At 28.6% G+C, this 72,089-nt stretch overlaps 2 protein-coding genes across 2 annotated transcripts; both read right to left on the reverse strand.

Annotated features, from left to right (window-relative positions):
* Positions 1-25,306: 25,306 nt before the first annotated feature.
* LOC113849699 (alanine--glyoxylate aminotransferase 2 homolog 2, mitochondrial-like) lies at positions 25,307-31,958 on the reverse strand. The gene is made up of 9 exons (XM_027479789.1): positions 31,628-31,958; positions 31,052-31,282; positions 28,476-28,646; positions 26,981-27,124; positions 26,603-26,782; positions 26,153-26,378; positions 25,874-25,987; positions 25,704-25,790; positions 25,307-25,613 (listed from the first exon to the last, which is right to left on the reverse strand). Exons 1-9 carry the CDS (start codon positions 31,856-31,858, stop codon positions 25,570-25,572), a joined length of 1,428 nt encoding a protein of 475 aa, XP_027335590.1. The 5' UTR covers positions 31,859-31,958; the 3' UTR covers positions 25,307-25,569.
* Positions 31,959-39,744: 7,786 nt separating this feature from the next.
* Positions 39,745-44,218, reverse strand: LOC113851351. Its single transcript, XM_027481814.1, has 4 exons — positions 43,930-44,218; positions 40,958-41,578; positions 40,326-40,670; positions 39,745-40,200 (listed from the first exon to the last, which is right to left on the reverse strand). Exons 1-4 carry the CDS (start codon positions 44,116-44,118, stop codon positions 39,925-39,927), a joined length of 1,431 nt encoding a protein of 476 aa, XP_027337615.1. The 5' UTR covers positions 44,119-44,218; the 3' UTR covers positions 39,745-39,924.
* Positions 44,219-72,089: the final 27,871 nt, after the last annotated feature.

Below are 72,089 nucleotides of genomic sequence, written 5' to 3' on the forward strand. Positions count from 1 at the left end.
GATTTGCCAATGAATCTCTAGTTGGTAGATTCATACATCCTCCTTGATAGAAAAGACTCAAATCCTCGCCTGGTCAATGCATATCTGCAATATATATATATATAGACACATACACACAAAACAAAGCGAAAAACAATACTAGGAAATAAACTAGAAAATGAGTTCAAGGTATTAGAAAATAATTCACACAATAACCACAATAAGTACATAAGAAAAATTTAAGGGATATTCTCATTCTATAAACATAATACTATCATACAAGTATTTACTAAATGTATCACATGCTTGCATGAGTCCAAGTAAGGTTATAAAATGAAATGCATGTCACTCTCAATTTGCACTTCCTCTTATTTTCATCGTTTCCTCCACAAGGTTGTCATCAGTTTAATATTCAGTATTCATTAATAAAACACTTCTTTAGGAATGGGCTTGCCAGAATCCTGATAATGGGTGTTCGCGCCAAAATTAGCAAAGACTTGTCGGCAACGTGACCCTATTGTAGTGAGCTACTCCACACCATTTGGTTATTCCCCCCTTCCCTCACTACTCCCAAGGCCTTTCCATGAACCTAAACACATATGTGATGTATGACGAATGATCGAATGAATATATTGTTTTTATATTAAACTATACACACACCGCTTTACAATGATAACCGTGCTCAAACGAGATAAAGGAGTAATCTGCCATATCAGAGTTCCATGCATGCAAATTTACGAGATAAACTCAATAAGGTTTATCCTAAGGTCCATCTTAAGAAATTATAATATTCTTCCTACGTAATTTATTCTATAGGCCTCCAATTATTTTAGCTTATTAGGTTTGTTAATTGATACTTTTAAACCCATTACATCTAGTTAAGGTAGGTATGGCTTAGTCTAGTGTGTAGGGAGAAAGTGCATAAATTATAGTTATTCAATTTCTTTCAGTTCTTTCTTTAAATCTCCTAACTTAGTTATGATTTTTGGAGTTTATTCATTTATAATAGTGTAGTTTTATATGAGTCCATTTACTGCCAATAGTCTAAAATGATATCAACCTAGTCCCTACAAATTTATGAAAACTATACAACTTACACAATCAAAGTCCATACAAAAGTACAACGATTCATAATTGAGATTTGTCTCAGATCTGATAGAATACATGATGCATATTAAATATAAACAGAGATAAGTCTTCATTTACTTCTAGCATTACAATTTTTCATTCACAATTAGTATAAGGTATAGACTTGAAATGAAATCGAAAGTTAAGATGTTGGAAAAATACTATTCTATCATAACAATTATGGAATCAAAACTATACAAGTCTCAGTTCAAAAACAGTATAGTAATCATGCAAATTGAGTAAGGAGCTTTTACTGCTAACAAATATTTTTCTATCAATACAAATTGAGTGTTCCATTTTGTAGAATATAACAGCAAAATACTAGTATGCCTTTAGTTGAGAATAAAAGTTCACATTTCTGGTTTCACATACACAAATTCTGCAAAAAGTCCGTAGAAGCCTTACTATAATTATAACGAATAGGATGTGTGGTGAGGTGTTAAAAAATGTGTCACAATTTGAAATATTAAAGGGTAGAATGAAACAACAAATTAGATTGTGGGGAAATAGGTTTAGCAAATAGAAGTGTATGCGTTCTCAGTTCAAACAGTGATAGATGCTAATACAAAATATAGTGATTCTTATATGCATCCTAAAAGAATTAAATCCAATTATTAGATTGGCAAACTAACAAGGTTCCTTCCATGTACAATTTATATTCCAAATTTAGCATTACATGTGTTTTTTTGTTTTTTTAAAGAGAATACAATTAGTAACCCATAAAAGGAAAACGCAAAAAACAATTTCTTTCTTAGAACTTATTCAATATATAACTAAAACTTTAAGTGAGACATCAACTTTTTTTTTTTTATGTAGGTGAAAGGTTAGAATTCAGGTCTGACAAAAAGGGGAGAGTTAATGGGAAGTCATTGATTTTGGTAGATACAAAGAAAATAGATGCAAAAATACAATTTTTGTGGCTTGAATACTTATATCAGTTTTATAAAATTTTCTACAAATTCTATTTGGATTATGAGTATGAAAAGAAGGTTATTTCTTCTGATTACGATAAAAAAACTAACATGATACAATCAAACAATGAACTCAGAACGAAATTACACACATGTGCATATTAGAATTCTAAATTGAATTTATAGCAGACGATTTCCTTGAACCCCTCATATGCAGGTAGACGAAATCATTATTCATGCAAAGTGACAGAAATACAATCTATCACAAAATCATTCTTTCACTATTTATCTAGATCAATGTAAACCAAAATACTAGGGAAAACTGCGTTTTTAGCACAGAGTTTTACACTAGATAAGGAGTTTCATGATAATCAAAGGAAAAATTCACACCACAGAGTTCACCTAAGTTTTACTTACTAGATTTAGCCATAACAATCATGCAAAAGAAAAAAAATTAACAAATGATAAAATAGTGACATGCAACAAAAATCTATTTATGATCGTACTCCATGCAAGCTATAGAAAAGTATATTTGTTAAATGTGTTGTGTGTCTAATGCAACCCACACAGTATAAATTTATACTAATTTATAGAATTAAATACAATTAATTTCTATTTAATAATTAAGAATTAATATTCTTAATTTTGTAAAATATGTAACTTTTAATTTCTTACAAATTTGTAACAGCTAATGACTAATTATATTCTACCACTCCCCCTCAAGTTAGAGCATATATGTCATATGCACTAAGCTTGTTACAAATGTACTCAATCCGAGGGCCTTTAAGAGGTTTGGTGGACATGTCAGCCAGCTGATCACTAAAATTAACAAAATTAGTCGTGATTTCTCTAGAAAGCACCTTTTCTCTCACAAAGTGATAATCAATCTCTATGTGTTTAGTTCTTTCATGAAAGACCGAGTTTGATGCAATGTGAAGTGCAACTTGATTGTCACTAATAAGTTTTGTTTCATGGATGTCTCCTACTTGTAGTTGTAGTAGTAGTTAGCTAAGCCACGTAAGCTCACAAGTGGTTGTCGCCATAGCACGATATTCTACTTCTGCACTAGATCTGGCAACTATGTTTTGCTTCTTGCTTTTCCATGAGATCAAGTTTCCATCGATAAGAACATAGTATTTAGAAGTGGATCTTGGCCAATCTGCATTAGAATAACAAGTAATCTTAGTATTATCTTTGTCTTCATACAATAACCCTCAATGCAGAGTATTTTTTATGTATCAAAGAATACGTGTCACAACATCTCAATGGCTATCACAAGGAGCATTTAGAAACTAGCTTACCATGCTAACCGTGAAAGTGATGTCAGGTCTGGTGATGGTGAGATAGTTGAGTCTGCCTACCAGGCAATGATATCTTTTTGGGTCTTTCAATGGCTCCCCTTGACTCAAAGGAAGCTTGATATTGAGATTCATAGAAGTATCATAAGGATGACAATCAAGCATACTAGTTTTAGTAAGAATGTCCATGGTATACTTATGTTGACTAATAATAATGCCTAAAGAAGATTGGGTAACTTTAATGCCTAAGAAATATTTGCGAGGGTCCAAATCTCTAATATAAATTTGTTGTAAAAGGTGCTTTTTGAGTTGTTGAATTCCAATCGCATCATCACTAGTGAAGACAATGTCATCAACATAAATAATAAGATAAATGCACCTACTGGAAGAAGAATGAAAGAAGAAGATAGAATGATCAGTCTCACACCTAGTCATGCCAAACTGTATCAAGGCAGAACTGAAACGACCAAACCATGCCTGAAGAGATTGCTTCAAACCATAAAGAGATTGATGAAGCTTACAAACAAGACCAGAATCACCAAGAACCATAAAACTAGGGGTTGATCCATATAAACTTTTTCCTGTAACTCACCATGTAAGAAGGCATTTTTAATATCGAGTTGATGAAGAGGCCAACGACAAATAGCAGCCATAGCTAAAAAGAGATGAACAAAAGTTATTTTGGCCACATGGGAAAAGGTCGCCCAATAATCTAGACCAAAAATCTGTGTATATCCTTTGACAACCAATCGAGCTTTTAACCGATCAATATCCGCCTCTGATCCAATTTTCATTGTATAAACCCAACGACAACCAACAACTGTCTTGTCAGGAGGTAAAGGAACAAGTTTCCAAGTGCCACTAGTTTTAGGAATAGACACAAAATCCCAAGAAAATACAAAGAAGAAATAGGATGGAGACAAATGATCATTGTGAAAACCAATTTTTGTCTCTAATTTTTTTAAAATATAAAAAAATATATATGTTTTACAAAAAAAAAAGAAAATTTTTGAAAAATTTGGTCCCCGAAACAGAAGCCTGCACTATACAGCTTATACCTCAACATCAAAAATCATTTTTAAGTATGGAAAAGGAAACATCAGGATTTTTGGCATTTTGTAAAAACCCTAAATGACCAGTATAAAATCGGAAGTAAGAAATTCGGAAAGGGGGTTTTTCCTTTTTACAAAAAAAAAGGCTTTCAGAAAGGAGAAATTTTTTTAAAGAGATTTGAGAGAAGAGAGAAAGAGATAAAAAAAAAAGGGGGAGATATCTTAGGAAAGATATGGGAGAAGAAGAAGATGAAACTAGAGATTAAAAGTTAAAGAGAAGAAAAAGAAACCATTATTTTTGTTATCTCACTACCTCTCCTTCGCTGTGATCATGTATTCATCTTCTTCATAATGAGTATAATGTTTCTTCTTCTTTTTTTGTGACGGCAAGGTTTCAAATTTTTGTTTGATGGGTGCAAATCTAAAATAAAGAGAGAAGGTCGAGAAACTAAACTTAGCTACTTGATTTTTTGTTAAGTGTGGATATGTGAAATAAGATAAGGAAGGAAGCTATCATGTATGATTATTTTTTATTTTTATTTATTTATTTTATTTTTAAAATTAATGCAAACAAAAGTACAAGGCTTAAGATGCTGCAATGCGTACCTTCCCTATAATTATTTAGCACCTACTCTGAACATACTGAATACATGTAAAATAACTTTTTCAAATCAATGAAATCATGCTCTTTTTTTTGCTTTTTTTTAATAAATTTATTAATAGGCATTACGTAAAGGACGAGAAAGTAAAGAAAACTGTACGAGGCCTTGAACATACTGTATACATGTAAAATCAAATCAAAAAAATTATTTTTTTATTTTGCTTCTTTTGATATATTTATTAATATGAATTAAGTAAAGGACAGGTAAAAAAAAATCGTACGAGACCAACCTGACTCTTTATATATATATATATTATTTATTAATCAAGTTTATTTTCATGCTCATTTTTTTTTTTTTTACGAAAATGGAGTTCTTAATTTTATCTATCTCATATTTTATTTATGTTAAATGAAATATTTTATTTTTTATTTTTTTTATTATTCAATTCTCTTAATCCTATTTATTAATTTTTTAACAATAGTAATTAGGATAATAATAAAGAATAATTATAATCAATTTAATCTTAATTTTTTGTATTATTCTATTGTTTACATGTTTATAATTTATTTATATTATTTAGTATTATTATCTTTTATCATACTATATAATTTTAAATATTTGACGATGAATGAATTACATTTTCAATTTAATATTAAGTAAATAAATAGTATAATATTTGCATCAATTTATAACACTAACGTGTAACTACTTTATCGCTATGTGTTATAAATTGATAGGACCTTTATATACCAACGTTACCTTAGGTTCTAAGTAATGTAAATCTATCAAAAGAAGTTTAATTCTTTTATTAAATAATAATAATTTTTTTATTAAAATATATTTATTCTTTTTATTAAATTCATTAATTCTATATTTTAATTTTTTTAAAGTCATGTTTCAAATTTTAATAAATGAAATAACCAATCATATCTTTATTTTATTATATCGTACAAAGTTTTGCAACATCGATGTGTGATTTACATTGCCTTCGATTATCTAAAAATTATAAGAAATTTATGTATAGCTTACATTATCTTAAATTCTCTTTCAACATTAATCATAATTTAAATATAAATTTAAAATTTTTATTTACAAAAATAAAAATGTCTTTTAATTATTTACAATATGGTTGTGTGATTTTCTTTCACCTTTCATATTGTTTCTCGTTGGATACGTTTATAATCGCGTTATCTTGTATCCTAAATATTATCTTTGAAATTAATTTTAATCTCAAAACAAATTTTCTTTTACCAAATTTAATTTAATCAACTAACTTCGTAATTTTTAGATAGAACTATGTAACTTTAAATCTCCCAATGCACCTGGAGATACGTAAGAGCGGGAATAGAATCTGTCAAGTCAAAATAATTTTCAAAAATATTTTCTTAGATACCGAGTTAAAATTTCAATAAATAATTTTTCTTCTTCTAAAATAAAAATAATTAACGTTTAGGGGTTAAATAAATATTTTTCAAAATTAAAATGAATTTGCACAACTAATTTAAGGTAACAGTTTTTAAACAGACGTTGTAGGGCGCTAATACCTTCTCTATACATAAATGACTCCCGAACTCATTTTTGGTTTCAAAGATCATATTATTTTAAAAAACTTTTCTAAGGTTTCTTAAAATAAACTTTAGTGGCGACTCTTTTGATTTTTTTAAAACATTTTTTTTATTTCTAAAATATGTGTTTTTCTTAAATACATTATTCTCGTCGTATCATTGTGATCACCTGATTGCAACAATCATAATTAATGGTAAAAACATAGAGAGAGTTAGAATTACGAGTGGAACGAATACTTTTCATCTCGCAATAGGAAGTTCAGGTGTAAGAGGCGTGGGTGGAGGGGGCAGTTGGAGCAGGAGATGATGTTGGAGGACCAGTGGATTGAGTCACAACCGTTTTTTGATACTGCTGTGGTATTGAAGCAATGGAGGTGAGGAGAAGCAATTACTTGTGCTGGAACAGGCGGAATGCATGAGACTTCTAAAGAGTCTATTGCAAAATTGGCATCCAATCCAATAGAAGTGGAGAAGGGATTAGTCTAAAAAAAGGTGACATCAGTAGAAATAATATATCATTAAAGTTAAGGACAAAAACAATGATAGCCCTTTTGAAAGTATGAGTAACCAAGGAAAATACACTTGAGAGATTTGGCAAAAAGTTTATCTTTACTTAGAGTAAGGTTATAGACAAAGCATGAGTAACCAAAGACACAAAGAGTGATGGAGTAAAGATCTTGTATTAGATATAAGAGAGATTGAGGAACCTGATTATTAAGGACGGAGGAAGACATGCGGTTGATCAGATAACATGCTGTGAGAATAGCATCTCCCAAAAAGTAAAGAGGAACATTATGGTGAAGAAGAAGAGTACAGGCAGTCTAAACCAAATGTCAATTCTTTCATTCAGTGACACCATTCTGTTGTGTTGTGTGAGAGTAAGATGTTTAATAAAAAATACCTTGTGAACTCAAAAAACATAAGAACAATTTTGAATTTTGAATTTCAGTCGAGAAACCTTGGAATATAGGAAAAAACATCAGAACAATTTATTATTAAGAATGACTAAGTGCATCGAAAAAAATCATCAATGAAAGTAACGAAGTAATAAAAATCTAAAGTTGAACTAATACGACTAGAACTCCAAATATTTGAATGAACCAAGGCAAAAAGTGACAAAGCATTTTATTAACTCGAGGACCATAGGTATGACGAGTGTGTTTTCCTAACTGACAAGACTCGCATTGAAAAGATGAACTATGAGAAAAACTTAGAACCATTAGACGCATTTTGATAATACTAGGATGACCTAAGCGTTGATGCTCAAGAGCTAGAGGCGTAGTGGAGAGATAAGCAATCGATTGTGACAGATAGTGTAATCCTTGAGACTCATGTCCTGCTCCAATCGTCTGTCTAGTACACCAATCCTGAACAAAAACAGAATTATTAGCAAAAAGAATAGAGTAATTTTGGGTGCCAGTGAGCTTGCTGATGGAGATTAAAATAAAAGGACACCTAGAGATATAAAGCACAGAATCTAGGGTAAGATTAGAAGAGGGTCGTGTTTGACCAATGCCATGAACTTTTGTTTGAGGGCCAATCTGCCATGGTAACAGAGGGTAAAGAATCCAAATAAGATAGATGAGAGAAAAGGGACTTGTTACCTGATATATGATAAGAGGCACCATAGTTAAGAATCCAAGGTCCAAGGGAGGAGGACTGAGAAACAAAAGCTACAGGATTACCATACTAAGCAATGACAGCGACAGGTTGGGTATGCCGCATGACTGTCTTATATTGGAGAAATTCATTGTAAGCATCAACTGAAATTGAAACCTTATTAGATGCTCCTGGAGAAACAACCTAAGCAATATTAGTTGTCGTGGATTATTTTCGTGCCTTTGTACAACATTCTGCCTCAGTCTAGCCATACCATTGACAAAAATTGTAACAAGGGCGTTGGCCATGACAGCCACCATGAATTCCACTTCGTCCACCCTAGTAGGAAAAGTGGAAGTAAAAGGAAAATGGATTGGTCGGAGATATAGAAGAATGCCCAAACATGTGACGAACTAAGAGAAGTAATTGTTTACTACCGATGTCATAAAATGGAACAACAGTGCCAAATAATATTTGATTGTGAACATAGTCAAACTCAGGAGGAAGTCCAGCGAGGGCAAGAACCATAAAAAACTTTTCACGTTGTTCATCATGTTTGTCCGCATCATTAGTGAAAGGCATAAGTGCACCAAAATCAGCAATTAAGCAATCAAGCTTACCAAGATAGGTCTGTATATCATGATTTTCTAGCTTTACAAAAATAAGGTTAGAAACAACATTAGAAAGGCGATGAACATTATTGGAGTATACTTTCCTAGCTTTGTTTCAGAAATAATAAAAGGTAGTAAAGGCTTAGTATTGAGGCTACAATTTGACATCAATGGAGAATAGAGCACGCTACACAAAGAGGCATCAGTTTGCTTCCATTGGGCTTGATCATTGCTGAGAATATCCTTGGCTTGTTTAGTCAAGTGGTCGTCACGACCTTGACCCTGAAACCCCAGCTAGACAGAAGCAGCCCAAGAGCTGTAGTTGCTCGTCCCGATCAATTTTTCACATGGAATCAATAAAACAATGGTAAAAGTCACTACAGAGACGGTATTTGAGTATGAGCTATCGGAAGACATGGGAAATAAATATGAAATAAGGCTAAAAAGGAGCTGTGAGGGCACGCCGACAAGTGAAAAAACCCATTGTCTGATACGAGCACATGAAATGCATGCAAGTATGGGTGTGTGGGGCAGTGGATCGGAGCTGCAAACAGAGCTTGGTGGTCACTGGGAGAAGGTGGTTATGGTCATAGTGCTCACCGGAAGAAAGGGACACTCGATGACAGAGGAAAATGGTACAATGGTTGTGGGTACTATCCACTAGAAAAAAAAATACTATAGATTGAAAAAAAAAACCCTAAATTAGGCTATGATACCATATAGAAAAGTATATTTGTTGAATGTGTTGTGTGTCTAATGTAATCCACACAGTATAAATTTATACTAATTTATAGAATTAAATACAATTAATTTCTACTTAATAATCAGAAATCAATCATCTTAATATCTTATAATACATAGTATAAATTTATACTAATTTATAGAATTAAATACAATTAACTTCTACTTAATAATCAGAAATAAATCATCTTAATTTCTTAGAATATGTAACTGTTAATTTCCCACAAATTTGTAACAGCTAATGATTAATAACACTCTAACACAAGCAACCAAAACTTATTCATTTGTCGGGTTATTCAAAAAAAATATGAGAAAATGAAAAGAACTACCATGCATGCAATCTAATCAAAGGTCTTTAGACGAAAAATAAATTAAAGAACACAAGCAAACATGTTATTTTGTACACTTAAAGTCAAAAATACTTGGTCTCCCTTTACCTTGGTTTGAATCACAAGAAGTAAGAAGAGTGTAAAGATTCTTCTTGGTGAAGTCCTAGGCATGCAGCTCGTGGCTTGATGGTGTAGGTGACCAAAGGGTAGGATTTTTGGACGAGTAGGGTGGTGGAGTAAGGTGCAATTTAGGGGGTGCTATTTGGTTTCTCAACTTTCTCAATATTTTCTCTCATACAACATTTTGAAAATTTTGAGGCAAGGAGAAATAAGCTTCCTTTTATATGTGTTGAGAATGTGAGATAAAGTGGAAGAGTAGCGGCTATCGATTTAGGTCTTCTCTCCATACACATAAAATCTATATTATGTGCCATTAAGAGAGGCGGCCACATTAATGTTCACTAAGGTTTGTTTCTTTCTTTCTTCTCTCTCTGCTACACAAGGTCGTGTGACGTTCCAATTTCTCACTAAGCCATTCAATTTCCTACACTCCACTAGGGTCATTTATTCTCTCTCTGCTATAGTGACTACTATGGTATTTGAAAGTAGTTACTTTCACCTCAAATTTTCTCAAAAGTCAAAAATCCATGGAATAAGTCTGAAAGTTCTTACACAATTATTCAAATGATTAAAATTACAAAATATATCTATATAAATAAGTGTAAATTAATCAAAAATTAAGAAAACTATGATCTTTGACCTAAATCAGATTTTTATGTTATTTACACTTTTTAAGTCTATTTTTTTTATTAAAGAATAATAAAAAGGTAAGAAAAAATTCAATAAAATGTGGATTTATCGTAACCCCAAACTTTTACTTATCTTCAAGCAAATCAAATTCAAGGAAATTGAGCAATAACGGTTGGATTTATCCAAAAGTTTTCTCAAAATTTTTCATTCCAATCTTTGGCTCTAATTGACACTTCCAAAATTTTTAAAACCATAGATTCGTTCAATAGAGGAATCACACTTTTTATCAATTATTTTCATGCAAAGTCCGACTAAATTGAAACAGAAATCTAGCAAGGTTTCATACAAATCACATAATGCAAAGAAATTATCTAACTCATAGAAAAGTGTTTCACTCTTCACTCAATAAAATTTTGGGCTAAGTGTTTCCTCTAAATTCATGCATTTTGCCTTACCCTACCATATGCTTGCTCATATTCTCAATCTACTTTACCTAGATACAATGAATCACTTATCATAAGGGCTTTGTTGGTCACAAATAGGGTTAAGATAGGTTCACTTTAGTCAATGAATGTCACAAGCTCAAGTGGATTTTTCAAGAAAAGGGAATTTTTTTTGAGTAAATGATTACAATAACTAGAATAGAATGCATCAAATGATGTAGCTTGAGAGGTTCAAGCATTCTTTCATCATGTATTTTTCTATTAATTTGCCTTATGTGCAATCCTTTTTCAACTCAAAATGCTTTGTTGTATATTTTTATTTTTTTCCATTATTTTATGAATTTTGACAATCATTCTCTTCTTCAAATTTTTTTCTGACATGTATTATTAACATATTTGATGTTTGTCATCCCAAACTTAAGAGTTTGCTTGTCCTCAAGCAATTACAGTTATAATCAGTATCCTAAACTTAGTTTTTTTATTCACTCTTGATGCAACTCAAAAGAAGTACCACTCTTAAAGTAAGAAAATTATTTTTGCAGACTAAGTTTGGCAAAAGAAGGAAATGTGGAACAAGAAAAATTAGGTGCAAGGGTATTCTAGGGTGGGTGGGTGTGTACAAAGAAGGCCTCAATCATCTAGATGAAAAATTATACAATGCATATTAAATTAAGAAACAAGGCAAGTTCTAGACAATGAATGCAAAAGCACATGTAAAGTGCACACAGAAATGAAATTTAAGGCTCAATTCTCTACCATGGTAAAACTGATAATTGCTTGCAACATATAAGTACATTCACCTTAGAAGAAAATATGTTTAGTATGGAAGGAATGATAATTATTCACAAAATAAAGAATGATCATTAGTTGAATGGGAAGTGTAATCAGAACATAAAATCAAAATTATAAAACTAAACTGAATTAAAAGAGAAAAGTGATGAAAATATTTTTGTATTTTATCTATTAACCAGGTAGGAAAATTTAGACTAAGAACATGTAAAACAGAGGCAAAAAGATCACCTCCCTTTCATAGAAGATAGATTCACAAATCAAGGGTCAAATTCATGTTCATTTGGATGGGACTGAGGGTATCCTCTGCACAAAGATACACAATGGATTCAACACAGAAAGAAATATGGAAACGGAAGTACGAGTGATATATAAAAGCATGAAGGCGTCAAATATTGCTCAAACCAAAAGTAGTGAAGTAAAAGTAAAGTAAGGAAAATAAAAGCAGTAATGTGCAGTAATTACAAAAAAATGATGAAAACTATGTACAATGAAATTGAGTAAAAGTGATAGAAAAGTAAATAATAGAAATGAAACTAAAACTAAATTAGGTCCTCATTTGAGCTGGAGGAGGAAAGGGTGTCATCTTCATCCTCTTCTTCTTCCTTTTCTTCTTAAGAGCTAGAGGTATCATCTTCAGCAGCTTACTGAGGTGGTTGGGTAGTGGCATGGAAAGGAGGGTGGTCATTCATGACTGCTATTCTGACGAAAGGAGCATTTACTGCAGGAGAGTTATAGAGCTGATCTAGAGTTATCCCTATCTTCTTCCGTATGTTAAGTAGCATGGTCTCTATCATAGTGAGCATAGCCTTGTGGTTCCCATGCAAGGCATCCTGCCTTATATATATCTGCTTCACCTGTTCTCTTAACTTCATTGGGGCTACTTTCCTGAATTTAGCTAGGAGGAATAGACTTGGATCAACATTCTTCTTAGGTTTGAACAAATCCTTCACCATAGCTGTGGTGATGGTGTGTTTGTAGGGGAGTGTATTGCCTTTCACCCTCATGGCATTAGCATAGAATTCTTCAGTGATTTTCTTTCACCCATTTCCAGCATATGTGGTGAAAAGATCTTAGTCTCTTCTCTAAATTTTTTCTTGAAATGAGGGTGGCTGTTCTCTTGGATCTCAAAGTTCCTCTCCTGTACTATCTACCTTCTCAAAATGTTGGCCTTGAAGTAATTTTATAGGCCATGGACCTGAATTTGTGGTCATGTGCAGGTGAAGGACAGGAGGAGGAGGCACCAACTGTCCTGACTTTTTTAGTCCTTGGAGTGTTCACTATGCTGCTGCAAAGAGAAAAAGAGAATAGTGAATGGATTGTGTATTTTGTTATTAAATCAGAGAAGTGTGTAGCATATGTGCAAGGAATTTCAGGGAAATTTGAGCCTGCAGAATGAGAAAATGCAGGTGCAAAAAATGTGCATGTGCAGCAGTGGCAGTTCAAAATAATGCTCAAACACATAGTGAAAATGCAATTCAGGATGGTTACTATGAAGAAGGTTAGTGTCAAAGTAACTATCATAGTCAGTTATAATGATTAGTCTAGAATGTAGTGAAACAAATTATTTATGCAAGAAGATAGGCACAGAGCAGTTCAAATATTATAGCAATGTATCAAATGATATCCAGATAGTAGCAAAGCATAGATAACAGTTATTATGCAACAATTGTACAATGAGAATGCAGTGTGGTGACCATGCTACTAAAGTGAATACTGTGATAAGGTATGGTAACTACTGTGGAATTTGAACATATCATGGTAGTCATTTAGCAGCAGGTTAAATGTAGGTGCAGGCAATGCAGAGGAGTGCATAAGCTAAATTTATGAACAAATTGCAGAAAAAATGATTCAGAGTAAATGCAATGTAGCCCCTACACACTAAGTGGATACTGTTGCAAGTGAAAGTGGTTACTTTGGGAGTGTAGGTCAATCCTAATTTCAGTAGCATTAATGCAGAAAAATGCATATCACAGGCAAAACATACATATCAGATTGTAGAAAGATCATGCAAATCATATGTGATGCGGTTCAAGATAACTATTTTGACTTAAGCAACTCATACACCTGCAAAGTGAACATTATTGGGGATGAAAGTGATTACTTCTAATATGTAGAATTTTAACAAAAGTGTGTGTGTGCAACAAGTGGTCATGTCTATTTCTAGCAACTTCAATGCAAATTTTCATAGTTTGTCACATGTCAAGAGTGGAAATACAACAATACAGTAGTCCAGAAATTTTACAACATCAAATAACCTCCAAAAGAATCATCATGGTACTAATGGTTCACACAAAGTAACTACTTTCTCAGTTGATAGTTACTACTCCAGAGTATATACATGCCAAATGCAACAAGGCAAAGTTTAGTGTAATTTAACCATGCGAAAGGAAATCATAGTGCAAAGAAATCACTTTGGGCTCAAAACAAACCTAGAGTAATCCCTATTGTATCAGAATGCATAAAGTAAACACAATTACAAATGAAATTGACTACCTTAGGGTGTGGTCATGGAGAAATATAGCAATTTGATTCAATTAAACATTCCCAATCCCTTTTAATCACGCAATTATATCCAAAATCACAAGTTTTGTGCAATAATTTCAACACAGGAAGCCATAATTCAAAATCTCCAATTTGAAATGCGAAGAACCCTAACGTAAAGAGTGAGAGAGTATGAAATTACCTGAATTGAAGTGTAGAATCAGTGTAAAAATGTAGAGAATAAGGCTCTCAATGCAAAAAACTGAATGTAAGAATAGGAGTGCAAGCAGGATTGGGATTGAGAGCGGAATTGTCCAGAGAGTGAGAGTAAAGTGAGGGAGAAAGTGGACACTTAATATATATGGGTGGTGGGCGTGGCCACTTTCATAAATGATAGTAGACACGCGCACTGAGTTGTTGCAAAATGGTGTAGCTACTATTACAAATGATAGTAACTACTACAGGGGTGCTTAAATTCAAAAATACCTTATAAACTTGCACGTGGGTACTATTACAAATTATAGTAACTACGCGCATCACTTGTGTTAAAAAAAATGCTCTGCATAGCCACTATTGTTTACAATAGTAGTTACTACAGAGAGCGCTTATCCTATGTAATGTCCAGAGTGCTTGCACATAGCTACTATTATAAATGATAGTAGACACGCGCAGCCCAATTAGTCCAAAAGCCTTGAAAGTAGTTACTATCAACTATAAAAGTGATCACCATAGAGAATAAGGTTACATACTTATGCTGAAAGTAGCTACTACTATTTGGAAAAGTAGTTACCTTCATGATGAACACTCATTTTCCTCCCTATAGTGACTACCTTAAGTTGTGGGAGTGGACACTTTCCTACTGAACTTGGACTTTCTTGAATTTATGCAGAAATTTGGTTCAAGAACTGCAATATTCTTCTGTAAAATTGAAATTATGCAGAAACACATGATAAACAACAAGCTTAATACAGAGTGAGTTACTTATGTAGTAAGATTATGCAACAAATTCATCAATCGTCACAACTCAAATGCAAGACTATTATTAAATGTAAAACAATAATTAAAAATTCTTAGGAAATCTGTGAGTTACCTCTCACACAGCGCTTCTTTAATGTCACTAGCTTGACCTATGAAGTGGATTATTCAGGACAAGGGTGGTTAAGGTCTATGAAAGGGATGTGCAAGTCAATCCACCTTAATCTTACTAGTGGAGACTGAATTTTGCAAGAAATGTTTTAAGCAGTGCCTATTTACCATAAAGCTCTTACTAGTGGAGTCACTAGTGATTTCCACTACAGCCTGGGGAGTACCTTTATAACTGTGAATAGGCCTATTAACCTTAATCTGAGCTTTTCGGGCATGAATTTGAGGTGAGAATTAAACAAGAAGACCTTTTGATCAATGCAAAACTCTTTCCTAGATATTATCTTGTCATGCTACCTCTTGGTCTTTTCTTTATAGATTCTTGAGTTTTCACAAGCCTCTAAACGCAACTCTTCTAATTTTTACAATTGCAATTTTCTTTGCTCTTCAGCTGAGTCGTAATGTAGATAGATTACATGTCTTCACTGTCCAATATGCTTTGTGTTCTATTTCAATTGGCAGATGGCAAGCTTTTCCATAGATAATCCTATATGGGGACATGCCCAAAGGTGTCTTGAATGCAGTCCTATGCACCCATAATGCATCATTGAGCCTTCAACTCCAATCTTTCCTGTGAGGCTACACAACTATCTCAAATATCTTCTTTATTTCTCTGTTAGAGAGTTCAGTCTGTCCATTGGTTTATAGATGGTATGCAGTGGAAGCTTTATGCAGAACTTCATATTTTTTCAGTAGGACCTCCATTGTCTTATTACAAAAGTGATTTCCTTGGTCACTAATAATAGCTTTAGGGATTCCAAACCTGCAAAACAAGTTAGTGCGGACAAAAGCTGCAACAACCCTAATATCATTAGTCCTAGTGGCTTTAGCTTTCACCTATTTTGAGACATAATCAATAGCAAGTAATATGTACAAGAAACCAAAAGATGATGGGAAGGATCCCATAAAGTTAATATCTCAGACGTCAAAGATGTCACAATATAGTATAGGCTGTTGAGGCATTTCTTGTCAACAGGTGATCGCTTCTCTTGACTTTTGGCATCTTTCACATGTAGAGTATATTTGTCAGGAGTCTTTGAAAATGGAAGGTCAGTACAGTCCTGCATCTAACACTTTCTTTGCTATTCTCTAAGGTCCAAAATGGCCTCTTATAGTTGAAGCATGACAGAACTGCGGTATGGATGAAATTTCTTCATCAGGGATGCATCTTCTAATTACTTGATCAATGCAAAATTTCTACAAATAGGGGTCATCCCACATGTAGTGTTTGACATCACTCTTAATCTTTTCCCTTTAAGTCTTTGGTGCATTTGCTAGAAAAACTCCTGCAACTAAGAAATTAACAATGTCAATATACCAAGGTACTTGTGAAGCATACAACTCTAGGAGCTCTTCATCAAGAAAATCATCCTTGAGTGGAATAGGTTCAGGGACTCCCTCCATTCTGCTTAGATGGTCTGCTACCAAATTTTGTGTTCCACTTCTATCCTTGATTTTCAAGTCGAACTCTTCTAGTAAGAGCATCCATCTTATGATCAATAAATACCACAACTTTTGATCTTAAAATATATGACCTAAACTTGTCAAATGCAAAGCTATGGCTAACAATTTCTTCTCAGTTGTAGTATAATTTGACTGTGCAGGTCCAGGGTTCTAGAAGCATAATAAATAACACGGAGAATCTTACCAACCTATTGTGCTAAGATAGCTCTCACTGCATAGTTTGATGCATCACACATCAACTCAAACGGCATTGTCTAATTTAGAGGCTGAATAATAAGTGTGGTGGTCAAAGCTCTCTTAAGAAAGTCAAATGCTTCCTTGCATTTCTCATCAAAGTTGATTTCAACTTCTTTTTGCAGTAGTTTTGAAAAAGGAATGACAATCTTTAAGAAGTCTTTAATGAACCTCGTGTAGAATCTTGCATGGCCAAGAAAAGCACAAACCTTTCATATGCAAAGGGGTAAGGCAGTTATGAAATAACATTTAATTTTGCAGGATCAACCTCAATACCTTTTTCAGAGATAATATAGTCTAGAACTACACCTTGTTCTACCATGAAATGACATTTCTTAATATTTAACACAAAGTTAGTTTTTATGCATTTTTTCAAAACTTTTTCTAAATTAGTCAAACATGCAGCAAAAGATGGGTCATACACTGTAAGCCTCTCACATGTAAATCACACTCTTCACTTGTATTTGCAACAATCTCATTATTAAAGTAGACTATTGTTATTTGTAATAATTTTTTTTAATTATAAATTAACAAAAATAAAGAAAGAAATGATAAGTTTCAAATACAATTGCTATATATGACAAATAAGTATTTATAGAGAAATTTTTTTGAAACTCATGGTTAATGGTAATATTTATTGGATAAATAAAATATTAAAAAAACTCTCAATAACAAGTTTTGAGTCTCACTTGTATTTTCTTTTTTAAAAAATTATCAAGTGATAATTTCTTTATATATAAAAATTATATTTTTTGTTATAAAAGTCACTAATAATAAATTTTTTTAACTAATTTTTCATTATTTAAAAATTGGCACTCACGTCTTTTCACAAAAGTCACGTTCATGTAATATTTGTTAAAATTTTATATTTTAGTAATTTTATTAAAAAAAAGTCATTAAAAAATTGATCCCAATTATTATTCCTTTCATTTTGAAGTTTTAAAACTTGTAATAGCATCCTCTGACGTTAATTTACTAAATAATTTATTAAAAATTACAGAGAATTGCAAGGTAGACATGATGTGCATAATAAACAATGTCGACACTTCCGTCTCATATATCCCAAGAAGACAAAACCGAAAGCCGCATTTTAGAACCATAAGCTACTTTTATTTCAACAATGTCACCACAGTGTGCTCATTCTAATTTACTGTTCCTGGCACTCTATTTTTTATTTTATTTTTTCATCATTGGATTCACGACGCCTCTGGCAATTATACTGAGCACAATGACCTATTTGCCCATTATGTTCCTTTTGTATTTTGTACTTTCCCTCCTCTCTGAAAGAAAAAAATATTATTTTATGCTATGTTCTAATATGCTGCTCAGTTTTATTTTGTGGAAAATAAAAAAAACATTGTTAAATTAATCTATTTTGATAAAATAAAAAAAACGTTTTTGTTATACTTAAATTTTAGGTTTAAATCCGCGTATCCAATTATAGAGTTACGTAGACCGTAGTATTGAAAACATGTAGATCTGGAATAATTATGGTAAGATTTTAAATTATCAAATCATTGTTTTGATTATTTTTTACATTAATTTTTATTATAAACTGCAATTAATTATATTTTAACATTAATTTTTAAATACTTTAAAATATTAATCTTATATCTCTTGAAAATTTTAAGTTAGTTATGCTTCTAATATATATTAAAAAAAATACTTATATAATCCTGAGATAACTATCATTTACATGTAACGATACTTACATATTGCACACCCAAAACAAATTTGGGATACTTATTTCATTATATCCTATTCTTTTAAAAATTAAATAATGTTTGTTTATATTATCGTAATTGAAGCAACAGTAATATAAACCCATACATGAGAGGTACGCATATGTCTCTACTTTTACAAAAGATTCTCATATGCTTTAGTTTAGTTTTTTTTTTTCTTTTTTAAAATAAACTATATGGAGATTGGATCTAGTATAAACAAAAACTGATTATAATTTAAATTTTTATTATAAAAAATATAGGTGTTTGTTATGATATTTATAAACTTTAAAAAGACATTCTATACATTTTCTGTATTGATAGGTGTGATTTTTCTAATATTAAAATTAAAGGATATTTATGTTTATTTTTTAAATAAATAACTAACTTCATTATCTAAAATTAACTGTATTAATTTTTCTATATATGAGAGGATATTCTATACCCTTCCAATTTACAAGGTATCATAAAACTGACTAAGAAAATGTTATATTTAATCATGAGTTGAGTAAAATTATCTTTTAACTAGATATTCGTGAAAAAAAAACAGTGATAGTTTATTACTTAAAAATATCTAGTATCTTTTGTTACAGTAAAATTTTTATTGATACTTTTATTAATTCAAATTAATAATATTGTATCTTGGAAAATTTATGCACTTTTTAATTATTTTATCACAAAAATGGTAAGTAAGAAAATATTTTTATAAAGCAAATGTAGCACTAAAATAAAATAAGTTTAATTTAGATATATGTACTGTAAAAAAGTCTTTCAATTAAAATTCATCATGAATAAAAATATAATTTTTATACTATAAGTATTTTTAATTATATTCATAAAATATAATCTATCACAATACATCAAGAAATGAATGCACAATTCATATATTGTAATATTTCCTATTAAATTGAGTTATAAAAAGAAAATTATTTAAAGTTATTCTAACATTATTTTAAAATAATATTTTTATTACAAAATTATGTTAAAATATCTTGAAAAAACATAAAAATGAATATACATTCTCACATCTTCTAACAAAACATTTTTTTTTTTAATTTCTTAAGATGCAGGATGCTGTTAGAATTTTCTAATTAGTTAAAACGATCATTACTTGAATAAAGAGATGGTGACTTTAAACAAGGACAGGATTCCCATGGTCTTAAGTAACTATTACGGTTAACAGTAAACTGCATTTAATGACACCACCAAACATTATATTAAATAAGAATCTGAAAAAAGGGTACCATAGTAAAAGCAACATTCTTTCAAGGAGAGAAGACTAAACTGAGCCATTGTTGACAAGGCGAGAAAATCAAAAAGCGGAAAAGTGCAAATGGCTAGATTCATGGCGTTCTTATCTATGTTGAGCATTGTGATCCTAAGGAAGTGTATTCATTTGTATAATGAATATGCACATCTATTGACAGACATGGCTTTTGTTTTTGTGTCCTCAATGCGATTTTCCAGCACGAGTTTTCGGCCAAATGATGCTGTTTCTGGCAGATATTCTCACATGACATCAATGATGGGTAGGCCTGATCGCTAGCCATATAGTTAGAATATAAATCATATGCACTGTGTTGTTCTCTTTTGTTTCCCATAAAAAAAAAGGCATAATTAATTCATATTGAATTTTGTAACACTAATAATTTTGACTAAATGTTTCCCTACAGTTTAATCTCTTTGTTCTTGTCTTAATAATCTGTATTGTTGTTCTATATATATGTTGTATGGTGCAACGCTACTTAATCTTAAGCTTTAAACATGCCAAACGTCATTTATCGGATGCTTCTGCACTATGACAGACTGGGTGTTATTTTTATTTTTTTGCTAATGATGAGAGACTCGGGTGATTTTGACAATGTATAGACTATCAAATGACTATGCGTAGGTTCTGTATTAGTATATTTTTTATATAGTATTTATGATTTATATCAAATATATGTATGATGTTATAGAAAACAAGATTTCTCTAAATGTATGGAGAGCTACAATTTGCTGCTTCATGGTAAGAGAGCGCTGGATATTTCTTCCACATATTTTGGGATGTTCTCATGTCAAATTGTTTTTTCCCCAAGAATTGTGTAATTTAGAATTTGTAATGCAGTCTATAGTTTGTCTCATGTATATGATGGTTCTAGAAATATTTGTAGTCTAATTATTAGGGTACTTCGCAAAAGATGGCAAGTTTGAATCTATCAAATCCAAAAGTTAAACAAGATGAAAAACTGTCTTCAAAATGGGGCGTCATGTTAATCAGATTACTACCTATACTCGTGATTCTGTTATTGAATTTATTATATATTTTCCTTAGGAAAACATATCGTTATACACATATTAACACTGACTCAATTTTGTAGCATAACCGTTAATTTCTGGATTACACAACTTAATTATGAGAAATCTAATAAACTAACTGGAACATTTGTCTACTGTCTGATTATAAACTAACTGGATTGAGCTGACATTTTGATAGAAGCAATGTCTTAATTTCATTCTAAGGTATCAAAGAATCGGCAGGAAGAAGTTTAGACAAGTTCCAAGGAAATTGAATATTTAGATCATGTTTATATTTCACCTGCTGCTGCTTAATTTTCCCCTCCCTCTCCCACCTCCCCCCTCTTCTCTCTTTTTAAATTGTAGATTTGTTCTGAACAAATCGAGCTTATTATACTTCAGAGTAGTGGTTAAGTTTTACATTTGATATGTTTTTTAATTGAAAATCTCGGTCTAAAATGAATATGTACCAAGGCCACCGGATTAGAAAAGTTATATAGGAAAAAACATGCATGCAATTTATATTTGAAGGCATGCTTCGTTCCATAACTCAACATATTTGAGGCAGAGAAACTAAATCTAACATTGATTAAATATGTGATTAAAATTCATTTTAATAATGATTTTTGTAGTCCTATTCCATCGAGTTTTTGGGAATTTGAGTTAAACCTTAATCTATTCTTAATTTTATTGTTGTATTATATAGTCTACTCTAGTGAGAATATTGGGCTACGTATAAAGTTAGTTTCTTAACGTGAGAGTTGTGTATTAAAACCATACTTCAGTTATATATATATATATATATATATATATATATATATATATATATATTTAAATTACTTTTTATAATATTGATTTAGACAACCGATACTTCTACCTTTACCTAGCTTTTGAAGTGAGATTAGATCCAATTGCTTTACAATTCTAATATTAAAATGACCTAAAAAATAGTAAAATAATCGTGCTTAGTAAACTATTATATATGGTAAACAAAATCTCCATTTTTGGCCTAGGTTCAAGAGAGACAGGAGTAATATAATGAAGTAAAATTGCCTCTTTCTGAAGTTCATAAGGCGATGACTTCTAGAAACAAAATTGATTTTGCTCATAGATATGAACTATTTTAATTGATGTCTTTATATATTAATTTGAGATTTTTAAAAATTATTTAATTTCTCGATGTTTAACTCGTGTTAAATTTCCCAATGAAGCGGGCTGAAATATGTAGGAAGCCTTAGTTGTGTCAAACGAGCCAAGTGAAGAATCACAAAACAAAACTTAGAGGCTTAAGTTTGAGTACACTCAGTCATATAGTTTTAACTTATATACTTTTCCGTATACTAGTTTGAGAAATAATAAGTAGTTGAACTTCTAACAATTTTTTCCTTATGCGTGGATCCCAAAAGGGTATATTCCTTAAGTGTAAAACTTGTCAGTATTTTGATAACTTTTTGGTAAATACATCAAATCATTGAAGTAATAAAATAGATTATCATTCACAAGGATTAATATCAAATACTAAACTACAAAAATATTACTAGTTGGATCGAAAATAGAGTTGTAATGTGAATTGAAAAATTAACTAAAGTGCAGAATTTAAAAATGTAAATGTTGAAAAACTATAATTAACTATGGAAATGAAAATTCAAATGTAAGAAGCTAATTAATAATGAAACTAAACTGGAATATATAACTAAAGAAGATAATGAAACTGAGCTGTAAATTAATTAAAAGGTAGGTTGAGTTTAGAATTCTTTATCTTTTTTTCTTTGCATAAAATATGTGTATAACCCAAAATACAGCTCAATCTAATGGTCAGGTTTCTAAAATATCAAACCCTAATTCTTTGGTTGATTGGTTCTAAAACACATTTAGCTTCCTAATCCCTTAGATAAAACTAAAAATGTTTAACATTAAGATTAAAACCCAAATGACCACATTATTATAAACTCCTATTCTTAGATAATTTATAATAAACATTTTGATCTCAGTCTAAAAAAATTCACAACTTTTCATCAATCTCATTCACATAAAACAGAGAGACATTAAGTTCAGAATCAAAATATTAGATTAAAGCTTGTATTTCGAATTACATTCCATGCTTAATTCATTACAATGGATAAAAGAATAAGTTCATCCTTCCTTAACCCCAAGATATTTAGTAAGACATAATGGAAATAAAGAAAAATAAATTAAAATATATTGCAGAAAAGGAAATCATGTTCAACAGAAATAGCTTAAGCATAATATAAAGTGTAGGAAGTTACTATTTTATTACAAATTAAGGAGAAAGAAGAGATGTAACCCAACTTTTCATCAAAATCCTATCGCAAAAAAGAAAAAATATCCATTAGCTGACATTCGTACAGAGAACTGTATGAAAATCTAAAATTCTGTGCTCTGAAAACGTAAATATAAAAGTGCAATAAAAGATAAAATGTGTTGTCTTTAGCAGAAAATTTTACTTTTATATGCTCTATCAACATCGTATTCTCACAATCAGAAGTTTATGTCTTCACAAATATGTACTGTAGCAATTTAACTTCTACTCTTTAAATCTAATTGTCAATTTTCTTATAATCTCTTTAAAAATCAAATGTCAATCATTAATATTTGAATAATTTATCAAATTTACAGCAATCAAACATTACATTGAATATTCTAATTAATTACAATAACTTATAGATTTAATTAGGTTAAATGAATCATAAATCTTTTAATTTTCTATGAGTCAATGACTCATCATATTTGCTAGGTTATCAAATGATCCTTGACCATCAAGAGATTGCTTCAGATGCCTCATTTTTATTTTTATTTTTTACAATTTTGTTAGAAAATAATACATCACCTTTAATCTTGTTGAGGAAACACAACAAAAAGAAAAGGAGTTTAGTTATTTATTTTTTAAAAATTCCTACATTGACTCTTATTATTACTAATTATGTGATAATTATAAAAGAATAGCGTTCTTACATTAGCATGTTAAAATTGTGGATGTAATGAAATTCACTTATGTATGTATTTTTTTAATATTAAAATAGACCTTTATTAATTATTACAACTTTGAGTTGCTAATAAAAGTTAGCCACATTAGCATTGCTTGGTAAAATTGCGATACAGTAGACATTTTATTTTATTTTTAAAAAAAGAATGGAACTCTCTTTAGGTATTTACTAAAAGGAACCATTAAGTTTTGCTTTGTTTTGTTAAAGAGAAAAATTAACGGTTTGCCATGGCAGGGTTCTCGATTTGTCATAAGACATAAGGCTTGATCAGGTAAGATAAGAGGAATATTATAAACAAACATGCAATCGAAATTCACTTTAACTTATGCTCTTTGTAAAGAAATTCAACAGAAGACATCAAATCAAATTATATTTTTAATTAAAAATAAACTTATTTTTAAGTTTCTTAATTACATTTTTTTTTATTATGATATTTGTGTTAACAAAATACCCATGTATTATTCATACAAGTGAATATTTATTTATTTATTTTTTCTTATCTAAGAGACTATAGGCTAAATAAATCAATCACTGGGAGCGTAATGAGATTTTATATTAATAGACATTACTTTTAGATTAATATTCATTTATTTAATAAATAAACTATCAATTTAATAAGTTAATAGTATTAATTATTTTAAAATACACTATAAATTTATGATATTTAATTTTTTATTAATTTTGATAAATTATTTATTTATTTATTTTTCAAAAATGGCAACAACTTGTATGGGAAACCATTTATACCAATTGCACAGAAGCAGCACTGAAGATCCATTTGCCAATGCTTCATTTTAAAAAAAATTACTCATGGAAAACATGTCGCAAAAATAAAGCCCCACAGTTGGTACAAAGATCCAAGTGGCACAATTTAGGTGTTGAAAATAACCCCAGAATTCGTTTCTTAAATTTTGCTAGGAAGCATATAATATCTAGACTTATTTTAAACCAACCTTTTTTTATTTATCAACACTAGGAGGAAATTTTGGATTGAATAACAGATATACCACAGGTTCAATTCAAAACCTTTGACTGATTTCTAGAGCGCTACTGATTTCTTTGACAACTTATATCCATGGTACCCGTTGTACAAACAAAAAAGAAAAATATGTTGAAGATCAGGATTCAAATATTTGCCTGAAAATAAAGAAATTGACAATAAAATGGAATAGGAAAGGATAAACTAATAAAAAGGAGACAACGAGTTGTTGGCTCATTCATTTCGAAAGATAAACATCAGACAAGAGACAACTAATTGTTGGCTCATTCAGTTGAAAAGACAAAGGACTAAACAAGAGACAACGAGTTGTTGGCTCATTCACTTTCTAAGATCATCGTATGCTATTGCAGCATCTATATAGATTTACTCGCTATGATGAATATGATAGCAGTTCAATTGACATGATAAGTAAACATTTATTAACACTAATATCTTAGCTAAGCTTCACATTCTAGACAAGGTCAGGTCCATTGCGTCTGCTAGGAAGTCTGCAACCAACAAAATACATGAGCTGTAAGAAACAAGCAAATACAATCTATCTAGTATCGACAAGGAGAGATATCGGAGATGAGTCTAACCTGCATCTTCTTTGCTGAAACATAAAGGGGGTGTAATTCTGAAGACATTTCCGTAGTAACCACCCTTGCCGATAAGTACTCCTAATTCTGCAGTAACGCAGAATGGTCAGTTAGTTATAGAAGAAAAATATGGCTAGAACCAGAGTATTTGAGAGAGATGGGATTTTTACCTTTCATTTGGTCCATTACATGCAATGTTTCAGCTTTTGCTGGTGTTTTAAGTTCGCTATCAGTGACAAGTTCAACTCCAAGCATCAGGCCTCGTCCTCTAACATCACCAATTACTACAGAAAAAACTCAAGTTATTTTGTTTATAAAATTGGTAAAGAAAAACGGGATTGTTTGTGACTCAAATGCTTCTTAGTTAAGGTCCTATGCTTTGAGTAACTCTCTCAAGAAGGAATTTGAATAACAATAAAGGGAAAGGAATAAGAAAAGGGAAAAAATACATTCATATTTGTCCTTGAGAGTAGTGAGCCTCTCTTTCAAATAGGATCCAACCACAAATGCATTTTCTTGAAGCTTCTCTTTCTCTATTACTTTTAAAACAGCCAACCCTGCTGCAGTACTAACAGGATTCCCTCCAAAGGTGTTGAAGTAACTTCGCCGGGTTAGGACCTCTGCAATCTCTGGAGTAGTTACAACAGCACCAAGGGGAACGCCATTTCCAATGCCCTGCAAATTAGAATACAGAATAGGAGATAACACGAGTCATGGATAAATCGGAGGAGGCATTCATAACAAGGCAACAACAAATCACAATTAAAAATGATTATGCCTTGTTTTCATTTTATGAACAGATAAAAGTATTTTTGGCGCATATTCTATGGTAGTAGAACAAGTATCATTAATCAACTTAACCAGTCTCGTATAAACCCCAAATACCGATAGAAAGTTACCTTAGCCATTGTCACAATGTCAGGAACAACACCGTGGGCCTCAAATCCCCAGAAATGGCTACCAGTGCGAGCAAAGCCAGCCTGAACCTCATCAGCTATAAAAAGTCCTCCGGCTTTTTTAATGGTGTTGTACACAGCAGGCAAGTAACCAGGAGCCAATTCAACAATGCCCCCCACTCCCTATCACAAACAAGAGCAGTATCAAGGTGTGTTAAATTCCTTTATTCTCTTAATCAATATTTAATTTATTACTCAAGGATGGTTTTAGGTTTAAAACAAATAACAAAAAATACTTTATCACACTAGGTGAAGTAGACTGCTTTAAAAAAGAAAAAATAAAAGAAATGTGGATCTGTTTATATGCATTTAGCTTGATACCTGTATTGCTTCAGATATGAAGGCTGCAACATTTCCAAAAGTTCCGAAGTTAATGATATCTTGGACATCTCTTGCATACTTCTCTCCATCAGAACCGAAAATGCCTCTATAAGGGTCTGGATTTAGTGCATGATGAACACCACTCTATGGGCAAAACCAACACAAAAACGCATAAGGAAAACAGTAGTATACATTTTAAATTCACACCGATAGCAAATGCTTGAGGATTACAACAGAAAAGACAGCAATAAAAGGTTTAAAAAAACATATTGTAGGTTAATTAAGTTAATTGTGATTAAATGGTTCGTTTTAATTTATGATAAAATTATATAATTTTTTTTTAACGCGACACATTGTCGTTTAACAAAAAAGAACTTGGAACAGACGATCACCATTAGAAAATTATTTAATGCAATCAGTTAATTAATTAATGAAAGAGTAATGAAATTAAATATAAATTTTAATTATTACATTAAATGAAAGTCTATCGAACTTAATTTAATAGTAGCTAGGAAGAAAATACATTACTTCAGGATAAATGAGAAAAGTACCGCTACTAAGCATGATAATATACATGGAAATATTTCGAAATTATCTGTGAAGTCCTAAATTTGATTATTGAGGTACAAGGGGAACCAACTATTTGCTTGGCGTTAATATTGGTATGAAATTGTGTCAAATTAAAATGATAGGGAATATATTATATTTGTTTAATCAATTATACCGAATTTAAACAAACCAAATCAGACACCACGTAGCCCTGATTTTATTTGCTCAGGGGATGATGGTCCACACTTTCATATCTTGAAGTAGACGGCACTTAGCAATGATTTGGAACGTTAGTTTCGATTGCAAAGTAATAAAGTCCATTTGAAACGCTAATATCCCTTTCGTGGATGACATATGGCCACATTTGGGTTCCTAAACAGCGTTGATGTACGTGGAAAGTTGAGTTAAAATATGAGTTTGCTACCATGATGAGACAATCAAGTCAACTAGATCATCAATTAGTCGACTGATATATGGTCTGGTTGATTTTTAAAATAATATCTATCAAACAATGAAATTTTTATTTATTTTTATTCTGTAGAAAGCTAGCATCTGGCTACCCGTGACCCATCCACTGTAGCTAAACAGTTTTCATGTGTTTGAATAGAGTTATTTTGCTATAAAAGACATATACGTGGTGCAGATTAAAAGTATTTTTAATTTAGTTTTCCTTAAAATTACTTGTTTTCTTTCTGTTTTTTATTTTCGGAAAAACATATCTCTAGTTATCTGTTTATTTAAAATTTAAAATAATATTAATTGCTGACCTTTAATTATGTACTTTTTTAACTTTATTTTTAAATACTTTATATACCTAGTTAATTATATCATAAATGATGATATTAATTATATTCTTTGATCTGTGTATTATTCTCTACCAGATTTTATGAAAATAGAAGAGCAAATCCATAAAAAAATTAAAATGAAAATATTTTAATGTTTGTACCTGTACTACATTGAATTTCCAGATGCTTTGAGCTGTGGCCCCCATCGTCCCAGCTGCATTTCCGTGATAAGCATTCCTTAAGGATATTATGTCATGGCACCCAGTGTACAACTTTGCTATCAGTATCGCCAATTCGTTTGCTTCTGTTCCAGAGTTTGTGAAAAACACCACCTACGTATGGTAATAATAAAAGACAAATTATTTATATTTCAAATCAAAATGATTAAATAAATAGATATAAATATTATTAATAATTCCGTTCACGAGGCTCCTTTCACTCAGCATCAAATTAAAAGGCTGCCGAATAAAAGTAACTAATATTTAAACATTATCTTGTAAATTTATAACACTAGTAATTTCAAACGTGATTCTCTGATTAAATTGAGAAATATATGGTTATGCGAAAATCATAAGTTACCAAATATAATGAAGTATATTCTTAAATGAATAAATTTAATCACATTAAATAGTTTTTGTATGCATTACAAATAATTAGATTATGCTTAAAACTGTTTATGCACATCTCGATTAATTTACATCATCAATTTAGTCTAAAGAAAATTTTCAAATTAAAATTTAAAACTATGAAAAATAAAAATATTGCAGTAAGCCTCTAATAAATTAACCAAATTAAAACTTGAATTTATAAGAATGCCCAATTCTTTTTTCACATATTTATGTTATTATCCCAAACCGATATTTAATAAATTGCAATGTAGTTTAAATACAAAATACTTTTTAATAAAGTCCAACATGGTGATAATGGAGAGTTTTATTTTATTTTTCCCGGTGAACTAAACATGGATTGGTTATATATCTGTCATCTGACAATGTCCACGCATTATTTATTATTTGGTACTAAGCCATGTGCTAGCATCAATGCCACTCACACCATGAATGGCATCTCAATCCCATGAACCACGTCGACACATTATAAATTGCCAAAGAAAGCAATATTTTACAAATAAAAGCCAAAACTCTACCTAAATCATTAGAACATGCCCCTCTCTTTCGATAGTGACTTAGGTGGCATCTGCTCCACAAACTATGATCATTTAACATTTAAAGAGGACTGTTTCTTTTGTCACAAAAAAATGTTTTATTTTAGCGACACGTGTGCCCGGGTTAACACGAAGAGATTGTTTAAAGGATTTGAGTAGTAGTTCTGTACCTTATAAGGATTACTAGACTTACGTAAACTAACAAGGTATTATTAAAATTTAAAAGCCAGTTACAAAAAACTTGGTTCATAATTTTACGTAGTTTTGATTCGCTTTTCATTCTTTTTCTTTCTAAATGTTTTCAAAAACAGTTTTATTGACCCCCTGACTCCAATGTTTCAGATGAATAATTCATTATTCATACCAACCTTGATCTTAAAATAAAAAATATAACTGTTTTCTCTCGAACTATTAATTTAAGTTCCGCCACATTTTAATAAAGGAAATTACCATGTATTCCTCTATCTTGTAAGTTGGAATACAATTATTGTCATAATTTTATCTTACCAAATTTATAAAATAAAATAAAAAAAGGAATTATTCACTGTTAACATTGAAGGTAACATTTCTCTGTCACGTTTGTCATTATTTAAATCACAGAAACGTTTAGGCAGGTGTGCTCTTCATTTAAATAAAAATAGAATCTTTAATTATGCATTTAATAAAAAATTTGATGTGATTATACAATTATTAAAAGAAAACTAGAAACTTCCAAAATGTCCGTTTTAGTATTCCAAAAATAAAATCTATAATATAAAATCCAATTTTCATTTTATAAAAAAGATAATTTTTAAAACAAATTATACATTAAAAATTACCTTTTAAAAATGTATCTACTTAATTAAGCATTCCATGGAACTTATTGTTGATCCGTTCTCCATACAAACATAAAGCTATATTGTTTATTTTCTTGATATTACCTATGTCTAAATGTTATATTACACTTCTAATTAACTCTCAGTCAAATAAAATATTAAAAAAATCATAATATAAGGATATGTTTGTTTTTCATTTTTAAAATTTATGTATAAAATTTATACTATATTTAAAAAAAATTAAAAACTCTTTTTAAAAGAGAAATCAAACATATCCTAAAATTATACTTTTTAATTACTTTTCTATACACGATTTAAATCTAAAACACTTAGTTAGAATAAGTTAAATATCAATTAAAATCACTCTGGACATTCAAATACACGTATGCCGTTTTACAGTATGCTTTTTACTGAAAGAGAGCAAGAACTGTTCTGGCAAAACAGAGAAATGACAATAACGGGGACTTCATTTCAGTTTCGTCTAAATTTCTAAAAGATTAAAATATTTTTAAAAATTAAAATCATCAATAAATTTAAAAAAAAAAAAATTAAAACTAATGGAAATTTTTAAAAAATTAAAGTGACATTTTTTTTTTCAAAAAATAGTCGTTTGTAATCTTTAAAAAATTTTCATCTTGTAATTTTTATCCAAAATTTTATATTTGAATAACTTTTTTATATATTTAAGAAAAAAGGCCCCCAGACACTTTCTACTTATTTTTTCCAAACAAAAAAGTATCAAGGAGGAAAGGAGACACACCTTGAGATTACCGGGAAGCTTGGAGGCCAAAGCCTGAGCGAAATCAGCAATGGCGTGGTTAAGGTAAAGAACCGTGGAGTGCTGCAACCGTTTACTTTGGTCAACTATGGCTTCCACCACATCAGGGTGACAGTGCCCGCAACACACCGTAGCAATCCCTCCAAACGCATCCACGTACCTCCTCCCCTTCTCATCGAATAGATACTGCATCCTACCCTCCACTATGTTCACCTGCACCCCACCACACACAACCATTTCTTTCTATCCATTTATTCAAAAATAAAGTCTAATTATTCAATATTTAATATTTCGTAAATAAACCTCTAATATTGAACGGTCGTTAACTTTTGTTACTAAATGTGCACCGTTTTTTTCTTTTCGCAACGTACTTTGTGAAACACTTTCAAATTTCGTAGACTTAAATTGCGAGAGTTTTGTGATTAAGTTTAATTAGTTATTTAAGAATTTAGTGAAAATAGTAATGAGTATTGACTACTCTGATATTTAAAATAATTTGATAAAAAATAAATAATCATCATGATGTTAGAGAAATGATCGTGTGCGGCGCAGACTCACGGGGGTCTTGTAGAAGTGGAAGAGGGAAGGGCTAAGATACTCCTTGCGCTTCGCCAGAATCTCGCCGGCGGTGGGTCCCGCATACGGCGGCGGGGAGTAATCGAACGACGGAAGCTCCAGGGCGGCGACGGCATCGTTTTTGGTGTCTGCCGACGCCTGAGAAAAGTAGCTTCGCCAGCGAAGCGGCGGCGGTCGTCTCTGCAAGAGCTTCTTCGCTAAGGAAATCATCATTTCTGCTTCGTCCAAAGGAGAATCCCGGCGATGTGATCGGGTAATGGAGAAACCGACCCGACCCGTGTTGATAGGGAAAAGAGTGAAAACGAGAACGACAGGGTACGAAGAATGAATCAGGAATGGGAGAGGGTTATATAGCGGAAGAAATGCGAGGGGTGATGACGTGGAGAGAATGGATTGGGTGAAGAATTTGCTTTTATTCTCAAACTAGGTTAAAATTACGGTTTTGGAATTCACTCTCCTAAAATTGGTTTTTGTCTATCTTCGATGATATATTTACCTTATATTTACTTTACCTTGCATGGTTGGAATTTTGCTGGGAGTTGGGCAAAAAATTTCGTTATGCAATTTCAATCTATAATTAAGAGTAAATTAGTGTTAAAAAATTAGATTAATATTAAATTAGCTTTTTATTTATCATATTTTTTAATCAATTTAATATTTTTAATTCACTTTATAAAATTAGATTCTTCTTTATTAATCTAAATTTATATTATGCATAAAGACACTGCCACACTCTTTATTTATAAAACTTCTATGTTTTACGATTAATATTTTTTTAATCTTAATTCTTCTAATTAAAATTAAATATTTAAAATAATATTTTTTTAAATATAATTATTATATGAAAGACATAAAAACATAAAAATTATTTTTAATTAATTATTACTATTATTTTTGTATTTAAAATTATATGTTTAAATTTTAAATTATTATAAATAATATTTTTATTATTTTATAATATTAATATCTTTTTAAAGTTTTAACTCAAATTTTTATCATCGAATTTTTTATTAAAACTAAGTTAAAAAATAATAAATATTTTATAAAAAAATTTAAAATATAATATAATTAATAAATATTACTAAAAAAATATAAAAATATACTAATTTAATGCAAAGGTGTAGTACAATAAGTTAACTTGACATTTAAAACTAATTTTATAAATGTATTAAAAATTATTTTTTCTTTAAAATAAATTTAAAACTAAATTTAAAATTAATTTAACTTAACACTACATCTAAAATTAATTTAACATAAAATATTAGATTTAAAACTAGTTTAAACTAAAACCAAATTTAAAATAATTTTAAACCAAATCTAAAATTTTAAACCAGTTTCAAATTATTTTAAAAAAAATAAATAAATTAGTTTAAAATTTAATCTGTATAATTAATTTATATGATAGATAAATAATATAAAGTACAAAATATAAATTTAATTTTAATACAATATGAATGTACAAAAACTATATTAATAATTTATTTAAATATGTTTTACATTAATTATTATAAAATTTATTTTTAATAATAAAAATTTAATAAATAAAAATATTTTATTAAAATCTATAATATTGACTATTATTAATGATTTAAATTTTAAGATATTATGTGATTTAAAAAAATTGTTATTCCAAAATTTTATTAAACATGTTAAAAAATAATTAATTTTTATTAATATTTCATATTTTAGAATTTAGGATTGAATATTTTGTAAATTAATATAAAATACATTTAAAGTTACATAATTATAGAATTGTAATTAACTTTATTTAATGCATTTATATATATAACAAGTTTTATAAAATTTAATATGTTAATAATATAATGTTACAATTTTTAATTAAAATATATTGTTTGTTAAAGGTCATGTATGTTTGGATTGATAGAAAGAAATCGAGTAAAATGGATTAAAAATTAAAGTAAAGTAGAACTAAAATTTTATTTTATTCTTTGGATGCATTGCTGAAACAGAAATTTTGTTTCATTCCTTAGATAGTGAATGAAGTAATGAAGTATAGTGAATGGAGGTATTTTTTTTCTTATAATATATTTATTATAAAAATGTGTATTTTAATTTAATTTGATTTAATCATGTTTGTAATTCTTATAAATATTAAACAGTTTATAATAAGTTTTTATAAATTTTTTTATTAAGATTTAATTCTTAAAAAGTTAAGAAGTTAGGATTTAATTTTTATTGATAACTTCTGACTACTAAGTATTAAGTTAATTGATGAAGAATTAATATTCTTATATGTTATGTTACTGTCATTTATTTTTTTAATTTTTTATTATTTAAGATTAATAATTATAAATAAGTCTCTAAATATATTTTATATATTTGTAAATAAGTAACTTTCTTATTCTCCTTCTCCCGCCTGTCCATCCTTTTTCTCCTCTTTCCTCTTTTCTCTCTCCACACTCCATTTTAGATAAATTGTCATTCACTAGATCGTTGCAATTTTGTAAAATATGTTTAAGAACTTATTTATAAATATTAATTTTAAATAATAAAAAATTAAAAAACTTAAATGACATGTCACATTCTACCACTTAAGAAAGTTTGATTCTTTATTAGTCAATTCAGCACTTAACAGAATATAATTGACGGTAGAAATTAAATCTTAATTTCTTAATAGATTAAATCCTACCAAAAAAAATTATAAGGATTTATCGCAAAATGATCAATATTTACAAAGATAAAAAATAAAATTAAGCTTTTTAACTTTTATTCTTTATCGTATTATAATTTAAAAAATTATTATTATCAAATAAAAATAATTATACATATAAAATAAATTAAAATCCTTCATATTTAATAGTTTTCTCTCTTGTACAATTGAGTGCCACTTTGCAGAGTTTTTTAAACATCCATTTTGAGTAACTGTCATTAAGGTTCCTTTCATTGCTCAACAAGCTTAGGATGAAAGATCAGTTGGAAGAAAGATTTTCCTCTAGAAAATTAGTTTGGTTTGCAAGAAAGGGCATAAAATGGATGGAGGTAGTCTCATTCAAAGCTCATCGGAAAAGGACGATTGGGCCAATTAGAGTCTCAAGAAGGCAAAGACTAGTTAAGAAAAAAATGAAAAAAGATCAAATCAACTCAAGTGAAGTCTTGATGAAAAAAATTTCTCAAAAAACCTTGGATCTAAGTTCTCTAAAGAGGGGGACTTGAAGAATCAAACCACTAAGAAAGCTAAATCCAAGGATAGAGACACCGAAGAGATGACGAAGGGTCTAAAAGTGAAGCCCTATTCTTCAAACTAAGTGTTTTCTTCCTTGAATAATAATGAGAATGTTAAGTTTAGGTTATATAAAGATAGTCTTTTAGCCTTGAATAATATGTATTTGTGTTTCAATCATAATAATATAATCTCCTCTACAAAGGATGACTTCAACACTCACAATCTACATTAATAGTTAAAATATCTAGAACATAAAGTTAAAAATATTTGGAGAGAGGATGTGTAATTAAATGTGTTAGAGTTAAATAATGAAATTTTCTTGGTTCACTCTTTTTATATTGTAGATTATATAGTAGCTTTATTCAATAATTCTTGGTTAGTTTTAGATCATTAATTGTTTGTCCAAAGAATCTTTCTTTAGGATTAGAGAGCAATCAGTTTAGGAAGGTGGCTATATTGATTAGAATTCTAGATTCATGTATGAATTACATAATGGAAAATTCATATAGCAAACTGGTTCTACTTTAGGAACAATGCTAAAATTTTATTCTCACACTTTCATACTGTCAAGGGTAAAATTCAAGGTCTAAATTAAACAAAACTAAAAGTACAAGGGATAAAACACATTTTCTCCTTTGTAAAATAGAATATTTATATCTAACAAATTATCCATATGAGAATCATACAAGAGTTGACAGCAAAATTAAATGTCTCAATAGAAAAATGACTTTTTCACACAATTTGATAAGTATAAAGTGTCACGTTGCTCAATTAAAAAATTCAAAGTTTAAATTACATATAATTAAAAGTACATTAGAGTAAAATGGCCCTTTCCCCCATAATTTATTATTAATAAGTTGTCATGAAATCTTTTAAATAGACCCTTAGTCACATGAGTGATAAATTATCATTTTGCCATTTTATCTAGGAGAACCATTTTATTATTATAATTGATGTTTATCCTTTACACTAACTAAGTTTCTCTTAATTTGATCATAAGAAGTGGTGACAATGCAATTTAGTGAAGTCGAACTAAATCATAAAGAAAAGTTGTATAAAAGAATAAAAAATGTATAGAATTCGTAAAGGTATCAGACGAGCATGCTCTTGTTAACATCAGCACACCCTGCAATGACTAGACAAACCATTTGAAGAGGGCATGCTTAACAGTAATACACAATATGCTACTTTCTAGTGAGCATGATTATGGCTATTATCTGCATGTTCCGTGCTAAACAAATAGACTTGTATGTTTAGGGTGTGTTTAGGAAGAAGACGCCTTGGCTAAACATATGAATCCTTTGACTAGGGCGTACTTAGGGGGAATACGTCCCGTGCTGAATTGTTGACTTCTCTGTCCAGTGTATATTAGTACCGTCAAATAAAAAGAAATTTTAGGGCTGTCATAGGAATCTCTTCTACTTTTGAATTTTGAACTAATTTTTACAATTCTTCTTCCTCTTCTATCTCCTCTCGCTCAAATCCTAAGCTTTCCACTAAAAATTCTTCTATTCACATCATCTCCCTCTTCCATTCCATTCGTCACCTCTACGTAATCTTTAAGAGATAACATTCTCCATTGTATATTTCTTATGCTTTTAACAATATAATCATATGTAACTAAACACTCTTTACCATAAGATTAAGGTGGACACTTATGATATAATATTTTTTAATTTTATTTTAATTTTATGATATTGATGTTAGTTATTAATAAAAATTATTATTATTATTATTATTATTATTATTGACTTATCATTCAAGAGTTAATCTTAGTTAATCTATTAATAAAAAATTATATTATTAATAGATTAATAAAATTAAAAAATAATTTAAATTTATAAGTTGTGAAGAGCAATCTTTCACTTGATCTTTTATCTTTTAATCAGTTAATTAAATGATTTACATTAATATTTTAAATAGAATTAGAATGATCAATTTTAACACTTATAAAAACCAAAATGACTTTTATTCTCAAACTCTTAATTTTGTAAAAATATAAATTTTATGTGTTTGATCCTTGGAAAATATTGTAATATTAATTGTGTTCCTTATTTAAAAAAAATGTCATCAAGTAAATGACTGAACTGAAAAGGATGTCAGTCTTAATTTATTTTATAATAACTTTTACAAAAGAAAGATGAAACAACAGAGCTAAGCATCCAATTCATTCCACCATAGCTAGATAACAATTTTACTATAATCAAGATGGTGTTGGCACATGGACCTACTATTATATTATATATCACTGTTTGTAAATTGATCGATGACACGGGTGATCATGATCGCACATTGCAGTACCCAATCCTTGCAAGAGGAGAATCTTATCTTGCTAACACCATTCAGATCCCTTGTGTGGCGTGTAGTTTATCTTATCTCTTGATATGAATCATGAAATTTCTAGGTGCTTCCGCAGCTTATAAAGAATTTGCAATGTTCTTATGCATTATGGAAACATAGGGATCCACATAAGATAAAAGCAAACTTTGAAATGACATAAAGTAATAATCATAGAAAAATAAAATTGTAAATGTGTTGGAGCCCTTTTTAATATATAATTTTAAAATAAAACTTCAAATTCGATTTTTATGTATATAAAATTTTGTTAAAAAACCAATTTTATTATATGTTAACTGTTGTCCCTAACGCAAATACAACTTTTTATTTCATAAAAGATTATATATCCAGACAAAAACGAAAAAAAGAAGCTTTTTGCTATACTGCAAGTGACATTTCAGACCATTTTAGGATCCTCAAGTTAAAAATATACAGCAAACGCGACAGGGAAAACACACTTGTTTATGGTGGAAAACACGTGTTTGCCAAAAGGTGTATAACATAATATTACTAGTACCATATACTTGTTTAATTAAGACAAAATTAACAGGAAATGTTTGAATCTTTGCAATTCGACACATGTGTTGATATAAAGGAGGGATTACCGCTTCGTGTAACACGTCAATTTTTTATTTATCTCAAATGTGTTTAGACAACTATATATTTAATTGCATATTTAATATTTTTTAAATAATAACTTTAAAATGATTTATTTTGATAAATTAAATAAAAATACTTCTGAAAATAAATAAAAAACAGCACGTGAGAATTATAAATTTTTTTTATGAGTTATAGATTATCAAGTTCTAATTAGTTACATTTAATTTTGACAGAATTTAAATTGATATGATAAAATATTTTATCTTATCATAAATTTTTTTTACTAAAGATATCATCATAAATTAATTAATCCAAATTTATTTGAACTTAACTTGAATGTAATGTAATTGTATTAATATTCGAAAGAGAGAATATGTGTATACTAAATAAAAAAAACCTAAAGATTAATGTTAATAAAACTAATATAAGTTGAATCTGATAAAAAAAAGATACTTAATACTTTTTCTAAAACAAATGGTAGGCATTGATCCAAACGAATATCCTACCATAATCTTTGTTTTGTCGATTTTTTTTTAAACTTATCATCCATGCTCATGTGATGTGACCAGTTCTTATTTTAAAGTATAAATACATATTTGTCAATAGTACATTGGATATTCCAAAATCAACAAATTTAATGTCCAAAGCACGAGTGTTGCAAGATAGATAGTGTGTAACTGCACCAATTTTGGATGATGATGAAAAGACTTATCAATGCAGTTGAAGGGCGGGGATTAAGCTCTAATCAAATCCTTTGTCAGAAGTATCAACAAGATTTGTGTCTAAATATTTTGGCAGAGACATCAACAATCAACATTTGTGTATATTGTGGCAAAATGAGACACAAATGAGACATATTACAAGAAACACAAGTATTCTCTCATTTTAAACAAGATAGTTTTGCTAGTAATGTTATAAGAAAAAATAGTGATATAAAAATAAGATATAATTTATGTGAAAGATTAAAAACTATATTAGCATCTTCTAAATTTGTTATAGAATGACGAGACGTCAATAATATGCACAATGTCAAGCAAACAACCACAAGATCAGTTGATTCTAGTTCCAAAGGGAACCATTAGATCACGACTAACCTCGTAACCTTAGCTCAACTCGGTGAAAAATTTATAGAATTGTTTAAGAAAGATTAATAATATCTTTCTTTTCTTTTTTCGCTTAAAGTTCAATATATTACTTATACTAATGCGTAGGATCCTCTTATAATAAAAATCATAATTTATAGGCTACTCTATTTAGGAATCAATCATTATTATTTTAATAATGTTAAAATTAGTGACCTTGTATTTGATTTCATTTTTCGTCAAGTTTCTTCTGATAAATCATATTTATCTTTTAATTTAAAATTCACATTAATTTTCTTTTCTATGTAAAAATTTCTCCTTTTCCTTCTATTCAGATATTTTTATTAATTTATCCCCCCTTAACCAACATTTTACTTTATTAATTATTCCTTTTAATGATTACAAAATTTAAAACAATTTCCATTTCTTTATATTATTATTTAATTAAGACCTGTTTTTATTTATACTAAAAAATTATCTTTTGCGCAATAAATACTTTAATAAATTTGGATGTCAACATAATATTTACACACGATAATACTTCAAAAATTGTCATAAGAAAATGCATCAAATACGTGAGAATAATCAAAACATGAATTTTAAAGGGATTCCATGAGAATCAAGTCACTAATATAGTTGTTTATACTCAACAGAATCTTCATCACTGGTCCAAAACAGGGAAGAAGGGCACAAAAGGCCAAGCAGCTTATAGAAAACTAAGGCTCATCAAGAATCGTTCGTGTTGACCACAACTTCAAATTGTGAACTATATTCAGCTAGCTAAATTTCAAGCAGTGTAACTGTTTACACAATTTCACTGGGAAAATGATATATTAAAAAAGCTTTGCCATATCTTCTAATAATCATCTTCCTGCTGTTTTATAAAGTAAATATTAACTAAAAATTATTTATTATTGCATTGAAAGTATAAAATACATTAGGAGTAGGTTCATTTAGTAATTAGAAGGATATGTAGGAATAAAGAGTAGGAGAATTTAGAATTATTTATATTAAAATTATAAAAAGCATGACAACAAGAACAATAGCATTTTTCTCATGGTCTAAATGAGGAGGCACTAAGAGTGTCTGAATGTAAGATTAAGACGGCCAGGACGAAGCCAAGTATCTTCAAGCAAGTCCTTTGGTGCTGAATTTGGTAACACTGATGACACACCATGGAAGACAAGTCTAGATTCGCCACCAAATATCAACACATCTCCTGATTCTAGAAGTACCTTCTCTGCCTCCTCAACATTCCTTTGATCCCCATAAAGAAATTCTGCAGTGTCACCAATGGAGAAGGACACAACCGGCAACCCTTTTCGGAGACTTTCTCTGCTTTCATCGCGATCCTGCGCCAAACAGAAGCATGAGGAAGTTTGTGAATCATTCTTAAATATTGAAAGATGGCAAACAAAGAAATGGACGAAATAAAAATTTCAAACAGCCAGATAGTGTAGGAAGTGTAAGAGCTAACCTGATGAAGACCAAGATTTCCCCTGGTTGTGTAAGAATTGACAATGCATATATCAGGAGTCATTGAAGGAAGTATGTCCTCCCCATTCCATAGTCTATATTCCTCCTTAATTAGAGAATGTGCATCTTGGATTGCTCTTATAACCAGCTCACTGAAGTGATTGGGAATACTAGGTGGTTCGGTACCATCAATTACACGTTTATTTCCATATTTTCTGGTTTGAGGATCCCAGTCCATACCAAGACACATCATCTTCAATCGAAGTTTGGCTCCAGTTGCATAACCTGGTTGATAGAATCCTCCAGGACCCAGACCCAGCTCACGACAAGTTTTCACTATTTCCACCTAAAATCATTACAGAAAACAGTAAAAGAAAATATGGAGTCAACAATCAGGACGCCGGGGGGGGGGGGGGGGGGGGGGAGAGAAGAGACATATAAATGCAATAAAAATTGAGAGAAAATAGCAAACAAAGGAGTAGACTGCTTGCATCGTATGTCTCATCTTAGCCACAGAGTGGCTAATTCTGCTAAAAATATCTCCTACTAATGTCCTAGTGATTGCTGTGAAATCATATTAATCAGAAACAAAACAGCACCATGCATAGATTGAAGCAAGTGAAAATAAAGTACCTGCTCATCATGTGTTAAGTAATGTTTCAAGAGAACCATCCCTGGCCTCAGTATCCCCTCTTTGGTCCCTCCATCATCCATCTCAATGTAACTTTCCTTGTTCTCTCCCTGCACTGAAGCTTCTATTACGGCAGAATTTCTTCTTCTACGAAAGCAGATATCATATGGTTGGAACTTTGGCATACTAATTGATGAATATAACTTGTGACCAGCTGCTGCATAGCTTGAATTACAATGGCTATTATATGGTCTATTGACAGATGCAGCTTTCTTCTTCCAAGAATGACTCCCTAGGGGTGATTCATCTCCGTGCTTTGTTAAGTTAGTTAAACTAGTGTTTTCAAAACTGGAACAACAACTAGGTTTACGACAGTTATCTCCACTGGCCTGGGTCAATTCTTGGTCAACTTTAGCTATTTTCTTGAATTTTCCATGTTCAAAACCAGTAGTAGTTGGTGAAGGTAACCCAGGGAGTTTGTTAGTAGATGATGTGGAACTAGTTGACACAGAGTGTGAATAATTCACCATATTATTATTGCGCAGGGTTGAACGGATAGTGCCAAACAAAAGATATTCATCATCGTCATGAGAAGTATCTGATAATAGTCCACCTGCCATAACCTGCATTTGAATCATGGAAAATTAAAACTAAACAAAAGCAATCAGTTAGTGTTGACTAAAATTTAATCTTAAGAGCAGTGGGGAAAACCAATACAGGTTTTATTGAAGCCTGTGAATTATATCCAAATCAGGTTAAATTGCTCACTTTCACAAAATCAAAATTTAATTTCAAATACATCCAAATCAGGTTTTATTGAGACACATGAAATTTAACGAGTCACTAAATTTACCATTGCATTACAAAAAGGAAGCATAATCACTTGTTACTCAATGCTCACTTGAACTAAGTAACACAAGCACGATCATCATGTGGTTACAACAATCATAATAACAATGAACATGCCCAACTTAACAATGATGAGAATATCAAGAATCAGTTGTAATAATATTGCAAATTACTACTAATAACATAAATTTGAACCGATAAGAAAAGTTGGCTTTGTCTCCTTAACGCAAACAATGATACTGAGAAAGACCATATTTTTTTATTGCTCGGGGCAAAGTACTCAATCCACTCATTTACCTTTGCTGACTGATTAGACATCCGGCAATATACTATTTTGGTCTTTCTATTAGAAATAATTATTATATTTTTTATATTCTTATTTATTGTGAATTTTGTATTAATGAGATATTTACTTATTATTTATATAAGTAGTTCTACTCATTCATTTAATATATAAATAATAATTTAACCATTTAATGATATAAATATTTTTAAAATACAAAATAAATGTATGACATATAAGTACTTTTTATTGGTCATAATAAATTAGTTATCTATTTTCTTATAAATAAAACCAAAAAAAGTAGTACAACTTAACACACTCAAAGAATAACCCTTAACATATATACTAATTAAACACTACCATTCAATAAAATCCTTATCGCTAATAAAATAAAATCTAAATACAAATTAACCACAACAGTTAAATAAAACCTTATTGCTTATCCAATACTTCCTCTAATCATATTTTTTAAAAATAAATAAATAATTTTATAAAATTAATAAAAATAGTTATATATCATAAATTTATATTATATTTTAAAATTACTGATTATATTATTTCATCAAATTAATGTATATAATATTAAATAAATATATCTACTTGTATAAATAAAAGGTAAGTACATCGTTGACACAAATTTTATGTAAATAATTGTTTAGATGATAGGTGAAATAGAAAAAAAAAATAAAAAATAAAAGAATAAAAAATAGAATGAGAAAATGTAGTACTTAAATGAGTTGACATAGGAGGAAGGACAAAAAAAATCATCAACTTATTTAGATGAGTGAAAAAAGAGAGTAAAAGAAAATAATTATTAAAGTATATTAAAGATAATCATAAAAACTTTAACCGATTAAAAATTTTAAAATTTTATTATAACATGTTTTATTAATAAAAAAAATTATTTTTCGTGTTTTTATATTTTAAAAATTATATAAATATTATTAATTATTAATAATAAAATAAAACAAAAAGAAAAAAGAAAATCTACACCTTTCTTACCTCTTCACGTCCTTCTCCAAATTAGAGAGATTTTTTAATGATGGAACCTATAAGTTAAATCTTTTTCTCTTCTCTGCCTCCATCCTAACATCCAAACCTCGTTCCCCACTTATTGGACTAAATTTATGGTGTTGTTTACGTGATTTATCAATTAAAATTATACTTCTATAAATAAAAAATTATATTTAATATTATCAGATATTATTATAACAAAACTCTAATTTTAATTGATAAACCGTATCAAGAGTACTTAAAAATTACACTTAAATATTTTATTCTTATTATAATAAAGGAGATCAAAGATACTAATATATAAATACTAATTAAACACTACACTTAAATAAAATCCTTGTCTCCTATAAAAAAAACCTAGGTAAAATAAATAAAATCCTTGTCTCCTATGAAAAAAACCTAGGTAAAATTTACTGCATACAATACTCTGTATAAATTTATTTTTATATTTAAAGAATCTAAAAAAATATATTTATTCATCCATTCTTAAACTATTTATGTATTTATTATTAAATGATCCTCTAATTTAATATTTATTCTTCTTCAAAGACTTTTCTGTAATAAAAAAATATTAAAAGACTTTCTTACGATAAAAATAATTAGACAGTACGCTTAGATAAAATCCTTTTCCCTCATCAAATAAGGTATAAACTCTAAAAAAACAATCTATAGAAATTAAATATTAGAAACTAAACCAAAACACAGAGATCCACGTCGTCAAATCCTAATCCTAGTCAAAAACTAAAATCAGATTAAAAAAGAAAAACTCGTAATTAACATAAATAAAATGATTATTTAAATAAGAGAAATTTGTTAAGTCATACTTACAGGGTTTTTGTGAGCATTAGACTTTGAAACAGTTGGCAATTGTTCCGCTGGTGAAGACTCAGTGGTAGAATTCACGGTTTTGGCCATCGCGTTCGAAGGTGGCGAAGCGGTGAGAGAGAAGGACGAAACGACGATGTGAGAGGGATGGCGCTTGAAGCAAGCACGGATGGCAATAAAAGGGGAAAACATGATGAGGCAAGTTTCAGTGAATGCGAGGAACAGAGTTTGAGAAAGTGGTGGCTGTGACCGAAGCGACACTTTGGACTCTGTTTTGGTGCTGACGTTTTGCTCGCACGCCGTGACCCTCTTCCTTCCTTTGCTATATACGCTTCATTTCAAACGGTGCCTGTTTGAAAATTAGATTCTTTTTATTTTTATATTATTATATTATTGCTAATCTTATTTTAAAATTATTTATATTTAAAATTTTGAAAATATAGAGAAAATAAATAATATTATTTTTTATTTTAATAATGAAATTGTTATAAAGAAAACAAAACATAAAGTTAAACAGATAATTAAGACATAACTCGTATATGTTTTCTTTTTTTATATTTTTTCTATTTTTATTTTTATTTTTTAAAATTTTATTATTATTTTTTAATTTTTGTAAATTTTTTGTTTTAATTTTTATTAAAAATTATAAAATTAATAAATAATAAATTTGTATTAAAAGTTGTAGCATTTTAATAGTATGAATACAATAAATTATGTAAAATTTAATAAAAATTTTCTATAAAAAAAAATTCTAATTCTTTTTATAACAAATAAATAACTAGTATATACTAAAATATTTATACTAATAAATAGTCAAATTAGTTAGCTATAGTCGCAACTACATGGTCATAATGGTACGATAAAAAATATTTTTAAGAAAAATATTTTTTTAAATTTCAGAGGAGTCGCTATCAAAGTTTATTTTAAGAAAATTTTGAAAAAAATTTAAAATAATATGATTTTTGAAACTAAAAATGAGTTCGGAGTCATTTACTTGTAAGGAAGATATTAGCACTTTACAACGTCTATTTAAAAACGGTTACCTAAAATTAATTGTGCAAATTCATTTCAATTTTAAAAAATATTTATTTAACCCCTAAACATTAATTATTTTTATTTTAGAAGAAGAAAAAATTATTTATTAAAATGATAACTTAGTATCTTAAAAAAAAGTATTTTAAAAATTATTTTGACTTTAGGGTTTGGTTCTCGCTCTTACGTATCTCCAGGTGTAATAAAAACTCAAAGCTACACAATTTTATCTAAAATTTACGAAGTTAGTTGATTAACATTAAGTTTAGTAAAAGAAAATTTATTTTAAAATTAAATTATTTTCATAAAATTATAATATTTAGGATATAAGATAACGCAGTTATACATGTACCTTACGAAAAATAATATATAAAGTGAAGGAAAATTACATAACTGTATTGCAAATCGTTAAAAATATTTTATTCGTAAATGAAGTATTTGAATTTGAATTTTAATTACGAATTAATGTTGAAATAAAATTTAAGATAGCGTAAGCTATACATAAATCTATCATAATTTATTAGACAATCGAAGGCAATATAAATCACACATTGATATTACAAAAATTTGTACAATAAGATGAAGAAACGATTAGTTATTTAATTTTTAAAAATTAGAAATATGACTCAAGAAAATTTAAAATATTAAATTAATTTTATTTAATGAATGGAGTAAATATATTTAAATTATTAAAAATAAAATTAAAAAATATAAAAAATAAAATTATTTAATAAAAACATTGAAACTTTGTTTAATAAATTTATGTTGTATAGAACCTAAGGTAATGTTAGTGCACGTAGGTTCTAACAATTTATAATACGTAAAAGTAGAGTCGCTACACATTAGCATTACAAATTATTGTGTTAATAAAATAGTTTCTATTTAAATTGATTGATTAGTAAAATAGTAATTTTAGGGAATACATTTTGATTGATTATTAAGATAATTTTTTTATTAATTAAAGATAACATATGATAAATTAATATTACTTAAAGTCTCGGTAATGTAGGTACACGTAAACTTAATTAATTTATAACACACAACGGTAAAGAAGTTACACGTTAATATTATAAATTGATGTACTTATATTATTTATTATTAATAATATAAGAGGAGGTACTCGCGTATATAAAACTAAATTACATCAATATTTTATGAATATATAATAAATAAAATAAAAGATAACAATCATAAATTGGAAGAGAAATAATTAACATAATAATTAAAACTTAAATAATAAAATAACATGAAAAGATTATGGAGAAAATTTATCATTGCATTAGTATGAGTTAAATTTTACAATTAAAAGAATTCAAATATAATAAAATAAAAAAATTACACTCCATTACATTTAATCTAATTTTAATAATTTCTTATTATTATTTAAAATCAATAAATGTAATTACGAGAAGTTAAGTCAAAATAAATAAATAAAAATGTGAAATCAAATATTTTATTTAAGATAATAATAAATAAATAAAATATGAAATAAAAATAATAAAAATAAAAAATTTTCATTTTTTAAACAACAAATAAATAAGTAAAATTATTTAGCTAAATAAGTAAAATAAAATGATAAAAAATGAAAATAGACTATATGCTATTAATACATTAGATCGGAATAGCATGAAAGAAAGAAAGGAATTCATTCATCCAAAAGCAAACAAAAATAAATAAAAAAAAAAAGAAATAATTTGATGTGATTTAGTTTTTCAGCATATGTACAGGTAGCACCAAATGCTATTAATCTGTTCTTTGAAATCATACTCCCCTCAAACAAAACAAAACGTTATATTATTAAAAAATTAAAAAAGGTAATTGTAACCCTCTCCTTTAAAAACCCTCAATTAGAGAATTAGTGATTTTATATATATATATATATATATATATATATATATATATATATAATAATCTTCCCCTCATACATAATAACAATGTATTAAACCATTAATTGCAAAAATAAACTTTAACAAACAAATTTTAAATAACACATTTCAGAATTTCGTCACTCCATAAAGTACTTAAGGTAAACTTTCATAAATATTTAAATATCCTTTAGAAGTAATACAAAGGGTAAATTAGTTAGTAAATTCTCCGCATTACACAACACTGTTAATTGAGAAACTCAATTACCATTTCACCTATCAACATAATTACATTCATATAAAACATTAGTTACAGTTCTTCAAAATAATAAAAGTAACACTGGAGATGACTTCCTATAGAGCAGCATAACTAATCAAAAAGAGTGTCTTCTACCCGATATCATAAAAACCTATGTACAGCAAAATACTACCTATGACTAACCTTCGCCACTATACAAAAAAAAATAAAGTAGCATCAGTACTACTCTGAATCCATATCTTCAGACTCATCGATGATCAAAGGATCATAATCCTCTGGAATATCAATATCCATTTCTTCCTCCTCAGCCGGAGGGGGAATTAGTGGTGGTATGGGCTGAAAAGGATTATTATTATCTAAGTCAAGGGTTAATCTAGTCCTTATGGTAATAGGGACACCACCTCTGGGTCCTGCTGCTCTCCTTAAAAATATAGTAAGGATGCCCGCAAAAGTATGAGTGTGTCTATCCCAATCGTGCTGCCATCGCTGTGGCTCCGGGCTAATGAGCCTGATCGTCATATTCATTTGGTGTGGAATCTGGGCCATCTCTCTCTACTACAGGTGGTAACCGATCAAGTCCAATAAATACCGCAGGTACAGAGAAAAAAATAAAGAAAATAGAAACAACGATAGGGTGAGCAATAGTTCATACATCACATTAAAATTAAACATCATAAACATTTACAGATCAATCGCATTCCAATGAATGATGATGATAGTGCATGATCTTAGTTTGTTTTTCTAAAATGTCCATGCATGCGGGCCCGAATTGTTTCTTAAATCAGTGCTGGGGTAGCCAGGAGTTGACACTACTAAGTATAGAAATCCACCCACGGAATTGTTGAGATCCACGCTCAAATATGAACCTAGTAGCTCACTGACCATGATATACCGTAAGAGTACAGTCAGGTACAGGAGAGTTTGTACAGTGGGATCCCCGACAACAGGTAGCGAGCCTGAGCCTTTTAGGGCTTCCAACCACTACCCTTCCTATCCCTAAGTCCTCCCTCAGGGCCTCCCTATTCCCAGAGTCCATAGTCTCTGATTCCCCATTTTGCACAAAATACCATTTTCGGATGAGTAATGTATGAGTTCCTAAGTGGTTTTTCTCTTAGAAAAGTCCTATATTTTTAAATTCTTAAATTTGTTTGAGAATGATAAAAAAAAAAATTCTAAGTCTAAATATTTTCAAAGTTTTGACAGAGTTTCCTCTGTAATACGGATTTTTCAAAATTTTCCAAATATCTGTTGCACTCAGAAAACTTCCCAATACGGTTTATAAGAGTTCTCAATCCATCATTCAATCATTTCAATTTGTTTTCATTAAACTTTTCCATGAAAAATCACCATGCACATAAATGCTCACTCAAAGACAACTCATATCATATAACACAATTTATGTCTTAATGAAGTATCAAACATATATTTCCATCACCAAACACATAGTCAAACCATTATCAAAATTAAGCATATAAGGAAATCACAATCATCAATCATAACAAAATTTAGACAATTTCAACAAATAAGATTAAATAAGTTTATGATGTAATCCTTACTACATAGCCCACCCCTTACCTGTTACGTCCACGTTTGTTCTCTTTAACGCTTGAAGTTGATTTCCGACGAAATCTATACACGTAATGAAACGCTAGTTAGAACCTTATAGTTCTCTGATTTTATCTCGTGAGAATTTAAACTCACTTTGTTTTGTTAATCCAATTTTTTTTTAATATATTAAGCTCACATTTACCCCACACTTAACTTAAAAAAAATCATCCTAGTTGGTACACACTTAGAGTAGGAAGAATCCTAATGGCGAGCATGAACAAGGTTCAGTACTTTGGAATTTTCTAGAGTTATATAAACTGTTTTGGCATGAGGTCAAAGCCCAAATTTCAATAACATAATTATTTACAATATTGATGTAGAGGTCAAAGTCTATTTCGAAATAGATTGTGCAACAAAGTTGATTAAAGTCATGGCAGGGAAATTTTCGAGCAGATTGCACAAGGTTCAGTGTTTTTGCCATAACTCAAGATATACTTAATATTTTAACATGAAACCAGTTTCTAAATTTCAAGGGTTTATTTATCTACAACTTTTATGAAGGAAGTAATTTCAAATACCCTATAGAATAGTGCAAGGTTTCAGGTTACGGTGGCTGCTTATGACAGGGATCAACTACACTAACACTCTGAACATACCTTAGTAATCTAGCCATATCTCACGCTACACATAAGATATTGACATAAACCCAATTTCTAAATTTCAAGCATACAATTGCCTACAACTTTTATGAAGGAGTTGAGTCCTAATTTTACACTCATAAGTCTCAGTAAATCAAACTCCGTGGCTGTTAGAACAGGGCAACCTCCTAAGGTGACAGCTAGAACACTTGTTAGTAAAATGGACATAACTTGAGTTACAAATATCCGTTTGAGGTGAAACCAGTTTCTAAATTTCAAGTATTAAAAGGGCTACAACTTTCATGAGACATAAACTCCTAATTCAGTCCATAAAAGTCCCAAAATTTAGTGAACATTGACCTGCGAATTTGGGTTTTTAGGTTTTTAGCTCAACCACTTCTAATCCTCCATTTCAAGCATGATTCTTGTATCCTAGATGTAAAACCACAACAATAAAAGCAAGATAACACCCTTCCTATTCCTATTCAAGCTCATCCAAGTAAGAAGAGAAAATTAAATAACACTATTTTAAAAAAAATAAAACCATACAAGTGTAGAGGAGGATAAGGGTAACAAGTTTACCTCTTGAAGCTTTTCAAAAAGATCAAGTTTTGGCCCTCAAAATCAAGCTTGAAGGTGAGTAGTGTATTTGAGAGAGAAATGAAAAAAAACTTACGGGAAACTTGTAGAAGATGACTCTCTCTCTCAATCACTTTTTAAAAGAAAAAAAATTAATTACTTTATCTTTTTTTTTTAACTTAAAAATTTCACTTTTGCAAATGTATATTTCTTTTTCAGTTTAACAGGTAGAGAAATTTTTTTAAAAAAATAGTAGAATATTTAGAATAATACTGGGATAGTCACTAAAATTTTAATTCACTCAAATTGCTCTCGGATCAGTTCGTTTCTTGTCTGCGTATTAGATGTACTAAAAAATAAAATTTTGAAATTTATCAAATTTCATTGTAAAAATTTACTTTCCAAGATCTTTCTAATATTATTAGTCTCGCGTAAAATTTTAAAAATTTTATGGCTTTATTTGCTATAGAATTAGATTCAGTTTGAAAATTTATTTATTTTTGCTAAGATTCTCGCAAAATAGGCCAATTTTAAGTATTTCCTAAAAATTCCAGAAAAATTCTAGAAAATTACAAATTATCTAATGAATATAAAACTCTAAAGTCACATTAACTAATTCCTAATAATTTAATTTTTTTTTCTTGACAAAGATTCTGTCAAAATTCAGCAGATCACGGGTACTGAGAATTAGGATGTTACAGTAATAAAGTCAGAAACCGCAAGAAACCATCTCATTTGGTTTCGAGTGCCAATTTATTCATGAATCCGAATCGCCTGCAGTTCTGGCGGGAACTGCAGACTGCAGTTTTTTGTTCGCTTAAGCGAATTTTGATAAAAAGTGATTTTGGCTTAAGCTAAAACAAATTCGCTTAAGCCAGAAAAATTAGCTTAAGCGAATTTAGCAAGAGTAGCAAAAAAATCAGAAGAAGAAGAGAGAAAGTGAGGCTGAGAGGGAAATCAGAGATGGGGGCAAGAGCACAAGAGAGCGGAAGAAGGCTAATAAGGAGAAGGAAAAAGGGTTAGATGAGGAGAGAAGGGGAGGGGGATGAGTGGGGGTGAAGGGGAGGGGAGGGAAGGAGAGCTAGATGAGGAGAGAGGGGGAAGAAGATTGGGTGGGGTTGAAGGAAGAAGAGATGGGGAATGGGAGGAAAGAAAGAGACTCAGTGAGAGGGAGGAAAGAAGAGGGTGGCTGGATTGGAAGGAGAGGAGAAAAGAGGGAATCAAAGTAATGGAGAGAAGGAAACACCTTCTTCGTCCTGCGTATTTTCGCTTAAGCGAATCATATTTGCTTAAGCAAAAATACGCAGGAAGAAGAAGATGCTATAGTGTATTTTCACTTTCGCTTAAGTGAATTTTTCTGGCTTAAGCGAATTTGTTTTAGTTTAAGCCAAAATCACTTTTTACCAAAATTCGCTTAAGCGAAAAAATTTTACTTAAGCGAACAGAAAACTGCAGCATGCAATTTCTACCAGAACTGCAGGCGATCCGGATCCGTTTATTCATCTCTGTTGTTTACAGTACCATTCTCCATAAACTTTCCTTTATTGTGTTTATTGTTTGCTATGCAACCCTTTCAAAGCTCCTTTTATTCATCTCTATTCTGTACAAATACTTCGAGGAAGATAAAGGTAAGAAAGAAAATATCTAAAATAATTATGTTTCCTTTTTATTTTTAAATCTCCTTCTTTTTGTTTGATTATACTCTCTTTGAGTCATCACAACTCTCTCCTTTCATATATTTTTTTTGAAAGCTAGTTGCTTCTATAAAAATTTTCTCTCCCTCTTCGAAAAATGGTTGTCGTCTCCTTTCCCTCCTCTGAAAACTCTTTCTCTTTTCTCTTCTTTTAAAAGATTTTGTCACTCTTTAAATTTTTTCATTTCTGAAAAAGCCTCTACTTAAATCCTTTACTTGTATATTTATATTACTCTAGTTCTTCTCATTTTAAGGTTTCATGTGAAGACAAGCTTTTGAACCTTTCCCTTTCTTATGTATGAAGTTTACTTTGGGAGTTGGGTGTAAGCATGCCTAATGCAGGATTTTTGTTTTTATAAGCTAAATCTCTTTTTTCAAAATTTTCTATTTTTTTTATGTAAAACAATTATATATATATATATATAAATTTAGAGACAATTCATAAGAGGCAAAAAATTGATATTCATATTTATATATTAAATGAATGAATATATTTATTTATATGTATGAAGGGTGAATATTAAGTATCTTATTAATTCAAATTTTACAATAAATAAGGATATAAAAAATAACATTTAATACATCTAAAATAGGTTTTTGTGTATTAAATTTTTTTAAAAAATAGTAGTAGTCATTTCTTTAAAAAAGAGAAGAATACGGCATTAAAAGGATATTGTTACGATACAAATACATTTCGATTATATCAAGTGTTAGAAATTTACACAAACATCACTGTTATATATAAAATTATTAACTTTTAAATATTGAATTTATATATAGGTGCTTTCTACGGTCTTTTTGAAGAGATAATTTTTTTTTGACGTGGAAAAAGGAGAGACAATCATCTAAATCAAATAATAGGATATTAATGATAACAATTTTAAATTGATAATTTATTATAAAAGATCTTACACTTTTATTCTATTTGCAAAAAAGTCCTTTGAGGACTTAATTAATAATTTCAAACAATCAACTCTAATTTCTATTTTTTTTCACTAATTCTTTTATTCTCTTGTGTGGCAGCTAAAATTAAGTGTGCATGTAATAGAGGAAGTTCTTGTGTGGTAGATAAGGGTGAGCATGGATTGAATTTGCACAAAACTCATTTAAATTCATTTTAAATCTAATTATATGGATTGGATTTTATACTAATCTATTTTCTTTTAAATTGATTTAAAATTAATTTTAAAATTTAGATTTAGTTTAAAACTGATTCTAAATTATTTATAAATTTACATATTGAATAATGTTTTTATAAAAGCTAAAGTAAACATTAATTAATTTTATACAGATAAAATAATTTTAAAAATGTGTTTGGATAGATGTATTTTAAAAATAAAATAATTAGGAGAAAGAAATGAAGATAAAAAAGATAGGAAGAAATAGGCTGATTTATTAAAATATTAAAATTATATCTAATGGTAAAATTACTATTTTATTAAAAATAATTATACAAAGATATTTTTTATTAAATTAATTAATTATTGCTATTAGTATTTTTAGTATAATTTCTTTATTTTCATTTATTTAAATGAGTACTTTTTAAATTTATTTATTTATATTTATTCAAATAATATTTTTTATTAACATAAAGAAAATAGCCCTAAAATTTGTGACTGTTATTGTGTCTAGACCTAGTTGACTCCATGGAAAGTTCTCGATACACGCTGCAAAACTCTCAACAATTTTTAACTACTAAACAAGTTGACAGGTCTTAGCTAAGTGGTTCATTCATAAATTAAGATTAATCGATTGATAGAGAGTGAGAGATAGAACAATTCAAAATCTACAATTTTAAGAATTGGACACTGAATATGAAATGTTGTACATGAAAAGAACAAAACCGGATTTTGATAAATTAAATCTAGTTTTATTAAATAAAATCCAATATATATCTAAACAATTAAAAAAGTGGATAGGGTATCAGATTATTTTAAAAATCTAGATTTTTAAATCCGGTTTGTTATGGTTATAGATTGGATCAATAAATTCAGATCTTTTGCCCACCCCTGGTAGTAGGGCATTATAGAAGGCACCATCAACCATCATTTTCACCCATCTTTTGTGCGGCAACCAAAATCAAATGTCAAAAGTTAAAGGGAGGTTTGCATCCAACAATCACCTTGCACATCGCCTTGGAGCTCAACTAAACTTCAAATTATTCTCTCCCATTTTTACATCAATATCTAAGGTACGGGAGAGTTCTCACTTTTCTATTTTGAATCTTTTTTTTTTCTTTCGTGTGTGTGAATCTAGAACTTATTCTATGTGAGTTCAAGTATTCTTAGTTCAATGGTGCAAGGTACTTGATTTTCTTTCTTGTATCTCTTAATTTTTCCCTTTCCAAGTATGATCTCACTCTAAAATGAATTTACCTTCCTTGATCTTGAAGTCTAAGTGTTTGTATGTGACTTTTCTTCCTTTGCATATCTCAGATTTTTTAAGAAAATCAAGTGTGCAGTTTTGATTTTGTCATGGATGTTTGTATTTCCTCGTTTTGATACTTTGAGCTTTTTCAGAAATCTTGTATAGTCCAAAATTGGTGTTGGTGCAACGTGGAATGTGCAAATCTTACTTGTTTGTCTTGATTTTGCTTAAAATGGCGTTAGAATCCATAGTCTAACAGTGTATGTCTTGATTTTGGTAAATGAAAATACATGCAAGATGAAATGTGTTTTTCCTTTTGGTTTTCTGGTCACTATACCGTGAGTGGCTGCACTTTGATTCTATTTTCTTGAAGTTTAATTGATGTGGAAAATGTGAATCTTGGTTGATTGTTCGATTTTTGTTCTAAAAATGGTATTGAAAAATATAATCTAAGTATGCATGTGTTGTACTTTGGTGAATGTAAGTGTGTATGAGTTTAAAGATTATATCTTTCTCAAGTTGGTTGTTTAAAAACTGTGAATGATCATGTGTGATGCTTTGTAGTTCTGTTTTCTTGAGGTTCAAATGATGTGTGGATGAAAGAATTGAATCCTTGCTATTTTGGTGTTGGTTGAACCGTGAAATGTGGTGAAAATATTGATTTCTTGAATCATGCATTCATAAGTAAAGGAACAAATAAATTGAATTGGTGTGCATTTGTTTTGTGATGAAAACTTACTTGTGACCTTACGTAATTTCATGCCTCAGATCCTTTAAGAGAGAAAGTGAACAATATGTGAAGTGTGGACTGCACTATGCCTTCTAAACCAAAATTAAAATGTATTTTGAGTGGAATTGGTAAATTCAGTCTTAAGTGTTTAAGAATCGTGAGAATGGACATAATTATGTTAGAAGTTGAAATTAAGTAAAGTGTTTTTGTTTGAGAGAGAAAAATCCAAGAGGTGAGTGTTAGGGATTTTAGAATTGGAAAGTGAAAAACTAGAGTGAAATATGGACTTGGTGTAGTTTAGACACTAAAATAAAGTATAGATCACTTCTAAAATAAATTAGGACAGCATAGTAATATTTTGATTAAAGTACTAAAATTTCACTTAGTTAAAGGAATTGGATTATTGGTAGTGTGAGCAGCATAATAGACTTTGATTTAATAAGTTCTAAATGAATTTTGAGGGGAAAAAAGGGAAAAAGAAAAGTAAAAGTTTAGTTAAAAGAAAAAAAAATAGTATGGTTAACCAAAAGTAGAACATTCACTTGACCAAGTGAATGCTATAATGAGAATGTGCTATGATTCCATGTAATTGATGAATGCCTAAAACTCTTGAAACTAGAGAAGAAGAATTAAGGAGGAAAGACACAGGATTGAAGAATACAAAGGATATGAAAATTGTTTATTCTCTCTTTTTCATCTCAACTTCTAAATTTTGCAGATTGGAAAGCGACATGCTTAAAAGTAACAGTGCTAGTATTTCATCAAATAATTTTGATTGTCCAATTAATCAAACTGACGAAGATAATCACAATAATTTTAAATTATCTCCGAAGATGTTAAGATTAGTCGGACAAGAAGTGAAAGTTATCCGACCCCATGAAGAGCTAACTAAGACGATTAATTTGGAGACTGAAGATGATAAGAGAGAGATTAAGGTTGGTATCCACATGAAGAAGCAAGAACGTGATAAGTTGATTAAACTTTTGCATGATTTTAGTGATGTTTTTGCGTGGTTATATCAAGATATGCCAAGTCTTGATACTGGTTTGGGCATCGATTGCCATTAAAACCAGAATGCCCTCCAATTAAGCAAAATGCTTGAGATGTCTTTGAATATTAGAGAAGAAGTCAAAAAGCAATTTGATGTGGGCTCTCTTCTTGTCACAAAATATCCTCAATGGGTTACTAACATTGTGCCAATACCAAAGAAAGATGAAAATGTTCAAATATGTGTTGATTACAGAGATCTAAATAGAGTTAGTCTCAAGGATGATTTACCTCACATTGATGTATTGGTAGATAACACAACTCAACATTCATTGTTCTCTTTCATGGATGATTACTCAGGCTCATATGGAAAAGACCACGTTCATTACATCTTAGGGCACCTTTTTGCCATAAGGTCATGCCATTTGGATTCAAAAATACTGGAGCAACATATCAAAAGGCAATGTTCACTTTGTTTTACAATATAATGCATAGGGAATTCGAAGTCTATGTGGATGACATGATTGCCAAATTGAAGAATGAAAAAGACCATGTGAGCAATTTGCATAAGTTGTATAAGTAATTGAGAAAATTCAAGTTCATATTAAACTCAGCTAAATGCATTTTTTGTGTGAAATTAGGAAAGTTGTTAGAGTTCATAGTTAGTCAAAAAGGCATTGAGGTTGATCCTGATAAAGTAAGGGCAATTATTTTTATTCTGCTACCATGTTCATGTGATCTCTCAGATCCATTGCCTAGATTAAACTTCCATGAGCCTTGAATTACTATCATTGACTACATTTTACCACCACATTGACTACATTTTTTCTTTCCCTCATTCCTCATCTCTGTTTTTCCCTATCTCCATTCCCTTCACTCTGAACGATTATTCCCTAATCAAAGTTGCTACTACGAATCTTTATGTTGATGTTGTATTCACAAGCTTGTCTCCTCTGACCTTCCTTTCCTGAGCCCAAATTTTTATCCCCTGAATTTGGATTGTTGAAACCCTAAATCTTCTTTCCTTTAGACCATGTTTTGTTGTTAGTAATGTAAAAAGAAGAGTGTTGAACGCTGAGTACCAAGTGCTACGAATGTATGCTGATGTTGTATTCACAGGCTTGTCTCCTCTTACCTTCCTTTCTTGAGCACAAATTTTTATCCCCTGAATTTGAATTGCTAAAACCCTAAATTTTCTTACCTTTACACCATATTTTGTCGTTAGTAATATAAAAAGAAGAGTCTTGAATGTTGAGTGCCAATTGCTGCAAATATATGTATATTAGGAACAAATCTAGACCATAAACTTACATGTATATATAACCATTTAATGTTTTTAAAATAAAAAGAACAAAATATTTAAAAATATAGTTAGAATCTAGTTTATTTTTTATCCTTATATGTGCATTTATTGTATTTTTTTTTATATAGAAGTAGATTTCTTTTTATATGAAATTGCGAGACAAAAATTTAAAATAATACATATTTTCTTTTTAATCTAATTTTTAGTATTTTATTTCTTTGGGCTACAATAATAATAATAATAATAATAATAATAATAATAATAATAATAATAATAATAATAATTTAGTATTTTATTATTATTATTATTATTATTATTATTATTTAAATTAATTTATTTTTATCATCATAGGTAACAATATTAATAATGATATTAAAGTGAATATAATTAATTTTCAGGATTAAAATTTATTTTAAATTTTATGTTATTTCATTGTTTCTATCTTAACTATTTATTTATTTTGTCTATTTTATTAATATTATTATCATTATAACTATTTTATTTAATATTATTTAGGCTCATATTTTATGTCATGATTAGTGAATTATATTTTTATTTAAAATCATATAATATGTAATAAATCGTTGTGCTTTATAAATTGATAAGACCTGTGTATACCTACGTTATCATAGTATTATTTTAAATAAATTTATCATATCATAAATTTAATTAATCAAGTAACTATTTTATTAAGTAACCAAATATATTTAATTAAATATTTCATTTATTAATTAGTTAAATTATATCAAAATTATTTACTAATGTAACAAGTTAATAACGCTATTGTGCAGCAACTTATCTTTGTGTGTTATAAATCATTGAAACTTACGTATACTTACGTTATCTTAAGTTTCACATAATATATAAATATTTTCTAAAAATTAAAATATATTATATTCATTAGATATCCATTTTATTAACCAAAATATATCATTATAAATACGAGTTTATTTTATATTAAATCTTAAATTTATTTTTGAAATTATTAAATAATTAATATACTAACTCATTAACTAAATTAAAATTATATAAATGCAGTGGTTTATAATGCTATTGTATAGTAATTCTACCTTTATGTGTTAGAAACTGTCAAGACATATGTATACCTACGTTATTTTATGTGGTATGCACTATTAATGTATCTTAAAAAAATTGTTATTTATTTAATTTAATTTTATATATGTATGAAAATCTTCTTCGTTTATGTTACCAAGTAATATAAAAATTTATTCTGAAAATAAAACAACATCTCTCTCTATTTAATTATATAATTTGTTAATCAATTAAAGTATATTCTCCTTTCTTTTATTTATCTCATCTTATTAGTTAATCAAAATATGTTATATTTTTATGAAATTTAAATTTATATATTTAATTAAGGCAATGATCTATTATGTTAACATGTAGCATTTCTACCTTTATGCATTATAAATCATTAAAATTAATGTATACCTATGTTACTGTTAACTTCATACAATATAAGTTTGTTAAGTTAAATAATATTTTACTAATTATTTTACCTTTCTAAACTTTATTCTTTCAAATATTTTTATTTATTCAACAAATGATCAATTTATTAATTAAGTTAATGATAATAATAATTTTGTTGATATAGTAATTTATAAAGATTAATCTAAACATCTTCTTTTAAAAATTTATGCTCTTAATCAATAAATAATTAAGAAATTAATTTAATTCAGGGATCTATAACGTCATTGTGTAGCATCTTTACCTTTATACGTTTTAAATCGTTGAGACCTTCGTATACCAACGTTACCTTAGTCTCACGTAATATAAATTTATTAAAAATATATTTTAACTTTTCTTAATTAAACGTCTATTTTTATTAATCAATTTAAATATATTAATATGTTCTTTTTAAATATTTTTCATTAAATATAATTAATTTCATATTTAAAAATTTTAAATCATGTTTCAAACTTTAATAAATTAAATAACCAAACATTTGATTATTTAAATATACTTCTCTATTTTATTATATAATGTTTTAATTTACAACATAGATGTGCAATTTACATTACTTGTTGACGAATAAGTCATGAGAAATTTATGTATAACTTATATTATCTTAAATTTCTTTAAATATTAAAATTTTTGAATTAAATTATATATTAAAATATTTTTTATAAATTAAAATATTTGGTCTTAATTACCACATTTTTTACAACAAATTATATTATGGATAAGTGATTTTCTTTGTTTTCTTATTGTTCATCATAGATCATAGGATAACATGTACACCTGCGCTATACTGTCTCCTCAAAGATATAAACAATTTTTATTTCATTTTTTAAAAAATATAATTAATTTCAAAACAAGTTCTCTTAAAATCTGATAAATTTCTAATTAATAAAATAATTTGATAATTTTTTTTATATAAAATTATATGACTTTGAATTCTACATTGCACTCAGAAATACGTAAAAGCGAGAATTAGACCCGTTGAGTCAAAACAGTTGTAAAAGTATATTTTTTCTTTCTAAGATATAACTTGATATTTTAATAAATAAATTTTTTTCTTTAAAATAAAAATACAAATATTTATTTTTATGGGTTAAATAAATACTTTTTAAAATTATAATAAATTTTACAATTAATTTAAAGTAACTATTATTTAAACAGACTTTATATGGTATTAACACATTCTTTACATGTAAATGACTCCAGAATCTATTTTTAATTTCAAAGATTAAAATTTTAAATTTTTTAAAGATTTTTTTTTTATAAACTTTGATAGTAACTTTTTTATTTTTAAAAAAAATATTTTTGTCATACCGTTATGGCTAGCTAATTGTTATAGTAAGATAGAACAAAAGTGAAATAATATATAAATGACTTATAAAGAGTCTTTTTTAAGATACTTCTTTTTGGGTCTAAAATAAGCTGAGCATGATGGACAAAGTGTTCAGTCTGTTAACAAATTATGTAGAGAAAAATATCTTTGTTACCAAAATATGGGTTATAATTGAAAAATAAAAGCCCAACTTTATTTTTACTAAGCCTAAGCTTGGCCCAATAAAGGTACGCCCAATGGGTCCATATATGGTAATAATCTCTTATTTTTAAGTAATATTTAAGTAGTTCATGACAAAAAAAGAAGTAATATTTAAGTTGTTGACTAAAGTAATATTTAAGTTTGACAAAAACAAAAGTAATAATTTAAGTTCTTTGTTTAACTTCAATTTAGTCTACTAAACTTATTGAGTTGAACATTTTGGACTTAAGATTTAATAAAATTTAGTTAGACCAAAATTGTGGATTGATTAAATTCTAATTCATATTTTAAAAATTAAAAATGCAAAAAAACCAAGCGTACAAGTTAAATTTAAAAATTCAAATTAAAAAAAAATGTTAATAGGTTTAGCTCGTTCGGCTGACGCATACAAATGGTTAAAAATGAATTAACAAAATTTTATCTCTCTACTCATGTTTTAAAACAAAACTGGTACTTTGATTGCGACTTTATTTTCTTGTTTTGGTTTAATTGTTTATTTTGCTCATTTAACTATTTTTTATTGTGTTTTGATCCTCTAATTTTATTTATTTTATTTTTGTCTTTTAATTTTTAACACCAATTAAGTATATTATTTTACGTCAATTATATTTAACTATGTTAATTATTACATTTATCTTTTTTTATTAATGTCTTCATCGTTCTCTCAATTCTTTCTCAACTTATTTGATAAACCTAGTAACATATACATAACAAAAAATGGCATATTTAACAAAATTCATATAAAAAATATGTTTCTCAACACATATATCTATGGCTAATTTTTCTACTTGATGGAATAAAGACTTTCTCGAGCATAAAGGCTACAATCCCAGTTACAGCACTCACCATTGACATCATCCCAGCTATCATTTCTCAAGGACGAATCCAAATTTTGTCAACTTTTCGTATAACTAGCCAGAATAATGAAGGGTGATGACCAATAACGAGGAATCAAACTAAGTTGTGAGAATAATAAGGAAGCACAATTTTAAAGCTAAGGATTCGAATTAACTTCCGTTATATTTTTCTGGTTCATTTAAGAAAATAATACATAAATTAAGAAATATAATTGATGTTTTTATTTTATATTAAAATTATTAATTTTTTAGTCTTAATTCTTACTAATAAGTTTAAACAACCATAAATAGTACAATTTTATTGATAAATATAATATTTATTATCCTTTTATATTCTCAAAATGCATATTTTATTATCTTCGATGATTAATTTTTTTAAATTATCGTTAATACTTTAATATAATCTTCACTGTTATCTCTCATTGAATGCAAACAATTTTTTTAAAGAAGATTACAAATAAAACAAAGTAGATTGCGTATTTCACATGATTATGCTTTTGTTTCAGATGGCATAATAATCTTACTTTTTATTTGACAAAACAAGCAAAATGGCCAGTTATTGAATTCAATTCGTAGGAATATTTAAACAATTGAACATTTATTAACTTCAACTTTTAAGAATAAGTTTAAGCTGCTAAAAAATAGTATTTTTTTAAAATACATTAATTACATTAAAATTATAAAAGTGAGATAGATACTTTTTTTTCATTAAAAAAATATTAATTTAAAGAAATTTTTAAGAACTAAGGTTAAATTTATTTTATTTTAAATTATTATTGTGGAGATCTTTGAAACGTTGATATTACAAAAAGAAAAAGTAAGAATAAATGTAGCTTATATAGCCGTGATTTTGATTACGAACCATAATCTGAACCTTCATTGTGTTGAATGGAATTTGCTTGGCATTGCCCATCGGCATGAGTTGCTTTAACTACAGATTGCTTTGGACTTGAAAGATATAAGATGGTTGCTGCCTTGTGGGAGTTTGGGCATTTAGTGATTGCTGTTGTAAGTGATAAATTAAGAACAAGAGATTTTGGTTAATGGTCTCTTATTCACCAATATTGTTAAGATACAGTATATGTCAATATCCGATTCAGATATATACAAGAAAGGGATGGGATAATTTTTATAAATTTAAAACATGGGTACATTAATATAATTTCCAAAACGCTTAAATTTCACAAATAAATAAATAAATAAAACTAAATGAGTCAAGTACCAATACAATCGGTGTCTTCACAATATGGTCACTGATGGGTGGTTTTCTTTTAGGGTAGGTTTGTATGTGATTTCCCTTGGTTTGAAGATTGGTTAAGATGAAAAACATGGGAAAGATGTGGGATGGATATAGCATTGACCCTATTTTTGGTTCCATGGCAATGGAGCCATGAGTTGAAAGCAGAAAATCATGCCCATTTGCTTTTGTGAAAAACGTCAGTTTCATTGACATCATGTAAGGGATTCAATAGCAAAATTACTTCAGGAAATTAGTTGAAAAAAAAAACCCTAATTAGTAGGGATAACAATAATAATAATAATAATAATAATAATTTTCAAGTATCGTGCAAATGCTAAACTTAGGAAGATTATACCTTAAAATTCAAAATTATGTGTAAATATATAATTTGACTGTGTTTATTTTCACTCTTGTTTAAATAATTTTTATTTAAAATACTTTACATATTTTTTAAATAAATATCACAATAAATACATAAAAATAATAAGAGAGCAAGAAAGAAGGGGGTAAAATGCAGGACGTCAATCAAACCCGCTCGCATTCCTACTTTTCTCTCGTTCCCATCCCATTTAGTTTTAAATAAACTATAAATTTATATTTTATTAAAACTTGAATGCATACTAAATTGGACTCAAGAAAAATCGACATATTCTGCATATGAGTTCCTATTTAAATTTGTTCCTACCTACATACCAAACATTTCGACTCTATAAACATATGAATAGATCTTTATGTTACATTCCTTCCTTTATTATATATATATATATATATATATATATTTATTTTTTTTTATTTCTCTTAATGGTAGAAATTTGTATAAAAAATAATAATAGAATTCTCATCTCAAATACCTGTGATGTAAGTAATAACAGGATTGTTTAATTTATATGAAAATGGCATCCACCAAATTGTCCAATAAATTCCAAAAAACACGTAAGTAATCAATATTCTCAGCACTCTCACCTCTTTCTGACAGACAGCAAGCAGAATGTGCTTTATGTCAAACCGGCCTGGCCTAATGTAATTACAACACTGCTGTCATATATTATTATTTTTATTGCATTATTTTCAAATAATAAAATAACAGAAGCGACTTTACCATCATCACATGAAGTATATTAATTAAAAGATATTTATCAAAAACATTAAGTATATTAAAAATACAAAAGATATTTATAATTACTATTTGAAATAATTTAATATCTCTGAACTGTCTATACACTTAGTATATAAATAAAAAAACTGTTAAAAAATACATATATTTACTTTATTTTTATTAAAAAACAAAATATTAGGATGGTGAAATAACAATTTACTTGTCAGCCGCATATGGTGAAAGAGACCACCAAATTGATATATAAATCCTAAATCAACCATGGTTAAAGAATAATTCATCTCCAACTTTCATGGGGAAATGCACCTACTCACACAATTCAAGTCAAGAATTTCATCATTATTTTCCAAAGCTATTAATTACAGTCTGCTTTGTCATCCTTCTTGTTTCTGTCAGGAAAAGAAACAAAGCTTTTTCTAGAAGAGGTTAGAAGTGCAGCCAATTTTTGAGTGGGTGGCCAATCGCTTCATATCACCCACTACTGTTACACTGATTAAACTTGCTAGCCTCATCGTTCTGCAACTAACATTAGCAGCATATTTAAAAAGCCTTGAAGGGAGTAACACATTGAGGCTCCTATTATGTGGGGGTGTTACCAATATCATCATCCATTAGCTATCTCGTGTGACCCAAATCTTTATTTTATATACATATAAAAATTTGTCTATGTACAAATGATCTTATTGATGAAGTTTGGTTAAATCCATCATGTGAGGAAAAGAGACAAACCCGCTTTGTACGATATGGTCATGGAATTTTTCCCATCAGATTTTCTTTCCACCCAAATAAGTTTACAAGCATTTGTTCTGTTTCTAACTAGAACCTAGCCCGTGAACCTGAATGTCACTCGCAACTCTCATGTCAAGTAACAGATTAAGGAGGGGTTGGCATGTTCTTTTTGGACTCTCGCCACTTAAACATCACACATACAGACCCCACACAGGTCCCAACACGTCATGCCCAATAATAGAATATTTCTTCCCTAAATAATATATGATACTATTTTCTACCATAAGCATAAAGATAATAATAAAAAATTATTTTTTTATTAAGAGTTGTAGAATTTAATGTTGTCAATATATTAAATTATGTATTATTTTATGATTGTAAATAAAAAATTATTATATGTAAATTCTCATTATGTATTATTGGACATACATTAAAAATATCAAATATAATAGCATTACTATAATAACTATGATAATCATGGGTGAAGAATTTAGCTTCTTATTGGGGCAATGCAAATTATCGTAGTTCATTTTGTAGGGCTGACTTTAACTGTTTTAAGACTGATTTTCAGATGCTAGCTAGCTGCCTAGCTAGCAGCATAATGTTGTGCTGTGCATGCAAGCCCCGTTCATGTGTTCTACTATTTTATACAGATAATCTGGAGAATTTTTAATTGGTTCCGTATCTCCTGAGTTTGTTGAGTGATTCTGGCCCTGTATCGCATGCCCCCAACGTGAGCCTAGCTAATTGTTGCATGCTAGTTATTGAAAAATCTCTAAAATGATTACTATTCCATCATAGATCATCCGTATGCTACTTATCATCTCTAGATATTAAATTTCAACTGCCAGACCCAGGTATTAACTAAGACAGGAGAAATTCTACCATTCTCATAGCAGATCGCACACAAGTTGCAAGTAGGTATTAACCCAATTATTATCAAATAATTACATAAACCTTTATATATATATATATATATATATTACAATATTTGACCTACTTTATGAGAATTAAAATATTAGGTATTGGTATTAATTGAATTTAATATACATATTTTTTTAAAATTATCCTTAATTTATTTTTGGTTAAATCAATTACTATGGTAATTTCGATTAGTCTTTCTTGTTGTCATGAGAATAAAATACTCCAAAATTATTATCATTAATTATACAATAAAAATATAAAAAAGTATATTAAAAACATGCATTAATAATGTTTTGATACTAGTAGTGTAGGCATTGATAGTGTGCACAAATGTAGACAAAATTCTCTCCAAAGACTGTTTACCTACCTAGCTAGATGTTTCTGAAGTTCTCTCTCTCACGAGCGTGCGTACAGAGACACTACGACTTTGTCTGTTCAGGCTTCTCAATCTTCTTTCTGCAGATTCTATGGCTCTTCATATATATATATATATATATATATATATATATATATATATATATATATATACTTCGCCTATAAAGAAAATGTGTCGGGTTTTGCCCCGTCCAATAGTAGCTATAATAGTAGCTTATCAAAGAAAAATCTTATTATTATTACTTTTCATTATTCAAAAGCTAAAGGTCGGTTCTCACCTCATTAAGGTAAGTTAAGATACGATAAATTTGTAAAAATAAAGTATAATTTTTTAATGAGTTTTATTATCATAAATTGTTAAAATACTTTAATAATTAATTTTAAAAAATTGTTAAATATTAAATCTAAACTCTCGAATAACACAAAATTTTTAAATAAATAATAAATTAAACTATATTTTTAATCGCACCTTCTAGGTGTCTTGTAGATATCAACATTGGTGCTGGAGTTGCCAGGTCATCACGATTATTCGAATTGATGACCAACCGTTTTCCAAATTAACGACAGCGTAAGCGTATTTCCTTTTGGGGAGTGAATTGATTCCTTTAAAAATAAAAGTTACTTGGAGAAGAATTCAAGTGTAAGTGCAAATAGTCTGTTTATTTTGTTTTCAATTATATTTTTTTATGAAAAAATAATCTTATTTGAATTAGATAGAATCATTAAAGATGATAAAAAAAATTAAGAGAATTTAATACAGATGCGCTTTTAAAAACTAGATCCAATATTACAAGCTAAGCACACCAAAACTGAGTTTATATGACAATATCCGTTGGAACGGTGATTTATCAAAAAGAAAGTAACTTTATGATTATAACAAAACCAAGTTATGTTGAATATTGAAAACAGGCTGAAAGTTTTGTGACAAATGCACGGTATCCATGCAGAGAATTTATTGGAATTCCGTACTTATTTCTTTTAGGATAAATAAATTGCTTATTGGTACGTACGTGTATGTATTGTTGGTACTTGGTTGTGGGTTTAGATAGGGTTTAAGCACGATCAAAGTTAAATCGAACCTAAATGCTTCCTAGAATGAGTTTAAAAAGAAAAAAAAATATATGCTCTTGTCGACAGACAAGTGTAAGAATTACATTACAGTACTCTAATTTAGAAGACACAAATTGTCAACAGAAGAAATGGAGTTATAACCAAATAAAATGTATATAACAGCAACTTTTTCGCCGATTAATTATAAGAAAAAGGTTAAGACTTGTGTTCTAAGCAATTAAAAATGTTTTCTTAAAATGTTTATTACATTAAAAAAACACTTTTTAATAAATATTATTATTTTAAAATATTTAAAACCAATTTAAAATATTAGTGTTAATAAAATCGTAGTTATAATCAGCAAAATTACAAAATGAGCACAAATCTAACAAAAACACACAAAGAAATTTTAAAACTCATACTGAATCTCATAAAATTATGGGTTTTGTAATCTATTCAAATAATTTAAAAGATAAAGCGATAATAAATAAAAGTCCAACTCCAAAGTTCTAGCGGCAAGTGCCGATCTAACAATTAATATTTTAAAGCCAAAGTCATGTGTTATTCGATTCCGGAAAATGCACGGACCCCTTACAGATGCTGTGCTTGGAGGGATAATTTTGGTTGTGTTTACCTAATTGAATTGAAATCATAGTGTTTTACTGATTGACAAAAATTGTGTTCTTACTAATTGTAAAAGATATTAACCTAGTGGGTTACATGAGCTTAATCCAACGTATGTAAATGCAAGAATCTCGAAACACTGCAAAGATATTCATTATATCAAAGATAAATATTAACTTCAGGATTTAAGATTAAATAAAGCATCTAATAATAATAAAGGAGTTTTAATAGAAAGGATAAACGAAACTGTTGTATTTGTGTACCGTACCACATTCTCCTCAAGTTACGTACCAAAATCCAATACGTTGGAGGCTGGGAGCTTCTCTATGGAAAGAATAAAATAAATAAACAAATGAAGGAGAAAAGAGTAGTCACGAGATAGAGTTCCAAATTTTACACTATTAAGATTAATATTCATTTTGTCTGATTGGACTGCTTTAATCATTTTTCTTTACTATTACCCTTTGCACCGTCCTTAATTTTAAATTTGTATTAGAATTTGTTGGAAAAGTTGGAAACAAAATTACAGATCAATAGGCAATACGCTTGGCAATATTTTGCTGAGTGAAACTCATTAAAAAATGATAAGCAAATCTCAGACAAACATATGGTGTGATTGTATGCGCTAACATAATGGATTTTACTGCTTTATAATACGTTGTGGTGCGCTTCATGCATGCAAGAAAGGGACCTAATTCCACTAAGTATGTTAACTAAGCCAAATCCAATTCAAATCGTCACTTGGCAGAAATTATGACTGAAAAGCGGTGCCCTCATTATTAATATTAAAATGAAACGTTCTTTGTCATGTTTAGCTTATTATTGGTCGGATGCCTCTTAATTGTGTCAGACATAAAATACAACGTGTAGATACATATTGTTGGTCTTATATTATTCCTATCTTTACTTACGTTTGTCTATTTCGTTTATTGTACCTTACTAATTTTACATCACCTAAAACACAACATAATTGAAGAACATACAGCATTTTCATATGAAGTAAATAAAATGCACTTAATTTCTAAAATTTTTAGAAAAGCAATCACTTAAATCCATTAGGTTATAATGATTATAATATTTATGCCGATGGGGCCTTATTACTTTTGTTTAATTTATACTCACATCGGATTTTATCTCAATACTGATAAGCACCATGTCACCCTCAATAGACAAACAAATTGCAGCACAATTGCCAGATTGTTAAATTCATTACAAATTAATTTTTAACTGAGTGTAAAAAAAATTTGTTTAAAAAAATATTTTAATAATTTTTGCATCTCAATGGAAAGAGAGTATTATTAATAATTTTTCATTAGGCATATCTTACTGAATAAAATTGTCACCTTCAGCAGAGAGAGTATTATTAATATTAACTGAAATTTATTTCGTTGCTCAATTAAATCATCTTTCCATCCTCCATTGCAGTGAATTTGCCATTTCTCTCAGAATAAAAACTCTTTTGAACTCTTAATCACTACGTCAGTCAAGAAAAAAGGCAAGCACGTGTTGGTGATTATTCTCCAAACAATAGCTCCTTTGTACATTTATGCAATATGAAGCCAAATAATGTTTCTAATGGGGCCATCTGAAATCGCCATTATTCTTGCAAATTATTTTAATGAACAAAGGAAAAGTAAAATTCCTCTTACCTTATCATCATTAAATCAATAATTATAGGAGCTTGGGTTTGGCATAGACATTTTCAGGGAAAACACTATTAATAATAGACACTAATTTAAATATCTAACGCAAGCAGTCCTTAGTTTAGTTATTTTTCCTAAGATTTTTCGGTAGATGGCCATAATGTTATGATTTTAAAATATCAAATCAAAGAATGATTTGGTGTAATTTAAATTAGTTAAGTGGAGCTAGTGAATAGATGATTATATTAGCTCTAGTTTTAAATATAAGACTATTTTAGGAACTTTATTATGGTTTTTTTACATAATCTTTTTGTAATTTTTTTAATTAATGTTTTCATACAAATAATTGTAGTGGAGATAGGTTCATTAATTAGATAATAAAATTAATTAATTTTTTTAATTATTGTAAAATAAATAAAAGTATCTTGTATTTATAATAAAATATAATGATATTCTAGTAATAAGACCATTAGATTAATGTATACCTTATTGAAGAGAGAGACAGAGTTGGCTCTAGAATAACGAGAACACCTAAATTGATGAAGAAAGGAACAAGAAATTGAAAGTAGGAAGGGCGGGAGACAAGATAATTATTTTTTTTTGTGTGTGCTGAAGGTTGTTTTGTAGCGATGATTAATGGGCACACATGTGAACAGGTAGGTAGTCGATAATTAATCACCTTTCTGCGCAATGAGGGAAGTGTTTGGATTCATTCGTTGTAGAATAACATATTTATACACAGAGAGACACACGCATAGCGAGACTTTTGCCATTTCATCTTTCCTAGTCTCTTGGGGATCAAGGCTCTATCTTCAATTTGTAATCTTAAAATAACTGCATGTGCTACTATCCTTAGTATTAAATTCATTTAAGATATAATAAATGTTCACAAACTTTATTTTCTTATAGACCAATAAATGTTGGTCATACTAATGTATAATTGGTATCAACAGATATTACATCACCTTATAATTTGATGGAATTGATGAAAGAAACAGATTAATGAAGTATTGATATAAGCTCTATTACCAGAGTACTGACTTAATTGTATTTTTTGTTTTTATATTTTAATTTATATATAACTGTACTTTTTTAAATTTCAATTACTTATATTTATTTTAAAATTTTTAATTTATTTTAATTAATCATTTTATGCAAATTTTTCATTTAATTGTTAATAAAAATAAGATCGAGAGATGACATATTATTTTCTATAAATTAATAAAAAAATTGCAATATATTTAAATAAAAATGCTAAATAAAAAATATTTTATTTAATTATTCTATACACCGTTTTCATTATAAATTGGTATAAATCAATAATATATTTATATTTGTTGTAATTTTGTTAATTATTGAATGAAATTTTGAGATAAGATACATAATTTAACCAAATAAAAAAATTAAAAGAACTAAATATAAATAATTAAAATTGAAAAATTAAAATCAACAATAAATTAAAGTATGTAGTTTAACAATACAATTAAACCTAGAGTTTCTTTTACTCTTAATCACATAAGCACGAAACAGACCAATCATGTAGCAATGTGTTGGCCGAAAATGACAACTTTCTAGGGTAAAAAATTTAAGATATTTAAATCTTTATATTTAATTTTTATTTTATCTAAATAATTTATTTATTTTATTGTTATTTTGTAAAGTGAATATTGTTTGGTAAAATTAAGGAGTAACAAAAGAATTTAATCAAGTGAATGCCAATTTTTATTTTTTAAAAAAAGGTAAATTGCCTTCAGGTGTTAGTTTGCAAAGCAATAGATTGCTGGACCATGTGAAAAAAAGCTTAAGAAGAGGACAACTTTTTATTTTCTCACTTTGAACAAGCTTCAAATTGAACAAAGGTTTACGTTGGCACGTACATACAATCAAATTGTTAACTTTATTTAATCTTAGATTCATTAGAATTCAATGTTCTTTTTTTGGGTAACGAAAACAATTTGTTTCAAAGAGAGGAAACACATCTTTTCCCCCTTAAAACTCTGAAACAATTGTAAAAGCAAATTTTAATTTTAAGTAATATTCAAAGTAAAGAATATAAGCAGTTAAGGGAACAAACCATAGTCTTATTAGAAGTTATTAATATTCTTAAAATAACCCTGCGTAGAACTACTCAATTATCAGTCTGGATAAAAGTGTCGTAGGACTCTCTCTCTTCATACGACAAAGAAAAGGAGTTAATTAAGGCTAGCGCATGCATTATACTAATAAAGTGATGAGCTTCTGTAATGGTTTCGATTGTTTGAACTGCTAGTCACCTCATTCATTATTGGATTAACAAATGACTAATCTTATTCACATAAATGTTCCCACACATTATACACGACTTAATACATGAATCACAAAATAATAACTTTATTAAACTTTAAAAATTAAAATCTTTTTTATTAAGAATAAAATATTTATTACCTTAAAAATATGAAAGAGTAATAAAAATTTATTATTTTAAGATGCTTAAATTCAATCTAAAAATAAAACTTAACAATTTTTTAAAAAAAAAAATTAGGACAATTTAAATTGCAAACTTTCTGTAAATCAGGGGAAGCAGCATCCCGCAGATTGAACAAGAATTTCTCTAGACTTTTGATTAACTATGAATATATTTTAAAAAACATATTTGTATGGAATATATAAAAGCACTGATTATTTTTTATTAATTTAATTGGGATTAAATTAGTATTAATTTAATATATATTTAATAATATAAAAAATAAAATAAAACCTTAAATTAACACACAAAAATCATATTGCATATTTTATAAGATAAAAATTTATCATATATAGTCAACTTGTTGAATTACTCTATCCACTCTAAGTTTTTAAAACTGTAAAATATATAGTCAAATTAATTGTAATAAAAGTAAAGTACTATTTAGATAGAAATTTCATTTTTGATTTTAATAATAATTAAAAATTATCAGTTTATTTATTTTATTTTCTATAAAATATTTTGAAAATTGTGAAAATAATATTTGTTTCTTATCATGGATAAAAAAATGATTACCAAAAATAATTGGTTTTAATGAAAGAGATTAATTTCATAAAGGGTCAATGCACATTTTAAATTCCTAATACCAGATTTATCATACATCGTGAGCATGATTGCTTCCTATAAATCATAGTTGTGTAAAAGTCAAAAACTGGATTAAAATTAAATTGGAATAGTAAGTTCAACAGAAAATTAATTAGTTAATTATCCAATTTTCACTTTTGGATAAAAAACAGTTTAATTTTTTTTTTTCATTGCTCTAATTTAAATTATTTTCATTTTAGTCTCGTGTAATTTTTTAACGAGCTAATTGAGTTCTTTCAGTTTTAAAAAACAAATTTAATTTTTCATTAACATTTTCTCTACAAATCATCAAATAGTTATTTTTTATCCAATTATTTGAGTATTTACGATGAATTTAGAGTATACATTTAAAAAAAAATTGAATTAAAATTTAGTAAAATTTTAATAAAGATAGAAAAAAATGATAAGATAGGAGATAAGTTTCATAGAGTGAAAAATGTTTTTTGGTTGTAGTATAATTTAATGTTTTAGAAAAAAATTAATTTAATCATCCTAAATTTTG

Source organism: Abrus precatorius, unplaced genomic scaffold (genome assembly GCF_003935025.1).
Source record: "Abrus precatorius isolate BTA unplaced genomic scaffold, Abrus_2018 Scaffold9, whole genome shotgun sequence".
Lineage (NCBI taxonomy): Eukaryota > Viridiplantae > Streptophyta > Magnoliopsida > Fabales > Fabaceae > Abrus > Abrus precatorius.

What these genes read in the sequence shown, in the direction of transcription:
- LOC113849699 (XM_027479789.1), bottom strand. Translation starts at nt 31,858, where the DNA reads ATGATGATTTCCTTAGCGAAGAAGCTCTTGCAGAGACGACCGCCGCCG. An exon ending in TCATATCTGAAGCAATACAG is followed by an intron (nt 26,783 to 26,980) that starts GTATCAAGCTAA and finishes TGTTTGTGATAG; the next exon opens with GGAGTGGGGGGCATTGTTGA. An exon ending in TGTAATGGACCAAATGAAAG is followed by an intron (nt 25,791 to 25,873) that starts GTAAAAATCCCA and finishes GCGTTACTGCAG; the next exon opens with AATTAGGAGTACTTATCGGC.
- LOC113851351 (XM_027481814.1), bottom strand. Translation starts at nt 44,118, where the DNA reads ATGTTTTCCCCTTTTATTGCCATCCGTGCTTGCTTCAAGCGCCATCCC. An exon ending in CTAATGCTCACAAAAACCCT is followed by an intron (nt 41,579 to 43,929) that starts GTAAGTATGACT and finishes ATTCAAATGCAG; the next exon opens with GTTATGGCAGGTGGACTATT. An exon ending in ACTTAACACATGATGAGCAG is followed by an intron (nt 40,671 to 40,957) that starts GTACTTTATTTT and finishes TAATGATTTTAG; the next exon opens with GTGGAAATAGTGAAAACTTG.